Genomic DNA, 55,114 nt, shown 5'->3' with positions numbered 1-55,114 from the left:
CTGCAAATCAGCTATAAGTGGTCTATATTGTTCTTTTCTATGGAGCCATTTTCACTCGGAGTGGCTCAGGCTGTGAAAGAAAACACATGCATAAAACAATCTTCAGTAAGCGATGGTAACGTATTTGAAAGAGGTTTCTTGTGCTCATCAAGTCTGAAATGTATTTGATTAAGAATGCATTAAAAACAGTAATATTAACTGTTTTCTATTTGAATATACTTTAAAATGTAATATATCCCTGTGATTTTCAGCATCATTACTTCAGTCTTCAGTGTCACATGATTCACATACTGCCACTTTTTGATCAATTCTCATAAACACTGGATAAAATGTGGCCTTGAATTGAATGCATCCTTGCTGAATAAAAGCAACATGACATTGTATAAACATTTTTAATTGATTTTATACAAAAACAATATATGACCCTGGTCTTAAGTGTAATTTTTTTTAAATTGAGATTTTTTCATCATCTGAAAGCTGAATATTATATCGGAAAATATTTGCCCGAGATACAACTATTTGAAAATCTGGAATCTGAGGGTGCAAAAAAAACAAAAAAAAAATCTAAATATTGAGTAAATCACCTTTAAAGTTGTCCAAATGAAGTTTTTAGCAATGCATATTACTAATCAAAAATTAAATGTTGATATTTTTACGTTAGGAAATGTACAAAATATCTTCATGGAACATAATCTTTACTTAATATCCTAATGATTTTTGGCATAAAAGAAAAAAATCATAATTTTGACCCATACCATGGTTTTTTTGTTTTTTTGGCTATTGCTACAAATATACCCCGGCAACTTAAGACTGCTTTTGTGCTCCAGGTTACATATATAAATCAAAGGACACCTTGAAGAAGGTACAAAAGATGCACGACAATTGTCCAGTGTGCTTGTTGATGACATAAATTTCAAGCACGCTTAATTAAAACATTCTTGGAAATGCTAAAGGAAGAAACCTCATTATAACGCTGTAATTTGCCTACATGTGTGCTGAAAGCCTGACATTCACACCCTTATCTAGTGCCTACTGTAGTCACAAGAGAAATCAGCGTGTGTGTGTGTGTGTGTGTGTGAACAAACAACTGTCTCGCATCTGCAGTATCAAAACCCGAGCACTGAACGTATCATCATTTTATCCCAAACTTCCAAACATGAGAAGGTTTTGCATCAATTATATAAACAACAAAACTGTGACATTAAGTATAAATTTCTCTAAATAGTGAATAGTGGCTAATTAATACATATATAAGGAAGTAATAGATCATTTAATACAAAATTAGGGGGATGTGACAGCATTACACGAATCTTACAAATAAATTTATGCTAAATACAGCAAATAAAATAGATGTATCATTATATCTGATTTTAAAACATGGCTAACAGCAGCATTTATCTACAAATAATTAGCTTTTCTTAAGAAGACCATTCTTAAAAACAGATTTGCTTTCATATGTTTGAATAAAATATATTGGACTTGTTATTCGCTAAAAATGATGTAGAAGACAACATAATAGAGAGTAATGAAATGTTTATGTGTTGTTATAAATAAACCAGAAAGAATGGCAAGAAATCAGATATCTTCTCATTGGTCTTTACTATAGTCTGAGCATTACACTCCTTTAACTTAATGAAATTCTTGTGAACATTGTTACAAAGAATGAGAATGGAGGTTTTTCAGAAGGCTTTGTTTGTGAATGGGATCTTTAGCGTGTGTTTTAAGGCCAGGGTTGAGTCCACCTGTTCAGAGGAGAGTAACGTGTGCCACTGAGCCACAGGCTTGCGTGGGTTGGACAGCATATCCGCCCAATGACGCAGCTGGTTTCCTGTAGCATCACAGCTCAGATAGATCTTGCCAATCGCATCATTTCTGCTCATTTTGTCATGATCCCACACAGAGATGACCAGCTGGACTTTCTGTATTAAGGGATAATGAGCAAAAGAAATGGTTATACACAATTTTAATAACTTGATGAGGTTGAAATCATATGAGAATGATATTCTGACTTTACAACCCTATTTATTTTTTCCTCACAGACACAAATCAAACCATCGAAAACCAGTCGGTCTAATAGAGAAATGCTCAGTTACTTCTGAGGATGAATATCACAGTGGCTCCGAAAGATCACAGCAAATCATTTATTTGCCATTGGCGCTTAATTCACCTTAGCAACCGGTTTCTAGGCATCACTCACCTGAATCTGTTCAAATGACACCTCAAAAGTGAATGATTCATTAAAGTATGGATTCAGTGTCTGCTTCTTCACTGAAGTTTTCTTCTTCTTCCACTTTTTCTTATCCAGAATCAATTGGACTTTCACATAAGGGTCTACAGAACAAAAACAGAACTATTAATCAATTTCTAAGCTAAACACACTCTCTATATCTTCTTGAAATAATGCTATGCCTAAAAATACGTTGGAATTGGAATAACACAGGTATACAGCAATTTTTATTTTTATTTTTATTTTTTATGTATGTTAATTTCAAATTCTTCCATGCTTCACAACACTTTCAAAGTGAGATGTCCAGTAAGTGGCACTAAAAGCACATTTAGTTGCATCTAAAACAGATGAAATTGTATTTGGCAATGTTTTGCCGCTTTATAGATTGCCTTTACAAGTCTGTGAACTTGTGTATCGTGACTCACGTATGTTTCACAGGAGTCGTACCTGAGCTTTTCATCGCAAATGCAGTGCTGTACCAGGTGAACTACCGAGCAAGTGTACTGTTGTCAGAAAAGCAATTCACATGTTTTACTGCCACACTAGTATTCATTTTAGCTGGACACTGTAGTGAATTGTAAATTTATTGGTACGGTTTACAAAACTGTAGTTAGAGGCACATTTTTCCTGTGAGCCAGTGTTACCATTTCTAGTGTTTGAAGAGTTTTGTTTCTGTCCCCTGCTGAAAAAAACAGCATATGCTGGTTAGGTGTGTTTTGATGCTGGGATGCTGGTTTATGCTGGTCCTTTTTTGATTTATGATGGTCCTTTGCTGGTTTGAACTGGTCCTTTGCTGGTTTATGCTGGTACTTTGCTGGTTTATGCTGGTCATGTGCTGGCAAAGGACCAGCATAAAGCAGCATTCCAGAATCAAAACATACCTACCCAGCATATGCTGTTTATTCAGCAAAGGACCAGCATAAATAAAAAGGACCAGAGTCCCAGCATTAAAACATACTTAACCAGCATATGCGGGTTTTTTTTAGTAAAGGACCAGTTCAAACCAGCAATGGACCAGCATAAACCAGCAAATGACCAGTTCAAACCAGCAATTGACCAACATAAACCAGCAAAGGTCCAGTTCAAAACAGGAATGGACCAGTTCAAACCAGCAAAGGACCAGCATAAACCAGCAAAGGACCAGTTCAAACCAGCAATGGACCAGCATAAACCAGCAAATGACCAGTTCAAACCAGCAATTGACCAACATAAACCAGCAAAGGTCCAGTTCAAAACAGGAATGGACCAGTTCAAACCAGCAAAGGACCAGCATAAACCAGCAAAGGACCAGTTCAAACCAGCAATGGACCAGCAAAGGACCAGTTCAAACCAGCAATGGACCAGTATAAACCAGCAAAGGACCAGTTCAAACCAGCAATGGACCAGCATCCCAGCGTCAAAACATACCTAACCAACATATGCAGTTTTTTTTCAACAGCATCAGTAGTGATTGCAGACTACACTTTAGAGGATGTAGGACATTTTAGTAAGAATGTCACCTGAAGAGCCACCATGGTCCATCCTCTTCAGGTTCTTGGCTTCCAGGATGATCACAGTGAGTTTACTACTAGCCGGGACATAACGAAGAGAAAAGCAGATCTCTCCCAGATGCTCTTGCTGTGAAAAGGACACAGTACTGTATGTAAGGGGCAAAATAACTTTTTGGGACTTGCAATTGAATTCCAGTTTTTAGAGAATAAGACTGTGCACTGTATATAGATACTGAACTAAACCTCATGTTTGGAAGCTTCGCTCAGATCTCTCCACTCCTCGATCACATGATTCCAGTCCACTGTGGACAGACTCAGTCTGATCTCGCCGATGATGTCGTGTTTGGAGAATCTGTTAAAGTCATAGACTTGCATCACCAGTATCGACTCGGTCAGCTCCTTCTGAGGGATCTGCAAGTGATGAAAACAACACATCAACAACTCCACCTCATCAGGTCATCGATTAAGCCGACAAAAGACTGTTGTTCTAATATGAATCTATTTCCCCTATGATAATGAATGATTTATTATTCTGCGTGGTTTACCTGATATTTGAAATTTTCATTGAACACTGGGTTTAGGGTTTTCCTGAAGACTTTGGTCTCATATGTTTTGAACTTGCTGGGAAGGATGTAGACTTTCACATAAGGGTCAGATGTCCCTCCTGAGTCCATCGCTTTCAAAGCAGCAGCTTCTTTTATCCCTACAGTCAGCTGATGAGAAATATGGTACAGTATATAGTGGATTATGATCTTAAAAACAGTTTTAATCTAAAAGCGTTTTCTACATTACTAGTCTTGTGCAGAACAGTTCATCCATGAAAATTAATCCACAATAATAATACTTCCTGCCTGTTGAGGGCACTGCTGTAAAATCAGTGAAAGAGATATAGTGACCTCTGATCTGGATGTGTTGAACTCCAGTGAGTACTGCAGTTTTCCTCTCTGCTGCTCAGCTGATCCATACTCCGCACCCTCCGTCTCAGGCTGGACCTGTCGGTAAATCCAGTATCCCATTAGTGGACATTTGATTTCCACAGTTTAGGAAACCTAAATGAATTGTCCACCCAAAAATGAAAATCTGCTGAAAATGTACTCACCCTCAGGTTATACAAGATATAGATGAGTTTGTTTTTCATCAGAGCAGATTTAGAGAAATTAAGCATCACATCACTTGCTCACCGATGGATGCTCTGCAGTGAATGGGTGCCATCAGAATGAGTGTCAAAAAAAGCTAATAAATACATCAAAGTAATCCACAAGTAAAGCTGTGTGTTTGTAAGAAACAAATCCATCATCAACACATTTTTAACTTCAAACCATTGCTTCTTAGCCTGGTAATACCAGACTCTGCTACTTCACTTTGCTTCGTACAGAAGCGAAATGAAATTGAGCGGAAGTAGGAAGTCTGACGTAGTCAGGCTAATTGCTTCTGGCTAAAATACGAGTCCTCTATCCATAATATTGCTTTCTGCAGTGAAAATGTTCTTTAGTCTAAATCAGGATAGAAATATCCACAGACCAAGCACCATTCAAAGGCCAAAACAATCCAAATTATGTAATTGGATTTTGATATGAGAGACTTTTTCACTGGATGAAGCGTTATTATGAATTATGGACTTGTATTTTGGCCAGGACCTTATTGATGGATTTTGTTTCTTATAAACAAACAGCTTTTCTCATCAGCAGATGTTAATTGTTGGACTAGACTCAACTGGAGTGGATTATTGTGATGTTTTTATCAGCTGTTTGGACTCTCATTCTGACGGCACCCATTCACTTCCGAGGATCCATTGGTGAGCAAGTGATTGAATGATAGATTTCTCCAAATCTGTTTCCATTAAGAAAATTCATTTACACCTTAAATGAGTAAATGTTCTCCAAATAATTTTTTTTGGATTAGCTGTTCCTTTAAAGGACCATGTCAACAATGGCAGCCAATGGTGTGAATTTGGAGACGGGACTTGGATGTTTTTTTTTTTTTTTTCAACCAATAGCAGATGATGGGTGTGTTTAGGAATTTTGTTTTGCCACACTAGTGCAAACATTACACACCTTGCCTTTAAAATCTCTTAAAAGAAAAAAAAAATACATACAGTAGGCATAAATGAGATAATTATTGATATATATTGATGCAAGATTAGAGGACAATAATAGCAATGTTAAAAGCATTGACGTTTTTTTTTTTGAGAAATGTTGAACCTACTACAGTATCTTGGACTTTCAAAGACAAGTACACCCATGTGAGATTAAGTGAGAAGTTTCCAAAATGCTTTATTTTTCTGACTAGAAGAACAATTTGAGCAGCATTCACAAGCATGGATGCTCCCTCTCTCACCAGAGCTGTGGTTGTAGATCCTGATATCCCTTTCATACTGATCTTCTGGTCCAACTTCTTCTTCCTCTTCTTTTTCCCTTTGCAGCAGCATTTCACACAGCAGCATATCACACAGATGAGAATGAGCAGGATGACGGCAGCAAATATAGCGTAGATGGCCCATCTTGGCACTGTTGTGGCAAAAACGACAATATTCAATCACATATCACAGTCCGGGGACACACGTCTGAAGGATGAGGTGAGACCAAGGCCAGGAGTGTTAAGACAAGTTAAAGTTGTAACAAGTGAAAATGAAATGTGCGGAATAAGATCGGCCCTCGTGGAGCAGGTGCTGAAATGAGGATTTATATGATATACTCACAAGGAATCCTGTCCAGGAGAGAGGGCAGGAAGCCTGGAGCAGCTGTTGTGGTGTTGGTGTGAAGTGTTTCAGTTGGTTTTAATGTTGGTCTTGGTGTCATGGTGAAATGGATGAGGCCAGTGGGTCACTGGAAATATACATACAAAAGACAGTTTGTGTCTGGCAAGTGTTAGTAACCTTGTTTTGTGATGGCCCCTACTGGTTAGAATGGTTGTGCAACACTTTAGTCAGCCGAAGGGAACGGTTTACAAAAAATTGTAGGAATAGTTGACCCGAAAGTGGAAATTCTGTAAGTATGTCATTTCAAAACCTTGGTAAATATAATTAGGAGTCCACTGGAGTCCACTGGAAAACTGAGGATGAACAAATGAAGGCTGAATTAAAATTTTTGAGCGAACTATCCCTAATGAATGCTATTTCTGCTATGGAATAAAAAAATATAATAATAACTCAATTGTGATTTTTTTTTTTTTATCTCAAAATTCATACTTTTTTTCTCAGATTTGCAAGATATAAACAAATTGAGATTGAAACAAGTCAGTATTGTGAGATATAAAGTTTTAATTACCTTTTTATTTTTTTATTCTGTGGTGAAAACAACAAAAATAAAAATTAAATCAAGCAAGCAAACAAAATAGCAAGAATCGTGAGAAGTAAATTTAGAATTCTGAGGAAAAAAAGTCCGAATTATGAGATTTAAACTTACAACTGTGTGATGCGAACCTGGAATTGTGAATAAAAATCCAGAATTCTTATTTAATATAAAAACGTAAGTGGTTCCATAATGTATAATTTTAATAAAGTATAATTTAGAGACAATTTAAAACAAGTAACTGCAACTGAAAAAATCTTACACCTTGTCTTACACTGGATGCGGTGTGGCATGGCACGTCCAATCCCAGACAGAAAACTGCTGCTGCGTTCTATTTATGACGTATTGACACAGATTTCAAATGATTTTCAATAGTGGCTTTGCTGCGTCCAATGTAGACAGACTTTAGCTGTTGCACGTCCATAGTATGGAAGGCATTTTCTGCCAAATTTAAATAAATAAATTAAATGATTAAAATGAAAATTAAAACCAGATTAACGATTTCATTACAGAAAACTGTACGCAAAATATGTGACAAAATTGAGAATTAAATTAAATGATTTCATTTTCACAGTTACATCCCTGTCAAATTGAAATATAAAATGCAATTGGTGATTTCACATTTGATTTTCAATACAGTCTCGAGGCAAGACTGCCAATATTAAAATGAAAAGCCAAACGTGAAAAATAAACTACAAATACAGTTTTTACAAAGCTCTTTATTAACGCTCACGCAATAATGGTGACACAATTAAAATTTAAATGTAAATTTTACTTTTCATTTTAACTCCTCTTTTATTTCAGTTTTCATTTTCGTTTTCATTTTCAAAGACAACATGCATGCAAATTATATGTTAATGAGTGGGTGTGGCTCAATTACGCTGTTTCGTGGAGGAGCTCAAATGGCGGTTATGGCCAGTATAGCAGCAGAATTAAACCAGCTAGCAAACATTTCGGATGATGATGACTTCATTTTGCTACGAGTTGAATCTATATTGGATACACTTGGACATTTTGCAGCCGTCACAAAACTCCGATGTCGATCCTCGAGTTATAATAGTCTTAGTGAGGTTGTGCATTTTCCGGGGAGTCTCGTCGGCCAGTTTGGTAAAATTGGCAAGATATTCACAGATTCGACTTTTCCGGATCAATAACTCGCGAGCAAAACGTTTTTGGTACACGAATTATGCCTCTTTTTACTCGTAGTGATGTAGTAAACGAGCTACAAGCGAGTTTGCCTGAAACAAGCTTTCTTCCGCTCTGTACAAAATACGTTGATCTCAATGCGCTGGCGTATGAGAGACAAGTCCTAAGGGACCGTCTGCAAAGTGCGAAACGCGAAAAAGGATACTAATAAAATACTCAATAACTTCACAGTAACACACTGTAGTGTCACCAAATTCAGTTCACACATCACTGCTCTCCTGCTGCTTATACTACAATGTTGGTTTTAAAAATAGTTGCTTTTGCACAATTTTACGATTTTTCTTATTATGAAAACGTCAATAACGTTACTGTAACACACTGTACTTTCACCAAATTCAGTTCACACATCACTGCTCTCCTACTGGTTATACTACAACACTTATATTGAAAATAGTTGCTTTTGCACCATTTATATGATTTTTTTTTTATTATGAAAAACAGTTAATAACTTTACTATAACACACTACTTTCACCAAATTCAGTTCATACATCACTGGTCTCCTGCTGGTTATTCTTCAACAATCATTTTGAAATTAAATGATGTTGCACATTTTGTATTATGAAAAATAATTAATAACTTCACCGTTATGGAACATAATAGTTAATAACTTTAATGTAACACACTGTACATTCATCTGATTCAGTTCACACATCACTGCTCTCCTGCTGGTTATACTACAACTTTCATTTTGAAAGTAATTGCTTTGGCACAATTTTCATGCTTTTTTAGTATAAAAAATAGTTAATAAATTCACCATTATTGGACATAATAGTTAATAACTTTAATGTAACACACTGTACATTCATCAAATTCAGTTCACACATCACTGCTCTCCGGCTGTTTATACTACAACTTTCATTTTTAAAGTAATTGCTTTGGCACATTTGTTATTACTTTTTATTAAGAAAAAGGTAAATAACTTTACTGTAACACACTGTACATTCTTTAAAATCAGATCACACATCACTGCTCTCCTGCTGGTTATACTACAACACTCAAATTGAAAATTATTGCTTTGACAATTTTTTTTATGATTTTTTTAATTATTAAAAATAGTTAATAACTTTACTGCACTGTATATTCATCAAACTTTTATTAGTGTTTTTATATTCAAAACAAGTGCTGTAGTATAACCAGCAGGAGAGCCGTAATGTGTGAACTGAATTTGGTGAAAGTACAGTGTGTTACAGTAAATTTAATAACTGTTTTGCATAAAAAATCATTAAAAAATGTGCCAAAGCAATTACATTCAAAATGAAAGTTGTAGTATAACCAGCAGGAGAGCAGTGATGTGTGAACTGAATTTGGTTGAAATACAGTGGGTTACAGTAAAGTTATTAAATATTATGTTCAATAATGGTGACTTTATTAACTATTTTCCATAATAAAAATCATAAAAATGTGCCAACGCAATTACTTTCAAAATTAAAGTTGTAGCATAACCAGTAGGAGAACCGTTATGTGTGAACTGAATTTGGTGGAAGTAAAGTGTGTTACAGTACATTTATTAACTATTGTTCATAATTAAAAAAAAATCATCAAAAGTCTGCCAAAGTAATTCCTTTTAAAATCAAAGTTGTGGTATAAACAGCAGTAGAGCAGTGATGTGTGAACTGAATTTGGTGGAAGTACGGTGTGTTACAGTAAAGTTATTAACTATTATGTTCAATAACAGGTGAAGTAATTAATTATTTTAAATAATAAAAAATCATAAAAAAATTGCAAAAGCAAATACTTTCGAAATGAGTGTTGTAGTATAAACAGCCGGAGAGCAGTGATGTGTGAACTGAATTTGATGAATGTACAGTGTGTTACATTAAAGTTATTAACTATTATGTCCAATAATGGTGAATTTATTAACTATTTTTTATAATAAAAAAGCATGAAAATTGTGCCAAAGCAATTACTTTCAAAATGAAAGTTGTAGTATAACCAGCAGGAGAGCAGTGATGTGTGAACTGAATCAGATGAATGTACAGTGTGTTACATTAAAGTTATTAACTATTATGTTCCATAACGGTGAAGTTATTAATTATTTTTCATAATACAAAATGTGCAACATCATTTAATTTCAAAATGATTGTTGAAGAATAACCAGCAGGAGACCAGTGATGTATGAACTGAATTTGGTGAAAGTAGTGTGTTATAGTAAAGTTATTAACTGTTTTTCATAATAAAAAAAAAATCATATAAATGGTGCAAAAGCAACTATTTTCAATATAAGTGTTGTAGTATAACCAGTAGGAGAGCAGTGATGTGTGAACTGAATTTGGTGAAAGTACAGTGTGTTACAGTAACGTTATTGACGTTTTCATAATAAGAAAAATCGTAAAATTGTGCAAAAGCAACTATTTTTAAAACCAACATTGTAGTATAAGCAGCAGGAGAGCAGTGATGTGTGAACTGAATTTGGTGACACTACAGTGTGTTACTGTGAAGTTATTGAGTATTTTATTAGTAACCTTTTTCGCGTTTCGCACTTTGCAGACGGTCCCTTAGGACTTGTCTCTCAGACGCCAGCGCATTGAGATCAACGTATTTTGTACAGAGCGGAAGAAAGCTTGTTTCAGGCAAACTCGCTTGTAGCTCGTTTACTACATCACTACGAGTAAAAAGAGGCATAATTCGTGTACCAAAAACGTTTTGCTCGCGAGTTATTGATCCGGAAAAGTCGAATCTGTGAATATCTTGCCAATTTTACCAAACTGGCCGACGAGACTCCCCGGAAAATGCACAACCTCACTAAGACTATTATAACTCGAGGATCGACATCGGAGTTTTGTGACGGCTGCAAAATGTCCAAGTGTATCCAATATAGATTCAACTCGTAGCAAAATGAAGTCATCATCATCCGAAATGTTTGCTAGCTGGTTTAATTCTGCTGCTATACTGGCCATAACCGCCATTTGAGCTCCTCCACGAAACAGCGTAATTGAGCCACACCCACTCATTAACATATAATTTGCATGCATGTTGTCTTTGAAAATGAAAACGAAAATGAAAACTGAAATAAAAGAGGAGTTAAAATGAAAAGTAAAATTTACATTTAAATTTTAATTGTGTCACCATTATTGCGTGAGCGTTAATAAAGAGCTTTGTAAAAACTGTATTTGTAGTTTATTTTTCACGTTTGGCTTTTCATTTTAATATTGGCAGTCTTGCCTCGAGACTGTATTGAAAATCAAATGTGAAATCATCAATTGCATTTTATATTTCAATTTGACAGGGATGTAACTGTGAAAATGAAATCATTTAATTTAATTCTCAATTTTGTCACATATTTTGCGTACAGTTTTCTGTAATGAAATCGTTAATCTGGTTTTAATTTTCATTTTAATCATTTAATTTATTTATTTAAATTTGGCAGAAAATGCCTTCCATATTAGTGTAAACACGGTGTTAGATGTTACAAGTCTGCCTTATTAAACTCTGGGTTGCATGACTAAAAAGCATGTCATCACCACCAAAGTTAAACATGTTGACAGCCACCTGCAGTCCATTAAAACTGGGTGTGCTTAAAGTGTACAGATAACATTCTTTTTCAGTGAAACAGTCATAAAAATGGAATAGTGCTGCCTTTAGAATACATTAAAAAATTTCACGAACAAGACTGTTGCAATGCAACAGTAAAGGACTTGAATAGTCCAAGTCCCAGTTTTGAAAGAGAGAGAGAAAAGTGTAAATAAGAATAACAAAATACACGATTATGCCTGAGAATGATGCCTTAAATAAAAATAATCTAATGGAACTATAATCAAAAGCGGCACAAAATAGCTACAAACTGAACATAAAAACACATTTCCATGAAAGAAGTGAATTTCAATATAAAACAGAGCATTATAGTGGCACTTACTGTTGTAAAATTAGATCCTTTGGAATAGTGTCTCCTCAGTTGTAGTTTAAAACATAAAGAATAATATTCTGAATAGTATGAACACATTCCTAAACCGTTCACTGTATGCAGAGCCACAGAGAGGGGAAGGAAGTCACTGCCCACTGCAGAAACTGCATCAGCTCAGGAAAGAGCCACTGGAATGTGCCATTTACTAACCATTGAGGCTTTAATCATTCGGTGAGACAAGAGACTGTTGTTTATCTCAGTTCCATTAATACAGTACAATTCAGTATTTCCAACAGCCAACTTTTTGCCTTTGAAGAGTAGCTGCTTAAACTTTTTATGACATTTTAAATCTTTTATGACAGTTGTGAAAATAGGAAAGAGAAAGAGAGACACTACAAAAGAAAGAAAGAGAGGGATAAAGACAAAGAGTGAAAGAGATGAACAAACTGCTTAAGTCGCAGGGATAAATAGTGAGGAGCGATAACAAAATACGCTACTATATGTCTAAAATTATATAAACAAATCTAATTTTCAGGTAAAATGGAACTATAATTGAAAGTGACACAGAAACTGAGCATAAAGACAAATTTATGACAAATAAGTGAACATCAACATAAAAGGTGTCATGCTGATAATGTCAGATAAAACTTAAGCAAAAGATGGTCAGGTCAGATTGAATGAATAATATTTGGTCTCAAATTTTTACTGGTAGTCCACTGTGTGAAGAATTATTTGGGTATAATACATCATAGTTTACTTTATTTTGCTATAACCTCGGTTACATAAATGAACTAGTGTCCTGCACCCACTAGTAAAAAAAAAAAGGAAAAATATCTGGTGTCTAAAAAAAATTTTGACTCCCCTTTTTAACAGCCTAGTATCAGATATATCTTTTATTTAGCTAAATGTCATTCCATATAACAAATACTCCCAATATGCATTTTTTATTCACAGAGTCATCGTCAACACTCAACTAGAACTTGTTGGATCCAGCTGAAAGCTGTCTAGAAAAGGCAATGAAATACACATTAACTCAACTTGCCTTTTTTACCCTCCACTCGCAGGTCCAGCTGTTGTCTTGTCCAGTTCTGCAGTATTAAACAATTAAGTCATCGTCTTGTGCTGGAATCCAAAAATAGTTGGAAATGAAGACTAGGCCACTTAGACAGCTCTCCTAACGTGTTCCTTCAATACATAAAGAAATGTGCGGCACCTGCCACACCTCAATAATACACAAAACTGCCTGTGCATATACCTTTACAGGAATAGGTAACACCTCATGTGAAACTCAAGTGGTACACAAACAGTCAGATAGCCTACAAGATATTCAAATACTTTCTTGTAAGGAAGAGCTAAATATCACAGTGCTGATAGCATGAACAGCTTCCTTCGTGCTCTTGAAATACTGTATGTTCTGCTCTGATGAGCAGTGAAAACATACTGGAAGTTACAACAGAAACCAGTCTTACCACACTACTGTTTGAATATTAATGGTAATCTGATCATGAAGAAAAATTATTTATTTATCACTTTAATGTCAAACATACTTTATTTGTTTAAATCCTTGTTCAGTAATGTAGAACATTTTATATATTCCAAATATCTATAGGCTACGTTATGAAATAACTTTTGTTAATGCATCTCATTATGAAATATCAGGTCATGCACAGACTATCCTGTCTCTTTGAGTTTGAATCTATATTTATTCACACCAGCTCTATGTAACCCCTCTCTCTGACGCTCCTCGCACTCACTCTGAGTGGGGCTTGAATCCGAGTCCCCGGCATGGGAGGCTGCACTAACAAGGAGGCTAAATGGCTACAGCCACTAGCGTCTGTTGCTAGTGCGTCTCTTGAGATCGGAGAGTGAGGTTTACCTGCACAGCACTACTGGCCTCCTTTATATATATATATATATATATATATTAGCCATTTTAAAAGTGGGGGGGACAGCTGTATGGTGATTTAACCCAAAGCTGATGTTCATAATAAATTCTAAATAGAATACCAATTGGCATTTTACTTTTTCAAATTTGGGAACATGACATGATAGCTTACAGGAACATATTTTTGTTAAATCATACTCGAAATGTAAAAATACTGCAGGACTTTGAGACCAATGGGAGACCATCTATAATTTTTTTTTTTTTTTTTTTTTATGAAATAAAGATATTTTATGATATTTACAATATTACAGTTGCACTACATTTGGACAATAACTTTTTTTTAACAGTTGGACAAAAACAGGTGTTAAATGAGTATACAGATTACATCTACAGTAATTTTATAAAACATACATTTTATGAAAAATATGAGACAGATAATCTGAAAAATCAAGCTGCTCTGGCTCCTCCCAGTGCTCCTATTGCCATTTGCAGAAATACATCCCTCCCGGTAAAAAACCAAAACAACCAATCAGAGCTGCGGTCCGTAACTTTGTGTGTGTTCAAAATGTAGAAAAATGTATATAATAAGCGAGTACACCATGAATCTATTTTCCAAACCGTGTTTTTAGCTTGTCCTGAATCACTAGGGTGCACCTATAATAAGTGTTTATATTCGGACTATTTTAGATTGCTTCGGGGGTACCGCAGCGGAGTAACCCAGATGCAAATCTCACCTGTACACATTCTGGAGAGGTTGAGCAACTGCCCCCTCTCTCTGCCAGTGACGTCACAGCCTGCCTTTCCTGCAGACTAGTTAGGACATAAAGTAACAGTTATGAATTAAAAGAATAAAACTTGATAAAGTATTCTAAGATATTCGTTGCAAAACAAATATGATTATTGTGAAATGATCATTTTACTCCGCGAGCAGCACGTAGACAAACAAAAGACAGCAGAAACCAATAATATTGTTACGTCTTATTTAGCAGACGCTTTAATCCAAAGTGACAATTAGGAGAGCATTTAACACACTGAATCCGGCGCGACGTGACGAGGTCCATACGGATTCAATAAATCATAACATGAAAACTTTATCGCGCGATTCGTGTCATCGCGACATTCTGTAACATACTTACAGTGTGTGTTTGAAAAAAGGATGTAATCGTCCTTTACTTTTTTCTGGGGTGCATTTTATCCCAGACGGCCTAATAGCAAAGTGAACAAACGAACGAACGAAAATTCAGAAGAGCAACAAGAGATTTGAAGCTCATAGCAGACGCGCCCAGGAGATGATTCGCTCTGTGATTGGCTGAATGTTACTTCACTCAAATCTAAGTAACAAATCAGAGAACACTACAGGAAATATTCACGCTGGATCCTAAAAAAAAAAAAAAAAATTAGCAGGGGTCAGAATCACCTGTTTCTAAAAGTGCGGGGGATGTGTCCCCCCCGTCCCCCCCGTCCCCCCCGGTTGCTACGCCCCTGTATGTATATATATATATTCATCTTATAAAAAACATCATCAAAGTAGTCCATGTGACATCAGAGGGTCAGTTAGAATTTGTTGAAGCATCGAAAATACATTTTGGTCCAAATAATTTTTTGACGAAATCTAAAATATCTTAAACTGTGTTCCGAAGATGAACGGAGGTCTTACGAGTTTGGAACGACATGAGGGTGAGTCATTAGCCCTATTTGGATGGGACTATTTTTCTAAACTACGTTTGAGTTTCAATTCCTACCACCTGACGTCTGCGATTTTCATGTACCAATTCGGACGGGACTAAAATTATGTAACTGAGTGCATAAATGAACGTGAGTAATCTTACCTCATGCTGATATTACAATAGCCGGTATTAACAGTTTACGTGATCTTGCTCTTGATTTTATTATTTTTATAAATTTTTTATTATTATTTCTTTGCCGGTAAGCAAATATATGAAACATGCACGCGGTAAGAGCATCTACAGTAATTAACGTTGGCCAAAACACACAAGGAAACGCGTTGTGAAATAAAATATCACCGGCAATCAGAGACTTTCACATTTGGACGAGATTCGTTTTCTCAGAGGATCACTGAGTTTGCTGAAAAACAGTAGTTAATTTGCTCTGGAATTATCACAGAGGTTGTGTGAGAAAAACATTGACGTGGCTGATTCGGACGGTATTAAAATCACCAAGTGCCTCAGTGAAACACATATTTCTCTAACGACCCCCTGTAAAACTAGTCCAGTCCGAATAGGGCTATTAATGACATAATTTTAATTTTTGGATGAACTAACCCTTTAATCTGATGTGCCGCTCCAGGGCGCAGGGTGGCGGCGGATTACAATGAAAGTGAATGACAGCAGTAGGCTACTAATAATAGTGCACTTGGTTTGCAGACTGTCACTGTGTACACAATGCAGCTTGAAGCAGGCGGGAAGTATATAGGTAAAGTTACTCAAGTTTCATTATTTTATTACATCATATATGTCCTTTAGGAGTGTCAATATCGTGCAAAACTACACGCAGTTTTGCTCTGTGTTCGTTTAAGTAACGTTAACCGCTCGCCACGTTTTCTTCACTTCCGCGTCTGTTTATGCAGGTAAAGGAGGGATATTTTGAAGAATATGGACGATGAAAAGGTGAAGTCAAAAGTTACTACTCTGTCTGCGTGTTAACTTCTCTCCAGTAACTAAAGACACGTAATGACGTGCGATTTACGCTCATTTATAACTGCAGCTCATCTGTTTGTTCAGAATTGCACCGGTCCTCTTATAATAGCGCTGCAGTATAATGACCTGTTTGACTTGGACTCGATCTCCACGTCCACAAACACAGATGATGCACTACCCAAAGGAAGAGCAGTCACTTTTATTAAGGTAGGACAGGTCTGGTTATTAAATGTTATTATATTTCTGGGGAGGTTTTTTTGTTTTGTTTATGATTTCCTAATGCTTGCTGTGAATGTAGGCAGTGCAAATAGTGAACGAGAGACTTGTGGAACAGAAAGAGACAGAGTCTTTGCTTTTTGAAGTGATCCTCATCGCAAAGGAGTGCTCTGAAGAAATCAAAATGAAGATAGTTGAGAGTGTGAAGTATTATGGTAAGTTCACTTGACATTTTTAATATGGCACTTTATAGATTATATATAATTATAAAAATATGAACTATAACTTTTTTTTTTTTTTTCACAAAGTGGTCATTTAATGGAGGTGCTGCCAAAATAGTTTTAAAAGGTTTTGTATTTAATGTTTTGTAATACAGTTTTGACTTTGTTTTATTAACCAAATCATCAGAATCACCATTTTATGGCAGGTGATATATGTAATGAATGTAAAAAAATGTCATGCTACTTTTATAGTTCGGTAATAATTTATAAAAAAATATCTTGGATTTCTCACAATGATTTAAAAAAAATAATAATAAATAATAATAATAATAAAAAAACATAGGTTTTGTGACTTTAATACTTAAAAAAATGACTTATTTTTTTATTTACTTTTTTAATTATTTGTTTTATGCAATTATCCAAATCTTATATTGCATTTTTTTTTATCACCAGGTCTAGAAATAGGCAAATTTTTCTTTTGCAAAAAGGAAGAACTCATAAATACTCTTCAGTCAAACAAAGTTAAGCTGTTCCTCTCTACTGACAGGGATGATGTCTGTGAAGCTCTGCATACAGGTACAAAGTTCAACAATTCAGTTTTAAAATAATATTTATTTTTAATGCATTGTTTGTTTGTTTTTTCATCAAATACTTGCATTAATACATATTAAAGTTTGCCCATTTTGTTGCATTTAGGAATTCCAGCTGCTTTGCTGTACGATCAGTGTGATGATCACGTCCTCAAGGTCATTATCTCAGGTGATGCTATCGGTTTCACTGAGGATTCACTTGATAGTCTTTCAGATTTTGGATTCAGTGAAACCCAAATAGAGACCTTCAAAGCAGCAAAGGTAATCATGAAATATTTGTATTTATGCAATCATCTTTATTAGCCCTTGTACCACTTTTAAGTTTCATTTGAAATATAAACCTAGTCTTATGTTGCCAGATCTGCATGAAGGAGTTTGCCGTTCTGATCGGTCAGATGAGGAGGAGGTTTGGGCGAGAGAACAGCCCTCTCTGCATTTGTGTTTTAACAGCATGGGGCTCTACGAACGTCTGTGCATCTGCCCTGAAAACTCTCCGGGGATGGGGTCTGGATGTGGACGAGGCGTTTTGTCTGGCTGGAGCTCCCTGCAGCCCCATACTAGCTGTGGTTAAACCCCACATACTCTGGGATTGTGGCCTTCACAACATGAGGGACTTGGCCACACATTCCTGAGAGTTCGTAACACTAAGCTTGTGGTTTACAACACAAGTGTGGCTTACCTTTCATTTCATTCAGGTGCCATTTCTGTTCCTTTGCTGTTACACTTGACTTTGCATGCATTATTCAAAAGGGTTATGTTGTAAAATAAGAAGCATTCATATAGGGGTGATTTGGGTTTAATAGTGATTCACAGTACTACATACAGACTTTCTAGGGGTTTATATGAAGCTTTTCTATGTTTACAAAATTTATAGTACATGCTGACTTTAGGAATCAAATAAAAAAAGTTTAAATACCCCCAAAATCTACTGAAATTGAATGCAGCCATATGTACAAGACACCATATGAGCAAATCTGAACACAAAACATCATAATATATTTTATACAAACACTGAAAATACTGAAATTTAATTCACAGAGTCTGATACTAACATGGCTTGGGTTGAATTTCAGTAAGGCACTATTTTCAGCTAAATAGCTGTGATTTAATATATTGAAACAGACAAATATATACTAACATATAAGGTACAGTTCACCCAATTTTATCTCAATACAGTGAGATATTAAAACAAGAAATAATGTTTAATTTTGGGTGAACTGTCCCAGTATCCCTTTAAGATTAAAAGTACATTTTCAAGCAATGACACTTTTGTATTTGTCAGTATTAGTTATGCATATTTCAACTATGATGACATTTGCTAAATTAAAGCAAGGAGTAGTACGATATTTTGCGGTCATGCAGTAATATATTGCAACTGAAAAAGGAGATCGTCTTTGGCTCAACGTAGTAAAAACACTTACATAAACGGATAACACAAGCCATCGTATGAAAAAAACAATAAAAAACAACTAAATATCACCGGTCAGCTTGAAAGTGGCACATTCATACAAATGTTTTTAGAGACTAAAATAAGAATACAAAAATATATTTATGCTTCCAAAGTAATTCATCCTTCATCGCCTAGTTTTTTGTTGTATGTGACGAGGTTACAGGTATCACTTTCTAACAGTAGACACTACAAATATGAAAACCAGCATACTTATTGTTTGTATTTGAAATGGTATGCAGCTCTTTGTGATCAAGATCAAGTATTATGACAGAATTGAAAAACCGCTTGAGAGGTCTTCATTATACCACTGAAGTTCTCCTTCATTGTGCAACAAATCAAATCAACTCAGTCTAAAACATATAAGGAGAGGTTTTTAAAAATCTGATTTGCATCTACTGAAGTGATTTATGCTCCTCAAACGTAGATGCCCTCAGGATTCAAACCTGATGAGATTGGACTGTGGAGTTCATGGATGCTGCCAGCCACTGGATGAGATGCGCCCGGTCGTTTCAGTGAGCCAGTTAATGCAGCAAAGTCTGGGAAATGAAAGAAAACAATTAAAGAGCTTTGTCTCACATTGCATTGTGCTTGGGATTGTAAAGATTATTTTAACTACAGTTTGTGCTAAGAGGAACTCAAGAACTCAAACAAAATTAGTGCAATCTTGACCAAATATTTCCAAAGATCTTTGCTTTATTCCAATAATGGTTGCTTGTTTGGAATATCACACCACCATACTACTATTTCTGTGGTGTATAGTATGGATACAATGCACAGAATATGCAAATACAACAGAGCACGCTGCTGTATCCCACAATGCAAACTTATTTCCAGTGTGATGACTAAGCTGGCAATAATATCATCTGTGGTTTTCACTCATTATTTTATCAGCTACAGGCTGCATTCAGTATGTTATATGGTAATATTCATATTAGACTTAGTATATTAAACTGTTTGGTAATGATTGCAGGAATAACACGTACAATACCAACTCTAACCACAAGGTGGTCTACAAATGGAAGGCTTGCAACTGCAATGTTATTTTTCTTCCAGGCTTGACGTCAGTAAAGTCAGAAAGAAACAGCATATTTCTACACTCGACAGAGTGCATGAGTCAACTGCTGCAACTATAATCTTTCACGGCACTGACGAAGCAGGAGCACACCAAAACTGCAGTGTTTCTGAATCACCCTCAGCCTTATGTATTTTACAGGAGAAGACTGTCCAACATGGACTTGATGTGGAAGTGAAAAGTTACTTGGCACTGCACTAAATTAAACCCAGATGTGGTCTGGCTATTAATGAACCTTGTAAAATGGGCTTGTTACTCATTATGGTTGAGGTCTTGTCTTCATTCATGTTGAGTCCTAACAGTATTCATACTGTGTGGAGCATAACCATGGGGCTTTAGATATATTGGCAATAAAAAAACAATACCTTTATCATCTGTTGTGTTGCTGGAGTCCTCATCACTGGGCTCCACGGGCAGAACCGTGACTTTGGTGCCTGTTTGTTGAATGAACTGCTGTAGGTTTACCTGCCTCAACTCTTTGGTAAGCTGCTCCAGTTCGTACTGACTCGCCTGACGGAAAGAGGGTGGAGAAGGTGCTAATGAAATGTTTGTGTAGCATTGCAACTGGCATTCAGCCTGCAGCAATGCACGAACAACGGGATATAAACAGGAACAATGCTCCAATGTACTTTCACAAAATTAGCTCATGATTCCAAACACATGCGTCATTTTTGCATTTACTGCAATCACAAGAATTGAAAAATGTTTTAGATACACCTCTGCTAAAAACCTAGCATGAATTCCATTGCTAGTTAGTGCCAGTTTGGTACTGGTCCAGTTGGTGTACCTTAGCCAGCCATGATGCTCACCATTTGTTGAGGCTAGTCAACCTGCATCAACGTTTTGCTGGTTTAACTGCTTAAGAAGACTTGAGGCGGAAACCAAAAGTCAAGGTTTGGCTGGTTGGCCTGGTCCAGTTAGTCACTGCTAGCAGATGCAGATATTTTTGGATGGCTCTCAAAAGCATGAAATGGAAATGTTCCCTGCTGCCTTTGACATCACAGCTTAAGCTAGTCACTAATGAAGGACTAATGATCGTACGTTCTTGTGGTGTCATCAGCTAATCGGCATGTTAACATGTCTTGACATCAAACTTAAGACAGAAATACACTACACAACTTTTATATCAGTACAGATTTTAAAACAACTTGGTATCCTTCACTTGCCGACTGGATACAGAAGAAAAACTGTTTATCATAGACTAAACAACGTACAAAGATGACAATACCGAATTATAAACATTAATCAAACGTGATTAATATCCTTCAAATGGATTGAATCATTGTCTGAGTCTGGGACCATCATTTCGATTTTATGTGAAATCTCTCAACTCTGACTGGCCATAGTCCAGTGACTTTCGGCAACTACAGTAGCATCCGCTCATCCAGACAGCAAATTAGAGCAAACGTTTTGTAGCGTATATCAGCCTTTAGTGCCCATGAACAAATATGGCTGAATTAATTTATGTTATTCTGGGGGATCCTGCACCACCAAAACAACTGGTACTGAGATGAACAGAAATCATTTAATGGTTTATCTTGTACACTAATTTGCAGCCAACTCACAATACAGTGTGTACAGAAAAGAATCGACCCCCTTTAAAAATATTCTTACATTTCAAGATTCAAGATTTCATTTGTCACGTACAAGTTATATGACATACAACAAGCAGTGAAATGTAGGTCTGGTAACACTTTTATATACATCTTATATCTTTTACTTGGATGTTGTAAGTTGCACTGAGTAAATACAGCTAGATAAAGCCAAAAACTGTGTCCGTCTTCATTTCAGGCTGCAAAGCAACAAAATGTGATTCAAAAGGGGTTGATTCTCTTCTATAAACTCTGTATACTGGTTAAAAAGAATCTTTTTAGTAAGAATCAGTGGCATAACACCACTGCTTACCCTTGCAGTCTTCAATTTAAAAATGTCATACTGATTACTCAGGTTTCTGTTTGTGAACCTTAACGTACCTGCCGTCTCTTGCATGACTCAGCCAGCGAGCGCTCCACTGCTCTTGAGCTGTTTTCAAGCTGGGCCGTGTGTTGAGCCAGAGCCTTGAGCTCTGATTTCACTCTCTGGAGTCTAGCCTTCACTTCCCCCTCACTGGCCTGCTGGCTGTCTCTGATCTCCTTATGTTGCTTTTGAGCCTCTATGCCTGCCTCTACGCCGTGCAGAGACATCAGCCGCTGTTCCAGATCCGCCTCACAGCCGCGCACCCGACTGCTCAACTCCTGGAGGTGCTCCTGCAGCTGCCTCTCGCTCTCCCGCTCAATCTCCAGCTCGGATGCCCAGAATTCTTCTTCCTCGATGTCTACCTTGTTCCTTCGCACCTGCTTTTCCAACCTTGAAACTTCCTCCATCATCTTCACATACAATTCATCGTCCTCGAGTCCAACTCTTTTCTCAGTCATCATTCGGAGCTCTGCCTCGTACGCCTCCGTCCTGCTGTCTAGAAACGAAAGTGTCTCCCTCTGCAGTCTCACCAGTTGGGTAAGGTCCTCCATTCTTTGGGCTGATACCCGGGGGGAGAGTGACGGCGAATTGTGGGGACTTTTTACTAAAACCTCTCGTTGTCTGGCACTGGTGTCACCGAGCCTTCCTCCACTAAGGATGTCCCTCAGACTGCGGGGCGCACCGGTGTAGGTCAGAGATTTGCGGCGTGGTTCACGCCGACAGAAGGACCGATCACCCGGAGCTCGGAGCTTGGCCATCAACGGAAGGCTCTGCCGATGCAAGCCACGCTCTGGGCCTCGAGAATTCAGACCTTCGGTTGAGGGGTACTCATTGAGAGATGGACCTGTGCGGTGTAGGATAAACTGCACGTCGCCTGCATACTGCCCCCAAGTGTTCAGTGAGGCCACCGGACTCTCGTGAGGAACGAGATGTCGCTCGGTGTCCCTCCATTTTTCAATCAGTGTATAGCGTCCTGTGCGACCTATTGAAAAGAATATCAATGAGAACTATCAATAAGACTGGAGACATAGATATTAAATGTGCTCTCTGTTATGTAGCACAATTGACTTCATGCTTAGCATCATGCTAAATTAACCGCTCTTTGTAAAACAAAACAGTCTGATTTACAATCTCATATTAGTGTACATACTTCCCAAACGTAGTATTACTTTAACCTGTTAAATGTCACCGTCCCGTATACAGGACGCCTAAATTTACTTCAATATATTACAATTATATCCTAATCTAATCATGACAAACTATATATCGTTGGAAAGGTCTAAGACTCCTAAATAGATATTTGACCACGTTTTGTTATTAAAAATTATGAAGGAACAGTAAAAGATTAATTTATAAAAAGAGTGCACCTCAAAACATATACATCATAACAGGAGTTCTGACCTTTGTCACAAAAAATCTACTCCGCTTCCTTTTTCCCTATCACATGTTTTAGTAATCATCATAAATTATATATCATTTGAAAGCTTATATACTCCAAATTCATCTTATGAAAACCATTTTGAAATCAGACACTGCGTTACCATGGAAATCGTACTTTAAAATATTTTAGCGTGGTCCTCCCCCTTAGTGGGAGGGGTCATATTCCAAATATATTACGGTCTTTTAGAATCAAAACTTTTCATAATCTTGACAAAATACATATCGTTGGAAAGGTCTGAGTCTCAAGATTCCATATTTGGTGGTTATAGACATAATATTGAGAGAGAAATTGATACATTTGTGACAAACAAATGCATCCAAAAAATTCAATGGAGTTTAAATGACACCCGGTGGCTTTTTGTGGTATAACGCCTAAACAAAATTGCATATGAACCTAAATTTTTTTTTATATCAACTTCAAATTTGGAACACAACTTATTGAGATATATGGCTTTAATTTTATAGCAATTTTGGATTAAAACATATTTTATAAAATATTTATTTTATATAAAATATAATAAAAATAAAATAATAAATCTATTTACAGTAAATATAAACTTTTATAACTTTTTTATGCTTTCATTTTTTTAAATGATTTCACTTCTGCAATAATCTGCAGATTGTCTTCTTTAAAAAGAGACCAACCTTTATTCAAAAGCGTTTATGAATTATAACAATTTAAGTGTGAATAGTGTACTTTCACGTGTATGTTAAAACCTTTTTAATGAAAAAAAAAATAAATAAAATAGTGTAATTCTTGTTTAAATCTGTCATGTTATGACTTATATCATTGTTATGTGAATACACAATTATATTAAGGATGTTTTTTCCAATCTCGTTCCACCCTCTTCCGCCCATCATTTCCTGTCCTTTTCCACTACCATATTTGCTTTAGGGCAAAATGACCAAATAATTCTTCTTCATCTGATTAGTGAACTTCATTTGAAGATACACATTTGAAAGAGTGAACTGTGATTCTTCCCTCTGTAAAACATACAGATTACTCCCAAAACTGTGAAAGAAAATGGAGGTGTTCTTAAGAGTTTGTTCTTTCTTTCAGTAGAATGAGTCAGATTTTCCATGTCAGTGGGCACTTTGGTTGTGCCAGCACGTTTCTCCCTCATACGAGAGGGGGGTTTGAGATTATACTAGTCTGAGTGCAGATGAAAATAGAATCAAACGGTGACGTCAACCAAAAGAGGTTTGAATCAAAAACAAATTGCTTTGGGTCCCACTGGTGATGTAATTAACTGAAATCAGCTTTGTTGACCATCTCCTTGAAACTCCTTAAAATATGCCTGTTAAACTTGGAAAGTCAGTACAAACTCTCTGATACTTAATCTTCTTTACAATTATGAAAGGGATGATGATTACTCAATCAACCTGGATGCCAGATGGTTTCAACATTACTGCGAATTTATGGCACATCTGTGTTAGCAACTATAGCTTCCATGATTTAAATCTTCCAAACCATTCCATTATTTTTTATTTTTTTGTAGTTTAAGCTATTTTCCAGTTAAGAGCTTTTGACAGAAAAAGCATGACAGAATAGCATGACAGAATTGTCCATGAATGTTTTTGTCATATTGTGTTAGTCCTTGTGTGTTGGGAAGCCTGATACATTTTGGTGGATCAGTTTGTTCAGTGAACTACCTATGCATTTGAGCCATAATTAAATGTCAGTCCTAAATTCACACTTTATTGACCTAATACCTCTCTGACTCTTGGGTAGAGGTCTGCTCAGCAGAAGTGTGCATCAAAGGTGCATAGTGGTTGCAAAGGGGCGCTCGTGGGCCAGACCTAAAATGACAAATGGGACCCCCTTTCGAGCATGTGGTAGTCATTGAAAATCTGCAAGACCACAAGTCTATATGAAGTGTGCCTTCTGGGACTAAATAGTATTCCCAAAAGTCTATGCGCTGTGTTTTAAGTTTTCCCGCACTACAAGCAAATTTAACGTCGAGTTCACGCCAGCGACAGCAACAGATATGTGCTGCATTTTACTCATCATTAGCTAATTTCAAGATCAAAGACTGAAGAGCGTGGCATCAGCACTCGCAAAATAATTTCGTCTCATTACTTTTAATGAGGACGATTGTGTGTTGAGCGTCAACGACTTACTTTGTTTCACTGGCAGTTTGCATGTCGGCTTGCTGAAGAGATGCTCATTGCTCAGCTACTGTGTTGCATTAGCGCTGTCATATCTGACTATAACATGATATATACCCAATAACTTGCTCTCACACTTTTATTGTATTTTTTATTTTTTTTTTACATTTTAGGAGGAGTTAAATATACATATGTGGTTTCAGCAATCACATGCATTTACACTTGTCCAGTTTCATCAGGAATGCATTTCAGACCACCTCCTGAAGTGGTTTGAGTAATCAGACTTACAGTAAATCTAAGTCTCTAAAGTGTTTCGGAGGGCATTTAGTCCTTGGATATATTAGTAGTGGCCGATATAGTTTTTTTGAAAGCCAATGCCAATATCTTGGAAAGCAGGATGAACATTTAATTTCACAAACCTTGCAAACTCAATCAAATCCAGCGGTGGGATCTTGTGGAGTGTGTATTTTTATCCAGCTTGATCACGTGTTTTCTGTGTGACGGTCGGTCCATGTGAATTGAATTCTTTAAACTTTAAACTAGTGATTTCAAATTATGCTGTGCTGTATGCATTTGCCCTCTGTCGTATTCATGTCAGTTTCACTGTGCTGTATGTACTATATTTGAAAAATATGATTCCCAATGCACACAAAACTCCCAGAATACAGAGTCCCCATTGGTTACAGTGTCTTTTTATTAAATATTTATTTATTTGTGGAAAAATACTATAATCTAAAGTATATGTATGTTTGTTTTACACATTTCTTTTAATCCATTGTCAAGTTATTTCTAATTTCTTAAATATTAATAATTTTAAAAAACTACATTGGCTATTGGCCCCTCACTTTCCAAGATATCGGCATTGGCTGTCAAACAACACTGATCGGTCGACCACTTATACTTTGTAAACATCAATTCCTTTGTTTAACCATTATATTGGATTATTAGAGAGACTTTTATCTGTCTTAAACAGAACTGTTAACAACGACAGCGAACAAGAGGGAGAATGTGAATGCTGTGCACTAAGGCGATACCTTTCTCAGCGCCATCAAAATAAAAGTCTGAGCATTAAACACATCAGCCAAGCAGAAAAAGTTATCGACCAAGGAAGATATATACTATGTACATATTAGGTATCCGATTTGAGAAAACGCATGAATTGATATATATTAGGTATCCGATTTGAGAAAACGCATGAATTGACCAGGTGTAAACAGTCCCAAATATTTAGATAATACTGCCACTTATAACCATGGTTTCCATACATAAATATCAGTTAGGATATATTTGTTTTAATATTTCTGTTTAGTGTAGAGTTTAAGTTAGATAATGTCTAATTTGTTGAGTCATACTAGTTTTAAACAACATGAGAGTAAATAATGAGTTTTCTTTCTTACGTGAACTACTATGAATAATTTTGTAGCTTAACCTATTGCAAAGTAGCTTCTCCAACACTTTTTTTTTTAATATGAAGGACTGAATTAAAAGAGCTACTTCATAATAAGAGTCTCCCTACCAATTGCTTGAGCCAGAGCGATGACCACTTCCTGGCAGGTGGTGGCCTCTGTGACCCCACAGATCACACGCTGAACTCCATCGACCCACACCTTCAGCTCCATCCCGGGTCAAACTCTGGAGGGTCTGGGGCTGCTGGTCTGTGACGTCATACCGTCCTGCTCTAGGGGTCCAGCGGCACAGCCGTCATCCCCTAACGGCAACTCTGCAAAAACCAAAACACGGGTTAGGAAACACCTGGGAATGATATATACTTCTCACTGCCTTGTGCAGATGTTCTCATACTACAAATTGTGGACGTCTGAGATGAATTTGATCATTGACTGGTATTTCGTTTAGCAAGTCTGTTCATCACACAAAGCAATTTTTAAGGCGCCAGAGGGATTTAAATATCGCGCATATGGATCACTTTTGGTGTAATTTTCTGAGCTTTCTTATGTTTAATAAGGACAGCAAAATGAGTTGGAACGACAAGAGGGTGAGTAAATAATGACAAAATGGCCATTTCGGTGTGAACTATCCTTTTAACACTATTGTTTTGCTGCTTTATTTTCTTCTGTAAATGCAAATGATTTGTTCCCCATAAGATTTGTCTTTTTGTTCTCAACTGAGAGAACAAAGCTTAAACAAATACCCATTAACGTTACAATAATCTGAAATGCATCTGTCTAGGAACAAAGACAAGTGTTATAATGAGAGCATTTCCTAATCAGGAAAGCTTTGTAAAAGGAAATGGTTGTGCTATTAGCAGGAGACCTCTGAGCTTCCAGATGGACATGTTTCCTTCCTCAGATCTCTGACTAGTTGAACAATCAACTTTTGTATTGCATGTAACAAAGAAACAAGATACTGCTGTCTAAAAATGATTCTGTATCTTTGAAACAACAGCTTACACATGGTCCAAAAATAGCCTTTTTTCCAAGAAACAAATCTATGAATCAGTGTCTTTTGTGGAGGTGTGCTGAAGGTGTGAAGAGGAGGAGGATGACATGAAAAACAGTTGGCCGCAGTGTAGACGTCCTGCTACAGTGAGACCAGCTGGACCTCACATTATGTTCCTCCCACTTGAACAGGTAGAATTTTAGGACGATGGGCTGGCAGCCATGCACGCCGGAGCATATCTTCAGATTTGCTGAGAAAATTCATAAGCTCTCAGTTTATTCGCTCAGCAAAGAGAGAGTTACAAATACTGTGATGTAAAAGAGTCTCAGACTGGCATAAGGTCTACTTGCAGATTTACTGAAGAAAGTGCAATAATAAACCAAAGCAAAAATATAAATATCCAAAGTCACTGAATATATTTCAAGCTTTACAAATGAGAACATCTTTTTAAAACGAGTAGAATTCAGTAAGACAGCGGAGTCATCCAGAATATACAGAGCTCTCCGCATGCATGTTAGCAGTTAAAAGAGCCAAAAAGAGGTCTGAGTCCATTTACAAGTCCAGGGACTAAGAAAGCCTGCTTTAATAAAAAAAAAAAAAAAAAGGTAATTATGTCTGTTTCCCATCATTCCTAGTTCAATTTTTAGCCTGCCGTTTCACTGTAAATATCACAATGTGACTTCCTTTCTTATTATCAATAATATATACCTCATTTCATCATTTTACCCAAACAGTTATATATGAATTTTTAATAATTAATTAATGGTTAAATTGACAGTATCAGTTTTATATACAGTATTATGAATACAATATTTTGTATAAAATTCACAGGCAAGTTCAATTGGTTGTCACTTTGTGCAAAAATTTGTATCGATTGTCTTTGTGTTTGACTATACAGCTGCTGTTTTGTTTCTCATTAATATATATGTGTGTGTGTGTGTGTGACCCTGGACCACAAAACCAGTCTTAAATCGTTGGGGTATATTTTTAGCAATAGTCAAAAAAAAAAAAAAAAAAACTTTTATGGATAAAAAGTTTACGATTTTTCTTTTATGCCAAAAATCATTAGGATATTGAGTAAAGATCATGTTCCATTAAGATATTTTGTAAATTTCTTACTGTAAATATATCAAAACTTAACTTTTGATTAGTAATATGCATTGCTAAGAACTTCATTTGGACAAGTTTAAAGGCGATTTTCTCATTATTTTAATTTTTTTGTACCCTCAGATTCCAGATTTTCAAATAGTTGTATCTCGGGCAAATATTGTCCGATCCTAATAAACCATACATCAATGGAAAGCTTATTCATGTAGCTTTCATACACTGTATAAATGTTGTTATACATTTTTATACACATTTTGTTGTTGTTGTTAACATAAACTAACAATGACAAGATAATCCATAGTCTCCTTTTATTTTTTAGTATATTCAGGGCATTTTTATTTTCGTCCATTCCCTCTATTTCTTTGAAGAAGTTCTGATATCAAAACAAGTCCATTCTTTTCATCTGTTCATTATGTTTATAGAGCCTTGAGTTTGGCTCCGGAGGAGGGACAGGGATGATTTACTGACTGTATGGGGCACTATGCTGGAAAAGTAATGCACTGCAGCAGCCAAAGACCACAGCATCAAGACAGATCTCCTCTCTGAATGAAATTCTACACCCGTCCTGCGCTAATAAAATCTGCAAGCACACAAAATAAGGCATTAACCATAAAAAAATCAATGTGCAGTCCTCATAGGACAACCCTTTGGGACTAAAAACCAAGTTGTTAAAACATATAATTATTCAAATTTTTTCAACAGAATTAGCTCAAGATCCTTGGTAATTAAAAATAAATGAAAAAATTAACAAGCTGATCTGGAAATCTTACACAGATAAAATTCATTCATGATGCACCTTGAAAAACAGCTTTAAAATGAATCCATTTTTATCCAAAGCAGCTTACAGTTTTTTTTTTTAAACTTTACTTTATCAGGACATGTTTCCAAACCATGACCTTGAAGTTGTTATTGTCACCCTCTACCATTTCTGCAACAGTAACCATCTTGTTTGAATACAATATATAATAATACTTTGCATTAAACAGTCAAGCCATTATTTCCCAGAATTACCCAAGAGAAAAAGTGTCTTTTCACTTGCTTTTTTCAACCCTGTATAAGGGAGTACACTGAATATCTCTGGTTTAGTGCAGAGACATATGGTGCGGTGGAACCCCTATAACAGCTCTTCTATCTGAGCCAAAATGGAAAAAAAAGAGAGCTTATAACAACAAAACCAAATAGCTACTGGAGTCGATGTGGAGTTCTTGCCAAATTTCTAATTTTTGATTTATATATGGTTTGGAATCGTTCAGAATCCAGGCTGCCAACGCAAGGACATTCAAATCAGATTTAAGAATGGCTCATAAATTTATACGATATAAATGAATAAAAAAAAAATCACACTTTTGGAATTGTAACACAACATTGACTCAACACTGAATTATGTTTTTTTTTTTACATGATGCATTTCATTTTCTCCCCATTTTGCCCTTCTGTGAGCAGATAAGTGTTTTGTCCTTCATTTTTACTACCCTTTAGTGTCTTTGAGAACAGATGGAGCCCTGTAGCTGATAGTCAGATGCATTGTGGTGCCATTATATGTGTCCTTTTTCCAACTAGCGCAAAAGTGGCCTGCAGCCGACTCTATTCTGACATTTTTGCAGGAGCGATCACTGAGGCAAAGAAGCCCAGTTAACGGATGACTTCACATCTGCTGCATATATATTTGACTGAGTGAACCAAAAATACAAGGGAACCAAGATTGTCCAATCAGACATTGTACAAAATGCAATATCAAAACATTTGTTATATAAAGGTACACTGTGCAAGTTTTTGACTTTATAACATAAAAATACCATGGTATGTTTGCAGATATTTAAGAAACATGCCAAGTTAACATAGTTGTTTATCTGAACAACAATGCTACAGTCAGTTATTCTGTTTTGAAAATGTGCATTCTGTGTCAGAATATCTATTTTAGTTTTGGTCTGTGTGACTCCACCCACTGCAAGTTTACCCGAATGTATTTTAGCACCCCGGGTTGCCAGTTGGTGGAAAACATACAATGTATTTAAATTCAGTCAAGGAAGCTGCCAAATTATTGACAATAATTATGTGACATAAACTTGTACACATTCACTTACTTGACTTTTCCCAAACTATAATGTCGGACTAAAATATATTGAGTGCAACTTTATGATTCATACAAATTGAAATATGACTTTCCATTGCATCTAAATTTTGTAGGACTTGTCGCCATTTTAGCTCACATTGTCCGGTGATTTATTAAAGGGCATACTTGCCTGCAAAACATGATTTTTTAGTTAATAATTTTTAACACTGCATTTGCAACACTAATAAGTAACATCATTTTATTGGCATTAGTAACTGTTATCAAATAACATAAATATAATTTACTGCGTTACCAGGAAAAGTAATTAGCTTACAGAAACGTATACCCAACTCTGGCCACGAGACACATCCGAGTCAAGCGTGGAAATTGAGAAGTACAACATTTGGCATTTTGAACGGTTTTGTTCAGGCCTTAATCAGGAAGAGCCTGTGCTGAATTTGATTGCTGCCCCACCATGAGGACTCTAATCAATCATCTGCACATCATGATGAGTACAAGCGATCACTTTAGTTGGTCTAAATCGAGCTCTGCAGAAGTTAATCAAGCACCATTTGTGAATGTCACAGTGAAGCACTTGGGAACTGACTGTCCATTTATTGAAGCCATTTCTGGCTTCCTCATGATGACATCATTCCACTTGAAAACTTTGGGCCAGATTTACTAATGCAAACCCTGTTTTGGCATTAAAAAACTACTTTCAGGATCTACTAAAGACACAATTAGCAATGTAAGGCATCAGAGTTGTTCTGACCTCATTGCATACGCATTTGTAGGAGTTTCCATTTCAGACGCAAAGTTTATGGAAGAAGAGTATTTAAGTCATGCAAGGTGATTTACTAAGGTTTGCAATAGTCAGATTACCCCCCCCCCCCAAACAAAAAGCAGGTCTTAACCCATATTGTAACTGTGTTGTTAGTAGATTACGCACACCTATTTATCAGGTTTGTTTCTATATCTTTTATCTATATTTTAGTAGCATTCAGACCAAAAGTACTAAGTGAAAGAAACTCTTGCACCATGAACTGTGACAGAGGTTGTTGTTTGCAGACAGAAAGCAGGAAGGAGGTATAAATTCCAGCAGCAGTGATTTTGTGAGGTTTCTAAGGCTAATCTCAATGTACTCTGCTGAGTAATATCCTCTTACCATTGCTCATACTTCTGACTCAGGCATATGAATTTTCCCTCAGGAATCAATGAAGTAAGGTACCCAACATTTTCCCGCCAATTTTACTGTATTCCTTGTCCAACGTTGTGTGTAAATATAAACAACACATTTCATTTCAACCTGCTTATTAAAAATATTTGGCAAACACTTCTTCCTTATGCTTTGTCCGTGGCTAAAATAAGAATTTGTGGTGCTTGCTAAGACAAACAAAATCTATAACTACTCAAAAGTTATCATTGCTTAAACTTTGGATGGAATTTCTGGATGCAGGTTTTTGTATGGGCACTTACATATTCTTCAGGAAAAACTCAAGATTTGACAGATTCAAAACCTGCATAAAAACTGAAATAAAGGACAACAAAAAATAAAACATCCTCCAAATGGGAAATTAACACAGCGTATGTCCGACAAAACCTTACCTTTGGATGTTAAGAATCAAGTGAGCTCTTGGTAGAGGCTAAACCTCAAAGTCATTAAAGATAGGATCAATGATCAACAAATGAGACAAGATTTGAGGTCTTTCCAAAACCAGAGAGAAAGAGTTAATTTCCTGAGTAATGATGGTGTGCTGTTACTATTGCTGAGCTATTTTGGATTAACCTTTTATTCTGCTTATGCTTGTGCTAGCTTGCCATGCTACATGTAATTACTAGTCATTTATGCACTCTCCCATAATCAGTTGCAGGCCTGGGCTGAAACTGTTCCAAGAGTAAAAACACTCCAAGAAACACTTAGACAGACAGACAGACAAGTGTGAAATTAATCCAGATTTAATAGTGACGCAATTACTTTGTACAATGAACAGATTGAAATGTACTGTCAAACCTCAAATGACCAAATGGGGGGCTGAGGTATGAGGTTGATCAATGTTTTGATTCAAGAGTGATTAAAGCCTTAAGTGCAAAGTCTACTTCGGTTTTTACGAGTATGCGAGGGTCAGCGTACAGTGCGCATGACGCAAATTTGGTCAGGAGAATCTTACACAGTTACCGTCGTGAGATAGCAGCAACTTTAGTTTGAAAGTCTACAAAGAAATTTTCATCTGTCATAATTTCTGGAGAAATATAGCACAGCTGGAGTAAGATTAACTTTTCTAGAGCGCATTTGTCGACCTTGTACATTCGCGCACTCTATCAAATCCAGTATAGATTATAAGCAAGTGTGCACATAAAATACTGAAGTATACTATGGGCTTTACATTTCCATCTGTTCTTCACAGAAAGTGAATGTGTTACTTCAAACAGATTGTATTGTAACACTGCACTATTATTTTATTGCACTTTTTTATTACATTTGTATTTTTGTATAATTGCTTTTTCTTATTTATCAATAAAGTTTCGTTTTTGAATCAAACAATTAAAATTCATGAATGAAAATGTTTTCTTCTTTTTTTTTACTTTAAGGGCCACTGTATAGTGAAGTTACTGAAAAGATTAGCAAGTGACTAATGCTTTGTTGAGCCTTGAAGGCATGTAGGTGGTTATCCGAAGACTTGGGCCTTGATTTTACACCATGAAAACTGATAGCATTGAGGTTACACATTCCACGCAGCTGAACGCTGAAGGAGATAAGATGTTTCTAGCCCACAACCTCACGTTCTCTAATCAAAGACTTGCATTTGTAGTCATCGTCCTTGAGTTAAATGGCTAAGAAATGCTATTTTTAACATGGTAGGATTGGATAATAAAGTTCAAATGTTTTTTTGTTTTTTGTTTTTTTATAGAAGAACTGTTTTCCCTGGTATTCTCTTTTATGAGCTATGGCAGAATTGGAATATATTTTAAACCTTGTGTAACTTTTCCGAGGGAAAGTTAAGGTGCAACTCAAATGCAGAGTAAACAAACAACACCACTACACCATCAAACTGAACAACGAAAGACCTACCATCTGCCAAACACAGAGGACAACTGTGTCCTCACCAAATCTTCCATCTGGGACGACGGAGGAAGGAAAACAAACCTTCCTTCCCCTCCCCAGTAAAACAATAACCTGAGGTTTTGGAAGAAAGTGAGTGAATTCACAGTTAAATCTCCAAATCTTGCTTCTAAACCCCCTGGGTGTCCTGCGATGAACTTTGCTACTGTACGCTTGATTCTTTCACGTAGTTTAGCACATTTAGCCTGTAAGAGTAAAAACAATGAGGAGCTTTCATGGAAGGCAACAGGAAAACAACGCTTCCCTCAAAACTATGAAGGGAATAAAACCATGCCAGGTTTTAAACAAAGTCCTTCTCTAAGGATTTTAGATGGCAAGAACAGTCTACCTACTGTGGTTTTTAACTACGCTCTTGTAAATCTCAGAGTTTGTCGAGTCCCAAGTCTCAGCTGAGGTGCTTTAATACACTTCAGAATAAACGTCTCCTCCAAAACCTACCTCCAAACTCACAGCTAGGACGCAGACTGGCAGAATCGCTAACATCTGGATGGCACGTTTCGCTTGATATAATACTGCCTTTGTTCTTTTGCCATGGTTGTGACCAGCAGGCAAGCTTTGAAGGACCAGCCAAAAACTGAGTTACGAGTGTACTGGATGAAGTGTCAATGTGACTAAGTGGTTTATTAATAATCTCTCATGATCTTACCACTTTTGGTAAAGTATTTATGCATTCCCACGCTAAAGCATTTTGCATACTTTTGTGGCAATACAAAAATGCACTCGAGATGTTTTTTTGATTGAATAGTATTTAGCAGTAAATAGCCTACATGATATAAGATATAACCAGATGATTGTAAATCTCCATAATCTTTGTTAGAACCACCAAAGCCAGTATTATCTATTGCATTGTATGACGTGTAGCTATTCTACATCCCATACACAAATTAAAAGTGCATTAAATAATGTTTTAATAGCTAGATAATAACTGGGTTTCGTAGTAACCATATACTGCATCAAATAAAAGTTTAAATTGTCAAACTTACACATAGGCTACTCATGTTTTTTAAGCAGAATGATCCTTCAAATATCAGTAATTGAATAAAAATAGTATTGCAAAAATCTGAAAATAATAAAAGTTGAGAGACTTTACAAATAAAATAACCCAAATCTACCATCTCTATATTGATATACTGGTTAAAAATTAATTGCATCCACATTTAGAGGACAAAAAAGGAGCAGTGACTTTTGATTCAGATTTTGATTTGATTAAGAAACTCACATCTTGTGTTGATGTCAATTGATATGATGGTCTGCATACAGAATACTAAAAAAAATAAAAAATAACGTTCTGTTTTAATATTGTTTTCTTTTAAGTTAAATAAAACATTAATGATTGTGTTATTCCGTTAAAACGTTAGATCTGAAAATGAAGACAAAGTTAAATCATGCAACTAAATATTTCAGATTGTCTTGCTGAATGCGTAATATAGGCTAACTGCTGTTTTTAAGTTACATTAATTAATAATTCGGTTTTCCGCATGAAAAATCTGTACATTCTTACCTTTGTGATTAAATGTAGAAAAACACTGATCCACTTTTTGTCCGAGTCGATGTTACGATGACCAAAGTTTGTAACGTTGCAATAAACTATAAGGACAATGTAATATTCAGGGGTTTTCTCTGCATTAAGCTAAATATAAACGAACTGCTGTTATACTTTGTATTTTTTTACAGCGCAAAAGACTGAGAAAATTTGCGGATTTCATCCGTAAGTATCACCGCCCCACAGAAAAAAAGTTTTCCCACTGTGTGTTGCAGTCAGTCCATCCGAGATAGACTGTGGAAAACACGATCGTCTCATCTACTCGCCGTATTCTGTGAAGTCCCGCCCTCAATCTCTTAACTGTCCAATCAGAGACCGCTTTGTGAGGCTCCTATTGGCCCATCTCGTCGCAGGAGGCGGGACTTGTGTGAATACCGTTCTCTTCCTCAAGAGGTCAGTCGACGGCCCAGAAAACCAAAGCCTCCATTGAGCTGCATTAATCTGGACCTTTTTTTTTTTAATTGGATATATTTGCACAATAAGGACTGTCAGTTAAATAATTTAAATTATTAATCATTAAATTAAAAATAGCCCCACTAGTCTCTGTTTAAATACTATTATTTAACAAGAAACGGTTATGATTTGGAAATCCTGTCAGCGCTGACAAATGTTACACGCAACACGTGGGGTTCCAAAGCGGGTTTAATAATGATTTACAGAGTAATGACGCTTAAAAAACTTTAATAAGGATAAAAAAAAAGAAAAAGGAAAAAAAAACCTTCAAAACAAAAACCATCTAAATACAGCAAAAACAGTTTGACGCCATTATTGAAACTAAACTTCAGTTAGAAACCCGTGGAAATGCTGACACCTTGTGTCTTTAGCTTTTTTTTATTGAATCTTGTAAAATTAATATGGAAATTATTTATTCAAAGTTTATAATTATTTAACATATGTTTATGTATGTGTGTTTGTGTGCATGCATATATATATATATATATATATATATATATATATATAGATATAGATATAGATAGATAGATAGATAGATAGATAGATAGATAGATAGATAGATAGATAGATAGATAGATAGATAGATAGATAGATAGATAGTTGTATGAATGTATATATGATCAAAATAATAGACATACTAAAGTCGTAAATCTTTCACTTTATTTTTCAGCACTCTCGTGTTGCAAAATATTTTGTATTAGTAGATACTTTGTAATAACTTACATTATAATGGAAATATATGAATAATAATTAAAAGTGAACTCAAAATTAAAATATGTAGGGGGAATTTCAAACATAATGTATGCAATCATGTAAGCTTTTTCTTAGTAAAATATTTGTGGAACTCTAGTGATGTATTTTGAAACTAATCCAGCCCTGATATTAATGTTCATAATCATTTAGTGAATTTTCTTTGCCTGTAAGTCATATTGTTTTTGGTTACAATATAAATGATAATTTTGTGTATGTGATAAATAATTGTGATAAATGTATTATTGTAAACTAAAACATCTCTTCACAAACTGTTAATACAGAAATGCAGACATACACATATTTTCAATCTTGACAGTTTTTATGAAAGAAATAAAGCATTACATAGAAACAATAATAATAAATAATAATAATAATAATAATAATAATAATAATAAACAATTTAAATATATATTTATTTAAAAATGTTCCCTATATATATTATTTACTTTGTATGCTTTGTTTCAAAATTATGTGTATCTGTTAACCGTATTTACATTAAATGTCAAAGAAGAAAACTAACTTATAAAGTATCAAGTCATACAATAAACATCTAAGCCGAGTAATTTGTATTAGTCAGTCGATACCGTAGACGATTGGCTCCTCGCACCCCGTATACAAAGCCCTGAATTCTGACTGACAGGTGAAACATCCAATACGATTAAACATACGCGATGACGCACGCACGTACACGTTCCGGTTATATTTAGGGCCTATTTAAGCAGCAAGCCAGTCTACACCAACACTGCTCTCAGCGCTTGTCAAAAGCCGGTCTTTGCCCAGTATCGAATATGTTGTGGCACCTTCTCGTGTGCTATTACACTCTAAACTAAAGTGCATTCGTTATCCGTCGTATAACCACATTTAGCCTTTAATCATTGGTGTTGTTAGCCGGTCAGTTATCGATCAAGCCCTCCGCCCTGCACAGCTCATTGAAAGGACACCGATCGGGATTATTTGCACCTACAGATGCTTCGTCTATTATAATGCAAGATGCATGCTGATGCTCGGAAGTGGTTGCTCGACTGCGTATTACTCGTCCTTTTAACCTCCTCCACCTACTGAAAATAACCGTAAACAGCTGAAAATCGTTGATATTTTGGGGTAAGTGATCATTTAGGTGGACGCAACAGTGTGTCCGCCCATATCTGTATGAAGCACAGCCTCCGGGCGCAGGCCATGTAGCCTGGAAAGAACAGAATTCAGCCCTATTTTTTATTATTTTCCTGTTTGAAAAAAATAAATTAAAAAATTAAACTCTCTGACGGGAATGTCAACGGATATATGCGCTTTATACACGCTCTTTAAATGGATAATAACATTAATGCAAGGTCATGATATAAGACGCTTTTCAGACGCGGAACTTACAAACAAACCCAGAGTAGAGATAATAAAAAAAAAAACTATTTTAACGTGTGTATTAACAGTCACGACCACTCATGTACATATAATGCTGAACATTGGTTAAACGTGAGCTTTTGTGTGTGTATATATTTTGTTCCAGTGTATTATTGGCATCGCACGCCCAAGTTAAACTCAGGCCCTGCGATACAATGCGTTGAACTATAAAGTACTTATTAACGATTCACTCATTTTAACTTGAGTTCAAATCTAATACACACTTTATTACACACAACATAAATCATATAAACTCAAAAAGATACATACAATACTTTAAGGTTGGTTTTTAGTAAAAACGATATCAAATCGTAGTATAGTGTTGCAGTCTGTGAGTCTTTAACCCCTTAACTGTCACCCCCCATTTTTTAAATGGGCATTAAAGTGCACTATCAAAACTTAAATTGCTGTAATTTATGAACCCTTTTTGGAATATAAACCTAAGGTTGGTCTCTTTAGAGAATAAAAATAGCAGATTTTGGCAAAAGTGGAATAAAAAAATTGAATTATCAAAAAGTTATTGAAGTTTAAATGTACTGTAAATAAAATGCGCTATATTCATTTTATTTATTATAAATATTTTACGTAACAGGTTTTACTCTAAAATTGGTATAAAATTAAAGCCTTGTGTCTTAATAAATTGTTACAAATTTGAAGTTGATATGAAAAAAATTGATGTTACTTTAAGGTTTTATTTGGGGCATCATACCACACACAGCCAGTGGGAGTTATCAAAACTGCTTTGAATTTTGCTTAAAGAATTTTGAAATATGAAATCCTGAGACTCAGACCTTTCCAATGATATGTTTGTTGCCAAGTTTATGAAAAGGTTTGATTCTAGTAGACCATAAAGCATTTTGTAATATGACACTGGACCCTGCCCACTAAGGGGGAGGAGACTGCCAGTAGATATTAAAGTACCATTTCCATGGTAACACAATGTCCGATTTCAAAATGGTTTTCACAGAATGAATCTTGGGCTTCTAAGCTTTCAAATGATATATGATTTATGATGATTTCTAAAAAGATTTTATAGAGAAAAAGACAATAACAAAAAAGAGTGCCAAGCGTCCCACAGGTGGGACAGTGTCGGTTATGGGGTTTTAAATTAATCGATTTTAAATTCCAATAAAGAAAAATCCAAGTAAAAAGTATTCTAGAGGATTAGTTTATAAATGTATAACTTAAAATTGTTACATTTGTTTTCGCATCGTTTATCACCTGTTGAATTGATTCGGTTTACTGTAGATTAATTGGTTTTGAGTTATTGTAACGAAAAGTGAGAAGTAACGATTATACTCATGATTTAGTTATAGAGTAGCAGCAGGTAAGATGATATGATCTTCATAACATGTCAAATCATGCTAGTCTATAATTCGTTATGTGTTGAATCCGTCTGAGTCTGTTTATATTACTGGTTTTATTTAGTTGTACTAATAAAGTGATTCGACGAAGAAAATCTATTGTAGAGATGATGAATGATGTAGGTGTTATAAATGCTCCTACAACAAAATAATTTCAAACCATAGAGAACTGTAGTATTCCTTTATGGATCAGTTGATTCAGTGCCATTTTGATTATTTCTAGAAAATAAAATTTTCCCCTTCATACTTGTGTCTTGTTGCTATGTTGTATTGTTTTCTATGTGAAACGCATGTTGAAAACCACTGAAACAGAATTTCCCCAAGGGGATAATAAAGGTACTACTACTAATGTATTAATAGTGGTGTTTAAATGCTGTTTTTGGGTCAGTCCATTAGACCTGGCATTTTAATTAAATGTCAACGTGCCAGACTTTTCCAGTCTTGCCTTACTGTAGGATGCTGTGGTGTAATGGTTAAAAATCTGTGTTGGTAGCTGAACGGTTGTAAGTTCAAACCGTAAAGGCTTTATCATTGTACTATCACTGTCAATCCCCTTGATTAAGTTAGTCTAACCCTAGGTTACACCAGCACACTGAATCTGAAATTAGTGAAGGTGCTTTGGATAGTAGCAGCAGCTAATTAACAATTATTTGAAGTCCGGTAAGTATATCAAAGCTGGTGCTGCAAAAGTCTTTAACTGCTCATGGATTTGAATCTTTTTTTTCATCTGCAGGTGAAGAATGACAGAATATAAGCTTGTGGTCGTAGGGGCGGGAGGCGTGGGCAAGAGTGCTCTCACCATCCAACTCATCCAGAACCACTTTGTGGACGAATACGACCCAACCATAGAGGTGAGGCATGTGTCACCCACATGTGATTTATGTAAAAAAAATCTACTATTAAAGATTCAAGACTGATCTGGTTATTCTGGTTTAAAAGAAGGTGGATTCCAGATTGAAGGCCATTGTGTCTCTTACCTTTCACTTTTCTGGCTTGGCACCCTTCTATGTTTAGTTTACAAATTTACATATTTCCAAATAAGTTTTTTGTTTGTTTGCTTGCTAGCTCTCTCTCTCTCTCTCTCTCTCTCTCTCTCTCTCTCTCTCTCTCTCCCTTGTATAAAATAAACAAACTAAGAAAAACTTTAGGTTATTTTTAAAGTCAGCTTCAAACAGCATTCACAACCTATTTATTTATGTGATGTGTCCTATCAGAGGGGGGAAAAATGAAGGACAGAACTTTTATTTTTACTCTGGGATTGGTTGATTGGGTAAGAAGAGCAGTTGTTTGGTCTTGTAGTTTTGTAATTGCTTTTTAGATGTTTTGTAATAGTTTTGAAGTTATTTTTAGATGTTTTTGTAGTTTTTTTATTTATTTTTTATTGTTTTTTAGATGTGTTGGTATGACTTTGTAGTTTTTAGATGTTTTATAGTTGTTCTTTAGATGTTTGTTTTGTAGATGTTTTGGGATGATTTTGTTGTTTTTAGATGTTTTATAGTTGTTTAGATGGTTTTGTAGATGTTTTGGGATGATTTTGTTGTTTTTAGATGTTTTATAGTTGTTCTTTTAGATGTTTTTTTTTTATGTTTGTTGTAGTTTTGACGCAAAATGACTGAGGCAAATTTCCTTTGGAATAATGTGCTAAAGAACTAGAACATGCAATACAAATGCTGAAGAAAATCTTTCTAATTTTAATTTTGTGTTGACCTGTAAACCCTTTTATCTAGACTTAATTTACACACAAATGATCATTTTAAAACTCAAACGCTATTTTTGCCAACAAATACCATTGGTTATTTTACAAATGTCAGGTTTTTGATATCATTTTGGGGATATTTTATGCTTGGTATTATTGTTGTGCATTGATTTTACAGAACCAGTGTAGCTTGGTATTGTTATACTGTTCAACATGCTCAAAAGGTCATTTCACTTGTGCAGGACTCCTACAGGAAGCAGGTGGTGATTGATGGGGAGACGTGTCTGTTGGACATCTTGGACACTGCAGGTCAGGAGGAGTACAGCGCCATGAGGGATCAGTACATGAGGACAGGAGAGGGCTTCCTCTGTGTCTTCGCCATCAATAACACCAAGTCCTTTGAGGACATTCACCACTACAGGTGAGGGTTTGATAGAAACCGAACAGTGTGCAGTCACATAACCTGCAGAATCAGGTCAGTAAAGGGTTAAAACACCTCACAATGTCAGATTCATTTTTGGCATTCTGTGTGCTTTGGCAGAGAGCAGATAAAACGAGTAAAGGACTCGGAGGACGTCCCCATGGTCCTGGTGGGGAATAAGTGTGATCTTCCGTCCCGCAGTGTGGACACCAAGCAGGCTCAGGATTTAGCACGGAGCTACGGCATCCCCTTTATAGAGACCTCAGCAAAGACGAGACAGGTATGGAAGACATGGGCGGTCGTGGATCGAATACAATCGTGTCTGACCAATCAATGAAAATAAAAGGTTTAAAACTGGTTTAAAGACAACATGAAATCAAAATCAACCATTTTCTGTAAATAAATGTCCTTGGTGCTTGTGCACTGCTCGTCATTATAAAAAAATTGTTTACCATTATCCACCTCTGAAACCACTTTTATGCGTCTATGATATCCTAGTATTAGCATAGGATTCAGATTTCGATGGATAAAATTACCCAAACCTTCATTTATAAATTTTTTTCACCATATTACTTAGCTTCGAAATGCGTTATGGAAGATAAATGAGTTGTGTATGCCATTTCATGTCGTCTTTAATGTCATGTTAATGCATTATTGGGTTAAACATGGTTTTAAAATCTTTAATAAAAGTTAACAGTAACCAGAATATATACAACCATTAAAGGTGAGTCTTGAAAAGCATTATAAGAACATGTCTCGGTCACATTTAATCAAAATCAAAGGAAATTGTAAAAAAAAAAATATATATATATATTTATATATAATGACTCTTTGCCCAAGCAGAGTCATAGTCCAAGTCTGTTCAAGTCCACCACTGATGTGATGCCAAAATGTAACATTTTAATGAAGATTATTTTTTTGCTAACCGTTTATAGTAGTAATAATAAAAAGGTAAAATTGTAACTCCCCTACACATCTGTTTTTATTTTTTTCCATTTAAAATAGTCACAATATAAGTAAGTCTTATTGCATAAATATGCGTGTTATTGTATTATGTTTAGGAGGTAACTGTGGCCTAGACATGGTTTTTGTTGCATTCACACACCATCTGAAGTCCGTAGAAATGTATAGAATTGTGGGACAGCTGGTCATTGCGTACTGTTGCTTTACACTGGGTTTATGCATGAGTTAATTCTGAGTGCTTGATGAATAATCAATCAGGTCACATCACACAACACAACTGATCTGCCTCTGGGTTTGTGCCTGGTCTCTCATCTGCATTCATTATAATGTGTCTGTTTGATTTCATAAATTAATCTTTTTTTGATTGGTTGATCAGAGGTTCAATCACTGTTAATCAGTTGGGGATATCAAATCTGTCATGTTAAATATCAGGGCAGACACTCTGCAGTGCTCAAATCACAACTCCTTGTGGTGCTGGGGTGTAATAAAACCTCCTGAATTAATTTATTTTCTCTCTGTTTGGAGCATCACATGCACCTGGCCGACACCAAAGTGCCAATCTACAATACCCACAATTCTCTCTCTGGCCGAAATGGTTCTGTGTGTATTGCTCTAATAGCACTTTCTAATTCTCTTATCTTTCAGTAAAACTGTGTGTGTGTATGTTCATGGACGTTATTAATTATTCTTAGAGAAACTCTTCTAAAATGTTTTCCAACATATATCATCCCATTGAATAGCATGTTTTTGTTTAGTTTTTTTTGTGGAAAGTTGATGTAAAAACTTGATTATGCCAAATTCTCTCCAAATTCCCAGAAATAATCAAAAAGAAAACGCTAATATTAATTGTGCCAGCACTATGTGGAAAACTTTTTAGTGCCATTCGGTTCCCGAAACCCAATTGAGACTGTTTCCGCTTCTCGGTGATGAAGGCTTGTGCGTCTCTTGACACTGAAGGGAGTTGTGTTTTGCACTGCAGAGAGTGGAAGATGCCTTTTATACTCTGGTACGGGAAATCAGGCAATACCGGCTGAGAAAACTCAGTAAAGAAGAAGAGACAACACAATGCATCAAGCTTAAAAAATGTGTTTTGATGTGAGCGGGGTAAGTGTGAAGCCCAGCTGTAGAGTACCAAATCTGCTGTATACAGTAAGCCTATTTTTAAAACCGATAAGAGATTTAGCATCGTGATATTTATTTTCACAACCTTCCACATTTGATCATAGAATAAAAATAAAACCTTATTTTAGAACACAAATGAAGTGTTTAGAATTGTACGTCATATTTGAATGCTAAGAATGCTACCGTATTTTCCGGACTGTAAGTCGCACTTTTTTACATGGTTTGGCTGGTCCTACGACTTATAGTCAGGTGCGACTTATTTATCAAAATTAATTTCACATGAACCAAGAGAAAACATTACCATCTCCAGCCGCGAGAGGGCGCTCTATGCTGCTCAGTGCTCCTGTAGTCTACACTGAAAACATAGAGCGCCCTCTCGCGGCTGTAGACGGTAATGTTTTCTCTTGGTTCTCTAAATAAATGCGACTTATAGTCCAGTGCAACTTATATATGTTTTTTTCCTCGTCATGACGTATTTTTGGACTGGTCCGACTTATACTCAGGTGCTACTTATAGTCCGAAAAATATGGTGATTGTAATACAATATCATTTTCAAGACTGTTTTTATATATTGTGTTTATAGTATTAGTTTTACATAATTTAAATAATGCTAATAGTAATTAAAAAATCACTTTCCAGACAGAAATTATTTGTTGTGGTGATTTTAATAAATGCAAAGTTGTAAAAAAAAAAAAAAAAACAGACAAGATATATTTATGTAATTAACTGAATTTAGGTATTACATTTAAAAACATAATTTCCCATACAAGATTTATTTTATTTTTTTAAAGGGAAAGTGTGCTTTTTTTTTTTTTTTGCAGAATATAACGTCTCCTTTTTGATATTGGGATTGAGTATGACCGTTTCTTTGTGAGATTGACGTTCTTCTCTATCTTTTCCCGCAGTTTATTTTTAGTTTCACTGTGGGTTTGGTGATCATGGCCTTTTTAAGTCTTCTCTGAGGCCAGTTTTAATGTTAGATGGCTAATGTTTGGAGTATGGCAGCCAAAGTTGGGCATAGATTCTTGTTTTTTTTTTTGTTCGAGTGTTTGATGCTTTTAGATGATAACCCGAAGTTCTTGTTTTCCCTTTATTCTGAAGGGCGTGGACGACGCGTTTTACACTTTAGTCCGAGAAATCCGGAAGCACAAGGAGAAGATGAGCAAGGATGGCAAGAAGAAAAAGAAGAAATCCAAATCAAAATGTGTGTTAATGTGAACAAGCCTTTCCTGTCATTATAGACTCAGAAGAAAAATAAAAAAAAAACTTCCACAGCTGCATTTTGTACATTACACTAAATTATTAGCCTGCTCAAAATACAGAATGGATCCTTCTTAAAAGAAATAAGCTTTACTTCTCATTCGGTGCCAGTCCCTTCACACCGTTCTGGCTTATTTTCCTGGGTGGGCTGTCAGAAGTGGTTTTATTTTGCAGTTGGTTTATCTAGAGTAGTTTTAACAGATTTCTAAAGAAAGGTGTGGACATGAAAACAGGCTTTCGGTGTGAGGTATGAGAGAGAGCTAGCCGTGTAGCTAGCTGCATGTGAGTCACTTGATTTTCCAGGAACTGAAACTTTGAGGAATCATTTTTGGTGGCGTTTTGAAACATTATCACTGTGTATGATCCTGGCTTTGGATGTCCCGGACTTCCAAAAACAACCTGCATGGGAACTTCCATTGTAGTCGGATTTCCACGCCCTCTCTGGAAAGCCATGGTCATGCATGGTGAAATCTTCACCTTGTTAACCTTATTTCCCTGTATGCATGCTGTGTTCTGTTCATTAAACTTCCAGGGAATTCTGTGTAATAGCCACTGTGGTGTCTGTCCGACAGGCGCGATTATTTCAATATGGCCGTTGTTCATTTTTCTGATCAATTCATGAGGTTTTATATAAGAGTCAAAATCTGCTAAGAGGTAACAGCATGTAAAAAAAAAAAAAAAAAAGTATCAACTTCATTAAACAACCAATTTAAATGTACCTCTGCAGGCTTTTTTTGATAAAAGTTTTTTTTTTTTCCGTATAAATCATAAGTCTTTGATTTAAACCTAATAAATTACAGATCCTGTTGTAAATAATACTGAAAACTCACCAGCTCCTGGCAGATTCTGACTAAAAGAATAAAGCTGCAGTCGACCAATCAGAGTTAAGTATTCCAGAGAGCGTTTGGAATCTCTCTGTAAGTATCTACATTAGCAAAAGCCTCAGAGGAGGATTTTTATTACATATGAATATTTACCCTCTTGTGTCCAGCCAAACAGCACAATACAAGGCTGAATTTATTATTATTATTTTTTTTATTGCTAAATTTTGATTAGTGAATATAACCTACTGTACCACTAGTTGTTTTGATGCAAATGTATGTTAAAAAAAGGAACAAAACAAATGCCTTGTGCGTTTATGCTGCCATCAACCATCAAGACGTTCTGGTTCTAGAAGACTCCGTCTAGTATACTAAGGCAAAATGGCAAGTTTTCAGCCATCACTCAAACCAAAGAGAGTGATCTAAAGGTTTATTTTGTGATGTCATGAGGTGATGTCATTTATAGGAGACCTACAATACACGAGCAGAATGTTGCTTTAAAACCTTGGTCCTTAAGCATGACTAGTTTGCTTTTCTGATACTTGTTTCTATATTGCTGTTTGACTAATACAGAGAAATCTAAACAGGAAATAAATCAGGATGTCTGCTCATATGCAAAGTTAAGTGTTGTGGGTGATTTCTGTTCCCTTTAAAATCATTTACTAGCCGTCTGTAACGCGAGTCATAAGATATTTTTGGAACGGTTTCTGTTCTGAAATGTTCTGTCTGTTGGTGTGCCAATTGCAAATGTTGAGACAAGGGTTCAGACGTACATGTACCTTGTTTAAACAGCCTTTGTACGGTTGTGATAAAGATGAATATTTTGTAAATTGTGCTTTTTTTTGTTTAATGAATTGAATGACGCTTAATTGAGGGTCATGTGTTGGCGTCTATGAGAAAGTGCTGATCTGAGGTCGTCTTTCGCTCCTCGTTCATGTTTTTTTGGTGAATGTGATGGTTCGGATGATGGAAGCTGTTCTCAGATCTGCACGGATTTATAAATGCAACCCAATCCTGTTTTCCCCCATTAATCTCACCTGTCTTATTTAATGTGTAATTAAAAGAAGTACATAAAACCCACAGGAGAGACTCTGTGTCTGTTTGTTGGTTCAGAATGAATGCAAAATGATACCAAATATTGGTATAATTGCTTAACTTTTTTTTTCTTTTTTTCAAAAAATCAAATTTTGCTTGATTTTGTAAAATCTTAGAAGGTTTAGTATATTTTGCAACCATGTTTTTGTGCTCTGTTTTTCAGGATTTTTCAATCGAACGTTTAGAAATGAATAGACAGCATTTATTTGTACTAGAAATCTTTTGCGACCATCACTTTAACGCAACCTTGCTGAATAACAATGTTTCATAATAGAAATCTAACTTTTGAATGGGATATGCATTCATATATATTGAATTTAAGCAGTCAATTTCATGAGATTCACCTTTATGCATGCATGTCTCTTATGTGCCACAAAGGGGCAGTATTCTCTCATGCCATGCTATAGTAGTTTCTCAGATGGTCTTCTGTAATGTCATCCTAACAGAATTAAAATAGCAGGCACTCTCAATAACTCCCTGATTTAATCCGGGGCACGGTATCATTTCTTCGGCGTAATTACATTCGCCACGTGAAATTAAATATCGAGCTTGCTGTGGATTTGAAACCTACCTTTGTCTCTGGTGCCAAGATGAATAGGTTGTTCCATATTAGTTTAACTGCAGGCGAAAAGGACACGTTTCGTAGGATAAGCCATTTGCCATTAATAATGCAGTTTTTAAATGTGATTGCAGTGCTCGGGTGTCCTGTCTTCAATACAATTTTAAAAGGAATTAAAAAAGAAATACATGTATGGTTTAATTCTGCTGCGTGGAAAACCTACAGTAACCAATAAAATATGGGCCCAACATTGATTTTGTTTTTAAAATGTATTTTTTGCCATGTTAATCCCCTCAAAGCACTTCTAATCAAGGTAAACCTTCTGACCAATTTTCATCATTTTTTTTTTCAGGACCTTTTTGTCATTCATTTGTGATTCATGATTAAGGATTTGTAATCCTTCTAGGCAGATTTCATTAGTTTGTCAGGGACTAATCTTTTGAATGAATATACAGTACTTAAGCAGTTTTACTTATTAGCATGTAATTTCATTTCAGCCACACACTGTAAAAAATTACTGTGATTTTAATGGTGCAATACTTTGAAAATGCTACAGTACAAACCTGTTAAATTGTTAACGGTAATTTCCTGTAAAATGTAAACTTTCCCAGAACTCTCTGTGTTGCATTTAAATTTTTGTTTGAATTTGATTGAATTTTTTTTCTTTGAAATTTGAAATGAAAGTCAGAATTGACCAAGTTTTGAAAACATTATTTTTTTGAAATAAATTTTGGCTTCAGTAGTCAAAACTGTGATATGCTAAATCCAAAATAATCCAAAGATAAACAGTCAAGATTATGACATACTACATAATTTTTATGAGATTGACTTTTGTCCCCATTGACTTTTTAATTTATCATTATAGCTTTGTCGTAATTTTGATCTTTTATGTCATAATAAAGATTTAACACAGCATGATTTTTTTTTTCTTATTTTGTGGAAATAAGCTATCATATTTTACACAACCAAACAGCTGATGAAACATTTTATCTTTCAATATAAAAATTATATCACTTTCATTCGCATATAGCAGAACCTTTAGCGAAACATGCTAGAAATTGCAGAATTTCAGGATTTCAGAATTTCAGGCTTATATAGTAGTCGCTGAAACTAAAGATGGAATGGGATTATGGGTTTTCCTTTTTTTTTCTTTTTTTTAATGTATTCCAAATGTTTTGGGGCCAAATGTCAGGGCCCAAGTATAGGATTCAGCCAACAGCTACATTTTGATTGTCCGTCCTCTTGAGCTCTGAACTAATTGTGTCCTAACTCTTGAAAAATGTGTCTGTGACCACGGTTGTTCATTTTACATGCTTGTCTTGTAGTGGACAACCAGGTGGCCTTAATACTCGATCACTGTCTGCTGGTTCTCAGATGGTCTAGATTGAGGTCTCACAAATGTTTTTGAACCTAGGACCACTTTTTTTCATTCAGTTTTTCCAAAGCCCTGTCCACAACCCAATTTAGGTTAAGTAAAAAAATACATGAACACGTGCTGCACTTGAAATGATGTGATAGTCTCTCAAATCCTCTTGTTAACCTTTAAAACAGAAATATCGGTCCACTCCAGGAGCACAAATAGTGTGAGAAAATTGGAGACTCCGTTAAATTATGCAGACTATTTCTTGACTGTATGATAGACCCGAGTCTTGACAGGAGAGAATGGAGAAGAAAATACAAGCTGGAGCAGTCGCTGTAAATCCTCCTCTTGATTCTCCTGGGTGCACCTCAGGCCAGACCCTGTCAGTCAAACCTCCTCCACAGCTGTAATCTCTGGACAACAATGAGGGGCCTGCATGTCTGATAAAACTGCTGAAATGGAGCAATCCTCATCCGCAGCACCTCTGGTGGGCCGAGAAGACAGTGAAATGGTGGATGTTCAGAAGTTGACAGACTCACAACTCTCTCAAACATGTCTGTGAAATCCCTCCTAAACTAGGACAGAGATATTTGTCAACGTTGCAAAATGTTCCTGGATACAAAGTGAATTTTCAGCGGTCTCTTCAAAAGTCCTTACCTTCTTGCATTCTTGGGAAGATAGTAATGAGGCCAGTGAGGAGACAGTTTGAATGCAAAATAAAGCACACACATACATACAAAACTACAGTAAAACTACAGTTATATTGTGAAATGTTTTTACAATTGCTGTTGTCAGTTTTCTGTTAATTTATTCTTGTGATGGCAAAATTGCATTTTCAGCATATTTTACTCCAATCTTCAGTGTCACATGATCTACATATGCTGATTTTTGGCTATTTTTTTTTTTTATTACTATCAAGTTTTTTGATGAATAGAAAGTTCAACAGAACCGCATGTAAAAATATCTACTGTGAGTTTTAATTAAATGCATACTTGCTGAATATATTACCCCAAATTTAGTTAGTACATATATGTTAGACATAAATAAGTAAATACAAATACACATTACAATACAATACAATACAATTAATATAGAAATATGTAATCTGTATAGAGACCTGTCCTGGTATTTTATAATTGATTTATTGTGATAATTATTCCAGAGGCTAAAAAGAAGAAGAATTTTGAAGAATAAGAGTATAGATATTCTAAAGGGCAATGTATGGTAGGTAGGACAAAACAGATTTTGGAGAGACTAGTTAGCTTTGAAAGCATAAGATGCAACCCTCCCTGCAAATCACTCTCTAAAGCCACGCCTCCTCCAGAACACATGACCACACACATGAAGACCAGACGCTTACCAGCATCACAATGAGAGATGGCGTTGGTGGAGGATTGAATGCAACACTGTTAGATTACCTCTTTCACAAGTGAGAAAACATTACAGTACAAAGCACATAATATTACAATAATAACCCCTCCATTCTCGCTCAGTCTGCAATAGCGCACTGGAACGCACTGATGATGTATCATGTTTGCGCAAACAGTGCGCAGAAGTGTGCAAATACATACATTGACAGGCAGGTAGCTTTTGGATAAGGGAGGAACTTATTTTCCTTTTATTGTACTGCATAAAGCAGTAGGACAGGGCGGTCAACATAATAGATTCCCAAACAAAAACACCATGAGTTTTAAACACCTAGAGGCAACAACTGTGTGAAAATGATAAGGAGAGATTTGCTGAGGGTCACGGCTGAGAGAAAGAAGATTTCAGTCTTGTCTAGATTAAGACTGAGTTTGTTTGATATGTCTGTCAGGTGTACAGAGATTGCAGACATTGAGACAGAAGGGGACATTTACAGCTAAGTGTCATCAGCACACCAGCGATAAGAGAAGGCATGCAATGAATTGACAATTCTTAGCTATCTATAAATGTCTGAAAGTAGACAGCAAAGAGTAACGGTCCCAGCATCGAGCCCTGTGGGACTCACACAGTGGGGCTTTTCCAGCTAACTTGGTGTGGTTCACATGGGAAGTTCTTACTTATTTGAAAAACATAGAATTAGAATTAAAAATAGAATTAAAATCTTCACAATGGAATGCACTGAATAAAGGTCCTAGATTGCATGCATTTTTCCAAAACCCACAACTTTTAAGTGTTTCATGAAGTTCTTTTTTTTTTTCAAAAGATGTTTCGTCAGCTGAACAATAGGTATGCTAAACTACACAATCAATTGAACACACTGTACTTATTTTGTATTTTTATTGCTTTATTGCTATTGCAACAAAATAAAAACCATATGATGCAAATTAGGTGTGAAAATTATTATTATTTTAATAATATTTTATCAATGGCATTTCAAAAGCATATTCTGCCCAGATCTTTAATCAACAGATGGTCGACACAAAGTGTAAATATGAGCAATTAATTTTTTTTTCAAGTGTTCAAGTAAAAATATGTTATATTTTCAATTTCCAGAATTGTTCGGTGCGTGTTGTAACCATAGACTGTAAAAAAATAGGTTGTAACGAAGAGCAAATTATGCATAAGTGCATGTGAATGATGGGAAATGTAGTTTGGTGCTCTGTCTCCCAACATCTAAATGAGTAGTGCTGTGTGGTTTTTTCCCGCTATTCTTCATCAACAGTATCTTACACAAACCAAATAAAAAAATTTTATTGTACTATTTTTCTTTTAAAATTTCCATCACGATTCTCCAACTGACCTGCCCCGCTTCCGGCAAATCATCATTGATTATTCTCAGAAAGCACTTTTTAGTATTTTTGCATATTGTAAGGGGTATGTTTAGGGTTGAGGTAGGTGTAGACGTTAACAAAACAATCTAATTTGTAGAAAATTCAATTAATTGTTAGCTTCAATTTTTTTGCGGTATCCTTTCTAGCCACAACCAGCCAAAAGAGAAAAAAATGATACAATCAGCGACATTATTGACTTTAGAGAGTTTGGACACGTTCACAACAGGTTTAATTTGCTTTAAATAATAAATACTACTGCGAATTAGTTTATGAAGAGTACTGACTGAGTTCTGGTAAGCACAAACAAACAATATGCTAATTGACTGCCATTACAGGTGTTGAAATTACAATACTGAACTTTGTTTTGATCTTTGAAATCTATCTATCTATCTATCTATCTATCTATCTATCTATCTATCTATCTCTCTGTCTGTCTGTCTGTCTGTCTGTCTAGTATATTTCTAATACAATATGCTGATTATGTCAATTCTAATATAGATGAAACAGTCTATTAGATTAGTTTTTGCATGTCATCCTAAAATGAATGAATATTTGTGCATGTAGTTTGAATAAAATTATGTATTGGTGCTGGGAAAGAATCAGTATCTGTTAATGGTATAGGGTCGTAAGATCTTGAAGTGAGCAGGCGTTGTCTTATTAATGCAGGTCAGGTTTTAAAGCAAGCCCATCCATTTTAGAAGAAGAGGTATTCAGTTCACGGATGTTTTATTGATGTCGAGCTAACCAAGTAAGCCTGAAGATACTTCACATAGGCATAAGAAGATTAATCGCTCTGGAATAACAGACCTGGATCTCAGGACCGGTGGCGAGGCAAGACTAACATCCGCACACAACGCAACATTTTCTGAAGTGGATCTGAAGTCTCTTGTTTGTCTTGACAGATATAATTCTCTTGAGAAAAAGATTGCAATGCCTTGAGTTATTTATTTCTTATTCCTGCAAGGCTTGATAGCTTGATAGAGAGGGTAGGGAGATGACCGGTAGTTTTTAAAGTTGTTGGATTTTTGGAGCGTTTTTTGAGTGTTGCAGCTTTTGCTGATTAATACTTTTGTTGCATTTTAAAAGAATTTCACTTAACTGCTGAATTGTGAATATTGCAGATACCCTGGCTTGTCTTGATTGTGACTTGTTCATGCACATAGATGTTGATTAATAGCACACTATCACTTTGTCATGTTGTTTCCTAATTCTTACAACAGTTCAAATGACTTCCAAGATCCATACAGTGACCTGTAGCAAAGCAAGCAGACACTGGTCAAGCGAATCTAATAAATTTGACAAACTGGGCAAAAGCTAAAAAGGGCTACTGCCAAAACTGAATGTACATATGATACATATTTAATAACCTTTCTCAGTGCATGTGTGGATTTAATATAACAGTTGGTTTGGCAGGGAGTTAGTTTCAGATTTTCAATTGGGTGCTGTAAAAAATGGTTTTAATTTTTTGCCCTCTTGATCCATACTCTGTGACTCTATCAAGACATTAGAAAATTAAAACCTGTCAAGCTGAAGACTTAAACAAAAAAATAGCCCCTAAAAGTACTAGATAATGTGAGATATTTAAAACATGGCAGTGTTTGTTAGAAACAGGAACCACTGATAAGTGCATTCATTTCTGACATTCACATTAGCACAATATTAACTTATATATACATAATTTTTGGTTCATTCCAGTCCATAATGTGGATGATTTAATATTTCGACACAAGGAGCAAAAAAAAAAAAAAAAGATATCTGAAGTCTCCCTGTTGAAGTTGTAATATCTTTATTTTTCCCTTTACAGGGCGATTTGGCCATTTAAGTGGAAAAAGTGCTATATCCATTCTAAAAGAATATTACAATATAATTTCTAAAATGAATCTTGGTTTAAAAAAATTAGCTTTTCTCTTAGAAATAAAGGCTTTTAACACTGTAACTGTACCATCCACCCCTGTTTTGGTTTTGGTTAGTTTGACCCACAGCATGATAACATATTGCTTTATACAGCAAAAGTTCCTCTTCAGGAACTCGAGCTGCGGCGAGAACGAATGGGGAATGCATCCAGCGTGACGTCTCTGAATAACATGTATAATCAGTCCAATGGAAGGGTGAGACGTCATAGGCGGGTGATGTTAGAGACCAGGAAGCATAAAAGCATGAGAGGCGAAGGCAGTAATCAGCCTTGTGTCTTCAGCAAGCGCTCTGTGTGTGTGTGTGTCAGTCAGTCTATCTGTTTGTGAGTCTTATTTAGTGTCGTTTATCCACTGATAAACTCCATTGTCAAAGCTTCAGTCAAAAGAAGTTTTGGGCGAGAGCAGGCAGCGTTCAGGCTGTGTGTTTTCCCTGGCAAAAAAAAAAAAAAAAGGTAGGGAGACACGCAGCTTGTGTGTTGTCTGTTTGAGAGTGAAGCGCGCAGTGTCAGCTCTCGAGGGAGTTGACGGCTGCGATGCGAGCCTTTGCTTCACTCTCAGATGGCTCTCTTTGAGGAGAGAGCTTTCACTGGTGTTTCTCGCGGTGCCAGCCCCGCTTTCGCTGAGGCGGAGCGGTGGTTGTGCTCGCGGGATTCGCTTTCGATTCTGCTGGAAGGAATGTAAGACGGGCAAGTCCCTATCTTCTTTCTTAGCCACCAGATCCGGCGCCCGCTCTCGGGGGTCTGAAGCCCGCGTTTGCGGTACTTTCTCCCCGATGAGAGAGCGTGACGTGCTGCCTGTCTTTCTCTGAGGAGATTGATGTGGAAAGGCGTTGATGAGCTCGCCAGTTGCACAAGCACCAGTCACACAAGCATATTATGCCTAATATTAACATAAGCAGCATTAATGAAGAGTGGAGCTCGCGCAGCTTTTGGGAGGCTGATTGTGCTTTTATGGCTGTTAAGCGCTCCGCTCTCGCCGTGCATGCGATCTTGCGGTCGCGGTCTTGCTGGTGCTGAGGCACGGTGGCGGCGCGATAGCGGGAATCGCACATGATCTGGCGAACGGGTTGGAGACGGCTCATCCTATCTCCACCCGTGTTCACTAGATCTAGAGCTCGTTCTCGAGGCTTGGAAACAAACGCTGCGGTTTCAATCTCAGAGGAGATTGATGTTGTTTGTGTGAAAAAGTTGTGTTCCAGGGCGCAGCCGGAAGCTTAGCGGTGCTAAGAGGCTCGCGACCTCCTGGGAGGTTTCCAGAGCAGCTAGTTCGGCCGTCTCCTGCCGGTGCGCTGCTTCAGGGCACCAAGATAAT

The 55,114-nt window shown here is 36.1% G+C and overlaps 4 protein-coding genes across 9 annotated transcripts; 2 read left to right on the top strand and 2 right to left on the bottom strand.

Moving 5' to 3' along the window:
- Window positions 1-1,582: 1,582 nt before the first annotated feature.
- On the bottom strand, window positions 1,583-13,320 carry syt8 (synaptotagmin VIII). 2 transcript variants are annotated; one of them, XM_052543424.1, is made up of 9 exons: window positions 13,098-13,320; window positions 6,416-6,542; window positions 6,055-6,224; window positions 4,614-4,709; window positions 4,263-4,430; window positions 3,961-4,128; window positions 3,727-3,844; window positions 2,198-2,331; window positions 1,583-1,919 (listed from the first exon to the last, which is right to left on the bottom strand). In XM_052543424.1, the coding sequence occupies exons 2-9, from the start codon at window positions 6,513-6,515 to the stop codon at window positions 1,680-1,682; spliced, it is 1,194 nt and encodes a 397-aa protein (XP_052399384.1). In that variant the 5' UTR covers window positions 6,516-6,542; window positions 13,098-13,320; the 3' UTR covers window positions 1,583-1,679. The 2 variants fall into 2 exon arrangements, with proteins under 2 accessions (XP_052399384.1, XP_052399385.1); XM_052543425.1 differs by lacking the exon at window positions 13,098-13,320 and adding an exon at window positions 12,068-12,248.
- A 2,941-nt stretch (window positions 13,321-16,261) lies between these two features.
- LOC127947279 (cytosolic 5'-nucleotidase 1B) lies at window positions 16,262-20,487 on the top strand. 3 transcript variants are annotated; one of them, XR_008151261.1, is made up of 8 exons: window positions 16,262-16,373; window positions 16,528-16,567; window positions 16,682-16,804; window positions 16,896-17,028; window positions 17,488-17,610; window positions 17,731-17,885; window positions 17,984-18,319; window positions 20,128-20,487. XR_008151261.1 is itself a non-coding variant. In XM_052544282.1 (7 exons), the coding sequence occupies exons 2-7, from the start codon at window positions 16,553-16,555 to the stop codon at window positions 18,254-18,256; spliced, it is 822 nt and encodes a 273-aa protein (XP_052400242.1). In that variant the 5' UTR covers window positions 16,262-16,373; window positions 16,528-16,552; the 3' UTR covers window positions 18,257-18,548. The 3 variants fall into 3 exon arrangements, 1 of the variants encoding a protein (XP_052400242.1); XR_008151262.1 differs by lacking the exon at window positions 20,128-20,487 and adding an exon at window positions 19,499-19,636; XM_052544282.1 differs by lacking the exon at window positions 20,128-20,487 and having other exon boundaries at window positions 17,984-18,548.
- Window positions 18,405-36,108, bottom strand: LOC127947278 (ras association domain-containing protein 8-like). 2 transcript variants are annotated; one of them, XM_052544280.1, is made up of 6 exons: window positions 35,831-36,093; window positions 35,549-35,593; window positions 27,168-27,371; window positions 22,120-23,084; window positions 20,512-20,656; window positions 18,405-19,610 (listed from the first exon to the last, which is right to left on the bottom strand). In XM_052544280.1, exons 3-6 carry the CDS (start codon window positions 27,268-27,270, stop codon window positions 19,489-19,491), a joined length of 1,335 nt encoding a protein of 444 aa, XP_052400240.1. In that variant the 5' UTR covers window positions 27,271-27,371; window positions 35,549-35,593; window positions 35,831-36,093; the 3' UTR covers window positions 18,405-19,488. The 2 variants fall into 2 exon arrangements, with proteins under 2 accessions (XP_052400240.1, XP_052400241.1); XM_052544281.1 differs by lacking the exon at window positions 35,549-35,593 and having other exon boundaries at window positions 35,831-36,108.
- Window positions 36,109-37,800: 1,692 nt separating this feature from the next.
- On the top strand, window positions 37,801-47,200 carry kras (v-Ki-ras2 Kirsten rat sarcoma viral oncogene homolog). Of its 2 annotated transcripts, XM_052543977.1 has the most exons (6): window positions 37,801-38,179; window positions 40,571-40,688; window positions 41,776-41,954; window positions 42,075-42,234; window positions 43,897-44,021; window positions 45,141-47,200. In XM_052543977.1, the coding sequence occupies exons 2-5, from the start codon at window positions 40,578-40,580 to the stop codon at window positions 44,014-44,016; spliced, it is 570 nt and encodes a 189-aa protein (XP_052399937.1). In that variant the 5' UTR covers window positions 37,801-38,179; window positions 40,571-40,577; the 3' UTR covers window positions 44,017-44,021; window positions 45,141-47,200. The 2 variants fall into 2 exon arrangements, with proteins under 2 accessions (XP_052399937.1, XP_052399938.1); XM_052543978.1 differs by lacking the exon at window positions 43,897-44,021 and having other exon boundaries at window positions 37,802-38,179.
- The last annotated feature ends 7,914 nt before the right edge of the window (window positions 47,201-55,114 follow it).

Source organism: Carassius gibelio, chromosome A25 (genome assembly GCF_023724105.1).
Source record: "Carassius gibelio isolate Cgi1373 ecotype wild population from Czech Republic chromosome A25, carGib1.2-hapl.c, whole genome shotgun sequence".
NCBI classification, from domain to species: Eukaryota; Metazoa; Chordata; class Actinopteri; order Cypriniformes; family Cyprinidae; genus Carassius; species Carassius gibelio.
This window is presented reverse-complemented; position numbering and strand designations above follow the sequence as displayed.

What these genes read in the sequence shown, in the direction of transcription:
- syt8 (XM_052543424.1), bottom strand. Translation starts at nt 6,515, where the DNA reads ATGACACCAAGACCAACATTAAAACCAACTGAAACACTTCACACCAAC. An exon ending in TCAACACATCCAGATCAGAG is followed by an intron (nt 4,431 to 4,613) that starts GTCACTATATCT and finishes ATTTCTCATCAG; the next exon opens with CTGACTGTAGGGATAAAAGA. An exon ending in ATGAAAATTTCAAATATCAG is followed by an intron (nt 4,129 to 4,262) that starts GTAAACCACGCA and finishes CATCACTTGCAG; the next exon opens with ATCCCTCAGAAGGAGCTGAC.
- LOC127947279 (XM_052544282.1), top strand. An exon ending in CTGTGAAGCTCTGCATACAG is followed by an intron (nt 17,611 to 17,730) that starts GTACAAAGTTCA and finishes TGTTGCATTTAG; the next exon opens with GAATTCCAGCTGCTTTGCTG. An exon ending in AGACCTTCAAAGCAGCAAAG is followed by an intron (nt 17,886 to 17,983) that starts GTAATCATGAAA and finishes TTATGTTGCCAG; the next exon opens with ATCTGCATGAAGGAGTTTGC.
- LOC127947278 (XM_052544281.1), bottom strand. Translation starts at nt 27,270, where the DNA reads ATGGAGCTGAAGGTGTGGGTCGATGGAGTTCAGCGTGTGATCTGTGGG. An exon ending in CGCTCTGGCTCAAGCAATTG is followed by an intron (nt 23,085 to 27,167) that starts GTAGGGAGACTC and finishes TCTTTTCAATAG; the next exon opens with GTCGCACAGGACGCTATACA. An exon ending in AGTCATGCAAGAGACGGCAG is followed by an intron (nt 20,657 to 22,119) that starts GTACGTTAAGGT and finishes TCTTTCCGTCAG; the next exon opens with GCGAGTCAGTACGAACTGGA.
- kras (XM_052543977.1), top strand. Translation starts at nt 40,578, where the DNA reads ATGACAGAATATAAGCTTGTGGTCGTAGGGGCGGGAGGCGTGGGCAAG. An exon ending in AATACGACCCAACCATAGAG is followed by an intron (nt 40,689 to 41,775) that starts GTGAGGCATGTG and finishes TCACTTGTGCAG; the next exon opens with GACTCCTACAGGAAGCAGGT. An exon ending in GAGGACATTCACCACTACAG is followed by an intron (nt 41,955 to 42,074) that starts GTGAGGGTTTGA and finishes GTGCTTTGGCAG; the next exon opens with AGAGCAGATAAAACGAGTAA.